Source organism: Manis pentadactyla, chromosome 6 (assembly GCF_030020395.1).
Source record: "Manis pentadactyla isolate mManPen7 chromosome 6, mManPen7.hap1, whole genome shotgun sequence".
Taxonomy (NCBI): domain Eukaryota; kingdom Metazoa; phylum Chordata; class Mammalia; order Pholidota; family Manidae; genus Manis; species Manis pentadactyla.
The window spans coordinates 98,712,315-98,767,850 of record NC_080024.1 but is presented as its reverse complement, the minus strand read 5'-3'; the positions used below and the strand labels follow the sequence as shown (position 1 = coordinate 98,767,850).

Genomic DNA, 55,536 nt, shown 5'->3' with positions numbered 1-55,536 from the left:
CAAGCCAAGCGGAGAAAGAGAAATACCAAATGATTTCACTTATCTGTGGAATATAAGAACAAAGGAAAAACTGAAGGAACAAAACAGCAGCAGAATCACAGAACTCAAGAATGGACTAACAGGTACCAAAGGGAAAGGGACTGGGGAGGATGGGTGGGTAGGGAGGGATAAGGGGGGGAGAAGTAGGGGGGTATTAAGATTAACATGCATGGGGGGGTAGGAGAAAAGGGAGGGCTGTACAACACAGAGAAGGCAAGTAGTGATTCTACAACATTTTGCTATGCTGATGGACAGTGACTGTAAAGGGGTTTATAGGGGAGACCTGGTATAGGGGAGAGCCTAGTAAACATAATATTCGTCATGTAAGTGTAGATTAGTGATAGCAAAAAAAAAAAAAAAAAAAAGGGCAGTTCCTGTGTGGTAACCTCCAACGAGTTCTACACAAGGGTATAAAGGGCATATAAAAGTGTAGGCAAAGGGTCTGTTTGTGTTTATACAGAGGATCAAAGCCTAATTGGGCTACCCCGAAAATGAACTAAGATACGATATGAAAAAGAACTTCCAACATCTGCACCCTCTGGAAGACTCATGCCAGAAGATGATCATCAAAAAACCCCAACAAAGATCCACGCACTGCTACAGCTGTAGATGCACTCATCCCACCAGTTCCTGGACCTGCCATGGGAATGAGGAAGGAGATATCTAAGCTGGCCTGTGCATACAGTAAAACAACAAAATTGGACTGGATCTATACTGTTGGAACTCAACCAAGAATTTGGAGAAGTGCAAACTGTAGCGCTCCAAAGTCTTACAACTACAAACTATTTATTGTTAAAAGAACATATGGCATGTGAACAGTCCCCAGGAATGGGTTGTTTTAATTTGTCTGATTTCTCTCAGACTGTTCAAGTTCATTTGGACAATATCCACCATATCATAGATAAGTTTTCACAAATGCCTAAGGTGCCTAACTGGTTTTCTTGGTTTCACTGGAGATGGCTGGTAATTACAGATATGCTTTGGTTATGTAACTATACTCCTATTATGTTAATGTGTGTGTGCAATTTAAGTAGTAGCTTAAAACCTATACATGCTGAAGTTACTCTACAAGAAGATATATCAAAGAAATAATCAATCTTCCCATGTTTTCTTCCGCCTGCTACTTCTATAGCTTTTCTTCTTCCTTCCTAATTACAACCCTTAAATAGAATTCGTGCCTCATATCAAATTTACCGAGTATCATAATTCTTCCAAGTGGTAAAGATACCTCAAGACAAATGCTGGGCATAGAAGCCACAGGGCATAAATATGCAAAGAAGTAAAAAGCTAACTTTTTCAAACAATAAGGCTTCTCTCTCACTTACCAACTTCACATTTCCCTGTATGGCCCCGGAAGATGACTGGTTAGCCAGAGACGGGTAAGATTCCTCAAGGGAGGAACAACCTAAGACAGGCACAGTCGCAGGGGGGCCATCAGGTGAGAAATTGGGGATCAACAGAGGTGAGGCTTAGAACCTCACCCCCCCGTTCTGAGAGAAATCTTCTGCATACGTGGATGTTTTATTGCCCTGGTCTAGCTTGGATTAACACATAGTCTACAGGCACACACCTGATCATCTACATGTGCTCTCTTACAACACTAAACTATGTTTTCTACCTTTATCTTGTATCTACCTACCACTTCAGCATTTTATTAAAAATAATAATAATAAAGAGAGAAATGTGGTATCCACATATAAATCAAGTATAAAAACCAAATGAGTATTCATATTTGAACTGACTGTTTATAGTTCATAATGCATGAGCAAAACCGAAAGTTTCTGTGATGACTGCCCTTGTACTGTTCACTATGTAACTTATTCATTATGTAAGAATTTGTTCTACATGTAAAAACTTGTTTGTTATGCCTCAGAAGATTGGAGACTGACAAAAATTAGGCTTGGGGTGGAATAATGATTGTGCATTGAGCATTGACTCCCCTATACAGAATTTTATTGTCGTTAACAACCATTTGATCAATAAATATGAGAGATGCCCTCACAAAAAAAAAAAAAAGGACAGACTTCCAATGGTAAAATAAATTAGTAACCGGGATGTAAGGTATAGCATAAGGAATATAGTCAAGATATTGTAACAGCCTGGTAGGGTGATAGCTGGAACCTAGAATTATGTATATAAATGTTCTACCACTGTGTGGTACACTTGAAACTCATGTAATGTAATACTGTGTGTCAACTACCCTTCAATAAAAAATAATTATTTAAAAAAAAAAAAAAAAAAAAGCTTCCTCTATGAAATAAATAAGGGAAATATGATGCTCACTATCAAAGTCTCAATCTGTCATTATTGTCAAATTAAATAATGGTGTAGCTAAAAATCCAAAAGAATCTTCAGATGTATTTTTCATATTAAAATAAGGGTGTAGCAAAATTGCTGAATACACAAAAGGCCAAAATCAATTGCATCTCTACATGCAAGTAAACAATGTTAGAATGTTAGAAATCAGAGAAAATACATTTGTACTAGTAACAAGAAATAAGTCTCAAAAATGTCTCTGTAAGACCTTAACAATGAAAACATAACAGAACTTTATTAAATAAAACCTAAAAATATGAAGAGGCAGTCCTAGTTTGTGTATTCCAATACATGACTCAAAATTGAAATTTTGACATTTCTAATTAATTGTACAATATGATGCAGTCCTAATGATAATCCGAGTGTGTTTGTGCAGCCCAGCAGTAATCAGGGAGGCTCATACAAGATACAAGCACCCATCCTGCACGCGGGCTGAAATTTAAAAGTTGACAAAACTTTCCCTGCATGTGTTGCTGAGCAAAGCAGACCCTCTTCAACTGCTGGTGGGAGCTCAGACCGGTGCAGCCACTTGGGAAAACAAGTTAAAGAAGGTTAATGGATGCCCCAGCAGTTCTGCTGCCTGCATACACCCAGAGAGACGGCACACGTGCTGATATAAAGAGGTGTGAGGCCGAAGAAGGAGGGAACGGCCGGAACAGAATTGAAGGCCCCCCAGAGCAGCAAAGTCCAGGGCACGATTCTTCCCTGGAGCCTCCAGAATTCAAGCCCTGCCTGCACCTTTGCTGGCCCTTAAGGCTCCTTCTGGACTTCTGACTTTCAAAACCGCAAGATGATGAACTTGTGTTGTTTTCAGCTACCAAGTTGGTGATAATTTATAACTGCAGCAACATAAGAGAAAGCAGGATTGTTTCTAACAGCCTATTCTAAGTAAAAACAGAATCATTCTTAATTGCAATGTGTATATATATACAAAACAAGCTCTAAAGAGAAAAAACTAAGGAAAAAACAGTCCCAACACATAAAGCAGAAGTTAATTTCTCCTGTATATGGAGAGTGTTTATAAACCAATTAAAGGCATCAATAACACAGGGAAAAAAAGGAAAAAGGAAGTGAATTTTTCACATAAAAAGAAACTCAAATAGCCAGTACCCAAGAAGAAATGCTAACACTGTGTTAGAGAAACTACAGGGCACATGCTGCTGTTCCTCCACAGGCTGATCCTCCTGGCCTGGTTCTTGAACTTGAGCCCACAGCTGCCGAGTTGCCTGGACAGCATGTTAAGAATGAACGATTCTAGTCCCACCTGCAGACATTCTGATTCAGTAAATCTGGGGCCAATAAATCTGCATTTTCTACTTATTTTCTTACCATATGATTTTGGTGTAAGTAACCCAAGAAGTATATTGCCTTGCTTTTGACCGTTTATTCTGGGATTTCTTCCCAGAACCCATCCAGAGCCTGCTAGATGCATAACTAAGTAGCATCAGAGGTGGGCAGACACACACCACAGGTTTGCGGAACCGGAGCATTGCTACGCCACCCAAGCAGCCAGCAGGATGTAAGGAACTATCACACTATGGGGCAGCTGCCACATCACGATCAGGAGGCAGAGGTGTGGTGAAGATGACACTTCTCGGGATAAGCAGGGAACAAGTACGTGATCAGGATTAAGTATACACTTTAATCCATTCAGAGCTGGAAGACACGCTATTCTGTCTGCACTTTCTTGGAAGACATCTCGCACCCAGGACGTGAAGTCATACAGACAGTCAACAGGGCAACTCTCTCAGGGTGTAAATATGATTTTAGGGTGTGATCTAACATCATCCTTATGGTATTAACATAACTCTAGGAACCTGATGTTTAATCTCCAGTATTTCTAACCCATTAAATAACTGGGTTTGCTGGCATCCTAGTTGCCAAACGTAATTTGGCCTTAATGAGGAGACGGGGTACTTATCTTCAGTGCCATTACCCCAAGGGGAGCCAGCAGTCAGACATGTATGCACAAGCCCTAGGTCTTAACCATGACAAGCTTTGTTTATTTACCTTTTGTCCATCCCCCAAGCCGGTGGTAAAGAAACCCTTTTGCATGAGTCAGCTCCAGAACCTACTGGCCTATTGCATTTGACAAACATCATTTAGGACCACAAATACTATTTTAATTTCCTTTCCTCTAACACCTGCTTTCAAGAACTAGAGCTGCCCTGGGATACTTAAATGTACCTACCATTAACTCTGAACTATGATGATTTGATGGAAAACTTTGTCCTGATATCATTTTCCTGATAACAATATGTGGCCTATATAGGTTATATGTCCTCTTTTCAAAAATAATTTGTACTAGAACATACTGAGTTATCTGTCTTCTATGGCGTTACTTTTAAAAATATCAGTGTTAAAGCACTCACTATGTTTTAGATGGATATAATTGCAGAATGAAAATGTCGTACTACCTAAAAGCAGGAAGAGGCAATATTACAGAAGCACAAGAACAATAATTAAATATCAAGAACATCCCTGAAATTCAATGCCCACTTTCATGTGAGCAAATGAAACGCCACTAGTTTGGCATCAAACATAAATAACAGGACAAACTTTACTCTAAAAATTCTACTTGCACAGGCAGCTATTAAACTCAAGAGCCTGGTAAACTCTAAAATATGTAAAGAGTCTTCTTTAAATGATAATAACATTCAGCCACTGGCTCTTTTCTATGTTGCCGTCATATATCTAAGCCAATGCTGAAAAGTGGCTCGGTATTTGCATAAACGACCATACATCAGGAGTTAGAATTCTTGCCCTTTTTTGGTGTTTCTCGTGAGTTTCCATAATTGAAATCTTAAGCAGTCCTGCACGTTTCATTTCCACAAAGCACCAGTACTTCCAGAGTGGTTTGTGGCCTTTCTAGGGACAGAAATACACACAGCTGGCCAAGGAACAGCCCTCACTGATGCAGTGAGGATCCTGAGCGTCCCTCACCACCTCAAGTAAGTCAAATGCTGTGCACAAAAATAAAAAAACACGGCCATGACAGAACTGCAGCCAATGAGAAGGTCCTTGCCAGGCTGTCCCCCAGAAACCCCCTCAGGCAGCAGCACCCTTTGCCCTTCCCACACAGAAACAAGTAAGGGGGGCTAGCTGGCATTATTCCTGGGGACACATCTCAAGGGGAAAAATGATCCAATGCTCTTCTGGCCCAACCATTCAAGAAAACTTTTCTATGGCAGATACAAAGGTCACTTTTCAAACCTCTGGGCAAAAATTCATGAAAACGAAGGATGAAAGTTCAGTGGGATATAAAATGGTTACAGAAGAATTTTTTTAAACTCTTGTTACTCAATCTATAACTTTTCTTTTAAAGACCTATCCAGCAGAAATGAAAGAGCAGGTTCATCAACCACGCAGGGAATATCTATGTGTGTTGGCTTTCTAGACAATCCGGAGGGCCACCAGGAGGTGTATTTTAAAACACAATCCCATGCGCATAGTTTATTAGGTCTGCTTATACAAGGTTGGATTAGGCAGATATCACCAAATATAAGGCTTGGTTCGGGCACTGCCTCTTGTAACAGTTCATTTTCTTTCCATTTCTTAAAGACAATTTCCTGCTCTCTTTCTCATAAATATCTTCAACATGTAATTCACTTCCGTTTAGGACACTATGTCAGCCCACTCGATGCCTCGGCTCTTCCCTAAGCTCCCAGAAGCGCTAGAGATGGAGCCTGCCGGGCTCCTGAGCCGCAGGTGGGTGGTGAAGACATGGGGCAGAGTCCCTCAAGGTCCTCCAGCCCCACACTGGCAATCAGAGAACCCGCAGCTGCATTTCCCCTTGACGTTTATTGATGCTAAGGCCAGTCTGCAGTTTTTTCATGAGGAAGCTACCTATTCCAAAACCCACACTAATAAAGGGGAAGAGAAATGAAAAAGAGGAAACGTTTTCCGGAAAGATCTAGAGGCTGCTCTGGCCTTTTCCCTCAGATTCTCAGGTCTCCAACCTCAGCTGCTCCTTCGTAAGGACTTGTGACGGTGGAATAGGTGTTCCTTGCCCATGTCACAGACTTCATCCGTGGACGCACTGTGAGTAGGGAGCTGACTATACTGTGGTTACTTATTATCATTATTATTATTGGTTATTTCCACCCAAGTTCAACTGTGTGTGGGGAAAAGACGAGGCTAAAATGTGGAAACAAACAAACTACTGGAATCACCTTGTCTTGACCTTATTTTTTCACAACATCTTTAAAATTGAGGAATGCAGTTCCACTACAGGACTGCCCAAGGAGGGAAGCAGGAGTCCCCTGAGGAGAGGCGAGAGGCTCGCTGCCCCCCCTGCCTCCACCACACTTAGCTCTGCGGCCTTTCCACAGGTCCTCTGCTCAAAGCGTCAGGCCTTGAAGTGGGTTCTGTAGTGGACATGTGTGTTCGTCTGTGTAATTTTGCTTTTACAATGTTGACAGTAAGAAGAAGCCTACTAATTTTATTCAGCATGATGATAGGCCCTAACATTTTAATTATTTTTCATGTCGTGAGTAATTTATTATTCATTGGGTCTCTTCCCTGTAAATCTTGTCCTCACTCTGTAAGATTTTTCTTTGGTGTCCAACAAAGGGTTTCATTGCAATAAGAATCGAGGCGTGTCTACGTTCTTACCCAGAACCCGAACAAGGCCAGCCTTCCAGACCGGCCCTGAGTCCGGGTGGGGACACAGAGTCATTATTGAGCATCTCGTTCCTCTGCCCAGAAGGCACCGGAGTCGTCGCCCAGGCCCTCCTCGAAGGGCATCTCGAAGTCCATCTCGCTACAGAGCCAAATTCAGGACCCAGAGAGGATTGGGACTTAAACAGAATCTCGCAGGGGTTCGTGTCTAGAGAAACCGAAGGAATGGACTGGCTCCTTTTCTGGAACATTGGCCTGTTGATCATTTTAACAGTAAGTAGAATTCAAGACCTGGGAAAGAAATGTAGCCTTGAGGCCTTTTCTCCTCTGTCAGGTGCCGGACTTTCTACTTGGAATTTATTCCATTTTTAAATCCCTTCCTGCAAAGAGAGGTCCATGTAAGTAACCTCTGGTGGCCTCAAAGGGCTCTCCATGCCTGAGAGGCCTGGTCTGCAGGGAAGCAGTGTGGGAATGTGACCGAATTAGACCTAGATGGCATCAGAGGCATGATCTAATTCAGAACAAATGCTAGAAGAGTTCTAAAACTTATAATCAGAAATAAAATTATTTTTCTATTTTCTTGTACTTAAGTCAGACAGATTGCTGTCAGAATTCCCAGAGCAAATGTGTCTTATATCTGTAGGAAAGTCAGTTGGTCAAGCCCTTTCCTTTTAAACAGTTATTTCCCTGTGAGTTTGCTTCAAGGTGAATGAATGTTAGCTATGTCAAAATTACATTGCGACTCATTGTGAAATATTTGTCATAAGAGAAATTTTTTTTCTAGTCAGAAATGGCTAAAGAAAAATGAAGAAAGTGAGCCAAGCCCTTTCTGGCATTATCAAAACACCACCACTGCCCAGGAAGGAAACGTTTAGAGGGTCTATTTCTTTAAAGTAAACATGGCATTTTGAATCTTCCATTACTTTCCTCCGAGCCTTGGTGCCTGAGATGTGTCGTGCCTTCCAGATGGGCATCGGGGAGCCAGTGTCCCATCCTCAGCGGGGCCAGGCGGCCCCAGCACCCAGTGCTCAGAGGGGCAAGGGGCAAGCTTAGCAATGCACCCAACTATCGCCAATTCAGCCAGAAAGGTCTTTTAAAGAATCAATTAAGCTAGATTAGACTAGATGAGACTTAAGCCTCTTGATGGTCAAATGACATAATTCAGTCAAAACTGTTAAGAGTGTATAATTGGAAAGATAAGAGGAGGGGATTTTTAGGAAATTGTACATAATTTTTTCAAAGCAGATAAAGGCAAATACCCTAAACTTGGCTGCCCTAGTCTCCCAGAAATGTCATCACTGCTGCAAGATAAGCTTGGAAAGTGATTTCCACCTGTTCTCAAGCAGGTGGCCTTGCACGGAGCCTCCGAAACATGGGTTTGACAAGGCAGAAGGCGGCGGAGGCCGGGGAGGGGAGGCGGCGCACCACTGCCCTGCTGGCCAGCCAGGTGCCATTCTCCTGGAGCGCACATTTCTGAGAACTCCAGAAGCCAGGTGCTAGAACATTCCATTCTCTGAGCTTGAGACACAGACCAGGAAACAAGACCATTTAAAAACAAATTTGTAAACTGAAAAACTTCACACAGAAGTGCAATACCCTGTTACAGTGGTCATTATTTACTTAAAGATGAAAGGAAAATCTGACATGATCTTTAATAGAAGTAAAAAAACGTCAGTATAGACCTCTTGTTAAAGTTCTGTGCTTATTTCCATGCATCGACTCGGATAAGCCTCCCATTTTCTGTAATGAAAACTGATTGCTTGCATCAATATTGTAGAGGCAACTTCAGAGGCACTAAATTTCACCTGCTGAGTTCAACTGAAGAGTTAATTTTTCTTCTCCTTGATCCTGAAAGAGTATTACATTACAGATTCTTGGGATTCCTTTTTGGCGGTATTCTTTTTATTTTCCTTAGTACTTTTAGTGTTCTTGATACTTAATTTCTTCCTACTCATCACTGATACTGAAGTATTTGTGTTTTACACTTTCTTGGTAATTGTGATAGATTTAAGTTCTTTTTGTATTTCTAATATATCCCTTAAGATATCAGTTAGTAAGTTTTAGAATTAGGAAGCAGAAAATTCCAGCATGTTTCAAGACTCGAGCAAAGGCAAGAAATGTTTGCAGAGAATCTATGTCATATTATGGATGTTGTATAAAATAGGCATATGCCTGCTTGTCTTTCATCTGCTGAACTTGAACTCTGCCCCTTCTCTCTAAACTAAACCAAAAGCTCTCTGGGTCATCATTGGCCCTGAGGAGGGAGTGGCAGCCTCTGCAAGCACTTGGTGTCATCTGGATCTCACCCACAAGGAGTACTTGAAACAAGAATTTGACTGACTTAACCTATAAAAGATACCCCCAAATGCCCAGCTACTAAGGTGTTTCCTTTTATCATGAGTCCTTTTGTCTTCTTTCTGAGGGTGTTGGCCATGTTCTGCTATAAAACGGATGGGGTGGTTCGAGCAGTCAGCAGAGCAGGTGCAGAGGCCCCGGGACTGGGTACCTGTGCTGAGGCACTCAGCCTCTCCCTGCTTCGCCGTGCCCCACGTAGGGACACGTGGTTGGGCATGACAGCACTAAATTTCTCCCAATACAGAAACTCTGAGATTCTGTAATTATCTCTACCAGATAGTTACATAGCAGAAGCTCATATCTAGCTCCCGACTATTATTTTCATAACTTGGTTTGGAAAATCGAACTTAGGTCATGCTATGGATTTTGTAGTTTTACTACAAAAGAATCACTTAAGGCAGAACAGGTATTAGCTGTGAGAGGCCTGTATTTTACAGAGTTGATAAGATCCTGAAAAACAGCCATGTAGCTTTATCAGATAAGAATTTTTGTGCACCTATAGTGATCACTCATGCCACATATATAGTGTAAACATTTCAACTAAATATTGTGATTCTCGGGAAGTTAAAGAAGTTAGTTGACTAAGTGAGGTATTACCTTACTGTAAGTTGAAAACAGGCATTAAAACTTGAAAACATATTTGGAACTAAGCTAGCCACTTAGCAATTTAGCTTCCGCATAAAACAATGTGATTCTGACATGTGGAACAGAAATTTATTTTATTGTCAGGCAAATTTCTAGATGTATAGACTGATGAGGGGAAAAAAACACCTTATCTGATTGGGGTTTTAGGTCCTAAACAGAAATCTGGATAGCTTAGATAATTGGTTTCCATAGTGCTTGTTACAGAAAACTGATGCTCTCATCACACCGTTTACATGGAAGGAAATCTCACCTCTTACTTTATTATTGATGTAAGTGGCTAAGGAACTAGAAAACATATTTTAAACCAAGTGTACACTTTTCTATTTTTGCCTTCAAATTCCTGCAGAGTTCATGATGGACTAAAAACTTTTATATCTCAAGAGATACCTAGTATTATCACCATAGCCTGACCTATAACTTTAACACCATCTTCTCAATAGTATCTACCTGTGGAGTTGAAGGATAAAAATCCTGCTCCAAAAATACTTCAGGTTCTTAAGACTCTGCAATGCCTCCTCTTTTCCAAAGATGTTTCTCTCTCAGAGAACTTCCTGATTCTGAGTACACAGTCCTCTGCATCCTCTCTAGGCCCTAAGTGTGCAGGGAGGGGCTCCTTACTGAGCGATCACACTGCTGGTCCAGCTGCAGGGAAGTTTCCTCCCCTTTCTCAAGTGGGTCCCAGCTCGGATTGCTCACCCACAGCAGCCCTGATGACGAAGCGGCTGGAGTGGAACCTTCAAATAGTAACCTGTGTGAGAAATGCAGGCCCTTCTTTCCTACACAGAAAATTACACGGCTTACAGACTGCAACGCCACTTCTGGATATACCTTCAATTACAAACAAAAGTGGTATAATTAGGCTTGAACTTGGCATCTGTACCATATCCCTGTGCGGCCAGCAAACGCTTTACTCAATGATTTTTATAAGTATTATGCAGGAGAGAACTGCTTATTAATAAGTTAGTCCTCATGTGCAAATGACATCAAAAACTAACTTCAAAAAGGTAAGTCACGGAGAGGAAAAATAGCCTGTTCAGTTGCTGCTACTTTTAAATACACTCAGTATGTAAAATATTAATATGTACTCTTATTGTAATAAGGACACATAATGATTTAGATTCCACATAGCTTATGGAATTCTCTTTAGGAGAAATTCTCTTTAGGAGAGAGTATTGAAAAAAGAAACTAGGCCCAGAAAAACTTGAGCAATTTTCCAGAAGTCAGATGCTACAGAATATTGTGAATCCTATAACTGGCCCTGCAATGTCTATGTCATGATGGTTGGGATTTGTCTTGCATACAAAGGACAATGCCTGTCACCTAATATTTTACTGATGAAAACTTTTGAGTGAATGATTGGTGTTGGTTTCTAATTTATCTTTTTCACCAAGTCACTTCACCATTATTTCCCACCTAAATGTAAACAGGCAACTTTATGTGGTTAGTGAGCTTTAAAGTGACTGAGGGTTTAAAATCGAGATGACCCAGGAGCTGGTTCCCTGGATTCAGTCAGTCTTGTGTTCCCATTTCACTGCCCTATGGTAGGAAAACATTTTACAGCTAACAAAGTTATTTCACACATGTAACAAAAATCCTGAACGCTAAGTGGAAGTATCCTTATTTTACAAATAAAGAAACTCCCAGGGCATGAATGTTCATGCATGTACTGTAAGTTGCACAGTCAGAATGTGAACCCAATACTATGTACAAAACCTTACCCACTCTCCGGGACCCAGCTCCTTTGCCTGATCAGGCCAATGCTGTATCCTGTACATGGTCTTTTTTGTATCTGCAATGTGGCCACATCTTTTCTTCTTTGTCTGTTTTCCCCCCTCTTTAACCTGTGAACCCTTTCTGGGCAGGTACTCTGCCTCAGTCTCCACCATGTTCTCAGAGGTTAGCAGAGACACATACATTTTAGCTTCTTAGCTATTTTCATCTTAGCAGAAAAAGTCCTCCTCAGGCTGTTTCAGTTAATGCCCTTCACTGTTAGGATGTCCAAAGGAAGAAGTCGGCCGGTCATCTAATATTTTACTGATAACAATTCTGAATGAATGACTGGGTTGAATTTCTAACTCATCTTTTTCGCTAAGTCCCTTCACCATCTTTCCCACCTACAGGCTAACAGGCAAACTTATGTGGTTAGTGAGCATCAAATGAGCCTGAGGGTCCACCTCATCAGCAGACACTGTAACCCACTCAGGACACCAAACATCTCCCCAGGTCATTTCTGCCCCTTCTACTGCCTCTAACTCCCTTTTCTGGCACTCCACCATAATGGCAGCTGGTTCAGCCACCTCCCTTCTGTGCAACATCTTTTAGCCAGGCCCTCAGGCCAAACCACATCCTAGGATGACGTGTGACCCACAGACTCTAGAAGGTGACTTTTACAGGCAAGGGATTTTTAAAATTATCCAGGAGCCCAAAACTATTCTTCACAGAATGAGATTCATGCAGCTGTGCTATAACACGCAGGGATGGGAGAAAGCGAGTTAAGAGGGAAACACTATGACCTGCTGACAGATTTCCAGTGTGTATTTTCCCCCTTCTGGATTCAGCTGTCATTCCAAATTCCCACCCGTGCCCTCCCCCGCACAGCCCCTTCCCCTACAAACTCTGGGAGTGTCTCTCCTTCTAGTGCTTTCCCTTGTAACTGTCCCTTCTTGTCAATGACATGTTTTACAAACAATGTGTTTGTCACTGCCCGTCTCTTCACCAGCAAAACCAAACTCCATAGGCTGGTAGCCTATAAAGCACTTCATGATCTGCACCCAAACCAACATTCCAGTCGTTCCCCCACGTCTCCTCACTGTTTCTGCTACCTCCCAGCCAACGATGTCATCTACCATTTCTGGAACACGGTCGGAAACGTCGTGCCTGCACACCTGTGCTCCTATTTTACCCTGGCTGAAATTTTCTTCCCCATCATTCTCCTCTTATCAAAGCAGCTTCATCCAACAGAGCCTTTTCCAGTGCCTGCTCTCCCGTGAGGCCTCCCCAGAATTCATTTTGATGACTTGAGTTGTCCGCTTTATCCTCCCACCGAGACACCGCTGTCTCTGCTGAAGCGCGATCCTGCCCCAGCTCCGCTCAGTTATGTGTTTGTCTTCCCTGAAAGTTTAAAAGCCTTTGGAGGGCAAAAGTGTATATTACTCATCTTGCATTATTACCCATGTTTATTCCATATTATTAACAAAATATATATTTAAGAAATGAATTTAAGAGAACACCGTCAATGGTTTTGTGAATTCTTAAATTACGTGAGTTTATGCTAATAGAATTGTGCCTTCTTCAACAGGTGGTGCTGGAGGTAAACAGTGAGTTTATTGTCGAGGTAATGTATACTAAAACTATTTTCTTAACTTAATATTGAAAGAAAACCTGAATTGTGTGATGCATCACATATCAAACTATTCGAAATATCTGTAACCATAACCACAACCATCCTGATGACAGTTAAGAGTAAGAACCTCTGCTGGACTGAAATAACAGCAGTGAAACCGTGCGCTCAGGTGTCCATGCCGTAGGCGTGGTTTGTGGTGGCTCGGGGTCACAGTAACTCCTACTTATCAAACTATACTAGTAGGTTCTTAGCACATTCCCCAAATTAAAGCAAAGCAAAATTAACATGTTCAAAGGGGAAGAGTGTTTTCACACAGTTGCATCAGCAAGGAAGACATCTGTGGTCATTCAATGAGGGAAAGAGACAAAAATTTAAAATGTGGGATTACAACAGAGAATCTGATGTCAAGCAGAGTGGAACTCAGGAAATAAAACCGTCCCCTGTCTCTGGCAGGGCTTTTATTACAGTTGTTACACTTTCATAATGATGATCTCAAATCACAGAAGAAAATAAAATTATTTTTCTAATCTGTTTTGACAAAATAAGGCATGTCTGGTACATTTCAGGAAGTATCAAAATGGGGAAAATGGTAAATGCTTTTCATTGTCTAACTCTTCAGAAGGATAAGCTCCATTCACAGGGAATATCTCCTGCCCCAGAGTAGTAATTAAATGAAGTACTAGCTTAAACAGACAGCCATCTATGTCTCAATAAACATAGTAGGAGTTCGTTTGAAAAGATATACATATATATGTGCATATGTTTATGCATGTAGCAATATGTCTAAACTCTCTAATGCTATAAAATTCTTAAACATCCTTTAATAGCAACAGAAGACTACAAAGAGAAAAGCACATAGCAGGCAGAGAAACAAAGGGCAACACAAGATGCCTTATAGGTGTTCATAGGCCTACTACAGACAGCATCAGTTCAGTTAAAATATTCGTCTACTCCTGTAATAATATATTTGGATGCTTAGCCAGAGTGGTGTCCTTACAACTAAGAGGAACATCCCTCCCGTTTTAGGTCAGCACTTGCTCACCAGCACAGCCTTCCTGTGCATGGGATACACTCACTGGCAGTCCCTTAACTGGGGACCAGCAGGCCTGGTCAGAGCTCAGTGAAGGGTAAGGTGGGCCTCCACCTGGTGAGGAGACATTGAAGAAAGAAAAACTGAAATCTCTTACCCAATGTAACACATAACTAGTGACATCCATTTCACTGGAATCATATAGTTAAAAATGTAGTGATTCCAAAAAAATTAGTCAGGGGACCAAGCTGTATCTACACAGAGTTGTGAATTAGTAAAAAGTTTGTTCCTCAAATTCAATACCGTTGCTTCTTCTGGGTGCATCTTACATTGTGGAATAAATTACTAAGTAAAATCATGCTCACTCTATATGAAACATGAACTGTTTTTGCTTAAGGTGAAGGAGTTAGACATTGAAAATGGCACCACAAAATGGCAGACTGTCAGAAGACAAAAGCGGGAGTGGATCAAGTTTGCCGCAGCCTGTCGGGAAGGAGAGGACAATGCCAGGAGGAATCCAATTGCCAGAGTAAGTGATCGAATAAACAGGAGTGCGTGCTGATGATGAGTGCTGGAGCACAACAGCAAAGCCCTCCGACACCCCAAGGACCTGCAACCTTCACCACTACACAGTCATTTAGGGAGACGGGGACATGGAGCCAGTGCTCATGTTGCTGAGACAGTTTTGAGTATCACCTCTGGGAGCTGGCACAGAACCAGTGTCCCTGAGCAGTCCTGGAGAGATGTGGCACGGCCGGGCTTGTTCCGTTCCTTTCTTCTCTGCTCCTTGTCATGTATTGCCTTATAGGACATGTACTCATGTAAGGAGAGTCTTTGACCATCCCTCCCCCAAATCAAAGGTTTATGGTACTGACTAATTCTCTCCAAGAAAGTAAAGATAGGGTCAAAACTTTCCACTAGATTCTTAGGGCAATCGATAAGGAAGGAGAGTTAAAGGAAGAATGTGTTACAAATTAATCCGCGAAAGATAGGATCCACATTAACAGGTTCCCTAGCTCTTCCTGGGCACCCTGGGCCCCACCAGTGAAATCAACAGAAAGGGGACCTACCAGAATTCTCTCCTTAAAGCCTTACATTTCCACATAGCTTAAATGTGCATATACAGTGATGTTACACATATAACCTCAACTCAAGAAAAGAGGTTATTTATTCACTCTCAGAACTTTTCACATTTTTGGCAACTTTTGGAAAGCTTTAAATTATTGTTGTTTCTATTCAACTCCCAGTTAGAGCATATGTCATCCCATTGATATGGCATATTCCTTTCTTTTTATTCGCATTTGAGGGATTTCCTGGATTTTCTTCTACATAAATAAAGTCTTTGGATTAGCATGGAGCTAATCCAAACTGTATTTCCAGCTGTCTTTATTTAATTGTGGATGCTTGAGGAAGAAATCTTAGTATTTTACCAAGTGTTCTCATCTTTAGTATGTGGGTGAGGTCTCAAAATTTAAACTATCTTTGTTTAAATTTATGAGCAATAGATTAAGACTATTTTTTAAAACCTATATGACATAATATTTGACATAAAATCTATTTGGCAGATGAACAAAATGGGCTTCAATTCATAAAATTAATGCCAATATCTCTAAACATTTCCAGTTTTCTAAATTTATCATAATCTTGATAAAATCTCTAAAGTTTAGGTAAAATACATGTTAATATAACACAATCTTTTTTAAAAAAATAGTAAAGGTGAGGTTTTCTTCTGTCAAAATGTTTATATGCAAAGAAAATCAGAGAACTGAACAATGTACTGGTAATTGTATAAAATCTAACATCAAGTAACAAAAGTGCCATATGCCAGGCATTGGGGTGGGGTGTACAAATATGTGACTTTAGACAGTCCCTACAACGAACCTAGGATAGGTTTATCCCTTAGAAACTGGTGTTTGACAAAGTTCAGTGAATTTTCCAAGATCCCAGAGGCCTAAATCATGATGCCTGGTTTCAATCTAAAGTCTGCCTGGCTACAAATCCCATTCCCTTCTCCCTGCACTATGCTCTGCAGTTCATGACCTGCTCTAAATTAGGTCACAATCCCAGCCATCTTCCTTGTAGATTCGATCAGACTGTGAGATGAACCAAAGGATTACATACCGCATTTCTGGGGCAGGAATTGATCGACCACCTTATGGAGTGTTCACTATTAATCCTCAGACTGGAGAAATTAACATCACTTCAGTGGTGGACAGAGAGATAACTCCACTTTTTTTGGTAAGCCACAAGCAATGTGCTTTGATTTATGCATATTTGTTTTTCCACTTTATAAAAAAAAATCATCTCAGAACTAATGCTTATTTTTGATAAAACACAGTAAGCTGAAACCAAATAAAGGAAGAGTTGGAAAGAATATGAAAATACAGGTTTATAGTTCAGAAGCCTCTGGTGTGTAGCACCTGTATGTAGTCATATGTCTTGATGATATTTAAATTACTAGACTGTCATATAGCCCAAATTCATAAGGCAAATTGTTTCTTTACACATTTCCTAAAATATTTTTAAGCATGTTACTTAATTTTCTTTGGTAGAAAAAGAGTTTTTGCCCAACTTCCCACAGATCTATTGCCGGGCTCTGAATTCACGGGGTGAAGATTTAGAAAAGCCTCTTGAGCTTAGAGTCAAAGTTATGGACATAAATGATAACCCTCCAGTCTTTACACAAAATGTGTACTCAGCCAGCATTGAAGAAAACAGTGATGCAAGTAAGTAGATAACATGCCTCCTCTGCTACCCTGTATCTGCTCCTCTGGCTCACCCCTCCTCCGTGTTACACTGTATCTATTCCTCTGAGTCACTCCTCTGCATTACATTGTATCAACTCCTCTGCATCACCCCATCTTCTGTGTTACACTGTATCTATTTCCCTGGGTCACCCCTCTTCTTCATTATAGTATCTATGCCTCTCAATCAAAAGCTTTAGGAGATTGAAATACAATGGCAATTTAAAGATCATATAATGTCAAACTTTTATTTTGAATAAACCACACAAATTCTAACTTAAAATTGATGTAGAAAGCAAATCATCTAAAATGCTAAATATCTTCTTGTTTGCGGAGGATTTTTATCCACGTAATTTAGCAGGAACTTAGCACCTTCCTCAGGGATTGTATTGGGCTAATGATTAACTTAACCCAAATGATTAAACTGAGGGAGAAACCACGGATGTGAAAAGGGGCTCTGTTCTGATCTATTCCTCCGATTCTGGGCAGAGCTGCCCCAGGTAGAACGCAACAGAGGGCGTGTCTGCAACGGAAGCCATCGGGCCGTCACAGGGTGTGCGCAGGCCTCAGTCCACGCAACAAGCTCCATCACGTTCTCTCGCTCCCTCTGTTTTCCCATCCTGCCTGCTTCCTTCTCCCACTCTAAGGCTCTTCTCTCTTTTCCTCTTTCTGCCACTCCTCCTGAGTACCTCCCCTTTCTGCCCTTCTGCTTCCCCTGCAGTGCTTCATTCCTCTCCTCCCTCGCTTCTTGCCTTCTGCCTCTTCCCTCCTCCAGTCCTCTAACATCCCTTACCACTCACATCCATGTCTGTGTGCATACCTCTAAATAAAATTTGGAGAAAAAGAAGAAAACAGAACTTTCAGAAGAAAGGCAGATAAAACAAGATAGAGGTACTAATGGAGAGTGAAGGATGGAGGAAAAGAAAAGGGACAAGAAATGAGGTAACAACCGGCAAGGGTGGAGAGGGGTGTCAGAACTCTTCACATCCTCTAAAACAGCGATGTTGAAAATAAGAAACACAAATTGTTTTATAACACAGGATAAGAGGACACAATTAGGTTTTGCCTAATTAGCAGCCTTGTTAATGCTCCCTCGTGTGAGGACATTAGCCAGAGCACCAGGCCTATTTTCATAACCATGACTTCCATGAGACCCGTCTCTGTCCCAAGGGGTCCCTGGTTCTCTGAAGTGTGGCTGGGAAGCAGAAACAGGCCCGGGACTAGCTCCCTCTGTCCTGTGAGCTCAAATACTTGGCATTCATGAAAGTGCATGTTCTTTGTCCCTGTGAATAATCAAGAACTCCTATTCCCATGGAAAAATCTTTCCAATAGCTATACAGTTGACCCTTGAACAACACAGGGGTTAGGGAAGCTGGCCCTCTGCACAGTGGAAAACCCACATATAACTTTTGACTCGCCCAAAACTTAACTACTAATAGCAGATTACTATTGACCAGAAGGCTTACCAAAAACATAAACAGTTGATTCATACATATTTTGTATGTTATATGTATTATATACTATATTGTTACAATAAAGTAAGTTGGAAAAGAAAATGTTTTTTCAAATTGTCACAAATACCAAAACAATTTCCAATATATGTATGGAAAAAAAATCTCCATATAAGTGGACCCATATAGTTCTAACCCACATTGTTCAAAGTTCAACTGTACATTTTTGACTATTTGGTAAAGTACTATTATCTTCCAAGGAAAGCAATAGTAATTCTCTGCTTTTTGGGTAAGTGAAATAAAGAATATAGGTGCTCAATAAATAATCTCAGTGTTGAATTTAATTAAGCTATAAACTTTCCTAATTAAACATTTTACAATAATTTCACAAGGTGGTGGCAAGAAACAAATTGATAAAATTAGTTTTTCAGCTCTATGATAAAGGCTATTGAGTTTTTACATTAAAGATGGGTGTATTTTGCTACTAATTTATCATTTGATCACTTAAGTAGTACAAATATTTATAAACTGCAAAAAAAATTTATAAAATTTTATAGAAACGAACCAGTTATCTCTGTAATCCTTGATGTAGTTGAAAGTTGTGGTAATATATCCACATGGAAAACTAGAACAGAGATAATTCAGAAGGCCAACCCCTCTTTCTTCCTATGCATGAAGTATGCTGAGTTGATTCTAAGAGTCCCAAACATTCTCCACTTCCACCTTCATTTCTAGACACACTGGTTATAAAGTTAAGTGCCACCGATGCAGACGAAGACAATCATCTGAATTCTAAGATTGCCTATAAGATCATGTCTCAGGAGCCGGCAGGGGCACCAGTGTTCATCCTGAACAGGTACACTGGAGAAGTCCGCACGATGTCCAGTTTCCTTGACAGAGAGGTAAAACCTTCTATGAACTAATGATAAGAAATAAATTTCATTTGAAAAGACAAAGATGAAATAATTAATGGATGCCCTTCATCCAGTGGAAAGGAGGGAAAGAAAAATAATCCAACCATTATTTGCAAATGAAAAATTGTGAAAAGAAAAAATATATTACAAGATTATATGAAATTACTTTCAAATGGAATTAACAACATCAGAACATATTGGATTTCACTCAAAACAAGATCTAAGTTTAACGATTCTTTTCCATCTCAATAAAGCAACACAGTACATATAACCTCCTTGTGAGAGGCTCAGATCGAGATGGAGCTACAGACGGACTGTCCTCTGAGTGCAACTGCAGAATCAAGGTTTTAGATGTCAATGATAATTTCCCCACTCTGGAGAAAACTTCTGTAAGTTGTTTTTCTTACACTTTTTTCCATAAGTGTCAATAATTGATTTGCTTTCCCACTAGTTTGTGAGCCTGGTTCCTTTACAAATATGGAGGAAAATGCTTTATAAACCTTGGAGCTTCTTATGGATAATAATATAACATATATAGTCAATGATATTTTATTAACTTTGTACGGTGGCAGATGGTAACCAGACCTATTAGGGTGATCATTTCACAATGTACATAAATATCAAATCACAATGTTGTATACCTGAAATGATACTGCATTTCAATTAAACTTCAGTAATAATAACAAACCTTAATAGTGCCATGTTTGCCTTTGAGTCACTATTCTGCACAAACAACAGACCACCTCCTCCACACTCTTACAGAAATGTGGAAATGTATTAACGTAACTCTGAGAATCATGTAATAACGTTGATGTGTCTTTGCATGTCTGTTGATTTGCTGAATTAATTCTACAAGCCTCAAACATTCTCAACTTCCATTTCCATCTTTAGGCATAAAGAAGCATAAAATCAAAACTAGCAGGGCCAAATGTGGTTCACCTGTTCTGGTGAACAAATGCTTCACAGCACCTCAGCTACACTCATTCCTTTACAGCATGCTGTCTGTGGCTGTTTTGATCCTACAGAAGAAGAGTTGAGTAGTTTCAACACGAATTCTACAAAGCCTAACGCATTTGCTATCTGCCCCTTTACCATACAAGGAAGGAATAACTTAAGGAAAATTAAAAATAACCAAGAAAAACGAAACCAAGTGCTAGTTTGACCTTGATTTCATACACAGCACAAGAAAATAAGTTTTATTACCTTATTCAGTTTTGTTACCTTATTAATATATTCAACTTATTCTTAAATTTCTGATGACCGTATGGCATTTAATGGTGCAAAAATTACTAGCATAGTCTGTTGCCAGCATTTTAAGTGATAATTTATGTATTAGTAAGTATTTTCCTCTTTTGAAAATGCATGGCTTATAAAATTGTAAAATCTGTCATTTCAGTACTCGGCAAGAATTGAAGAGAACTGTTTAAGTTCAGAACTGATACGGTTACAAGCAATTGATCTTGATGAAGAAGGCACTGATAATTGGTTAGCAAAATATTTAATTCTCTCTGGAAATGATGGGAATTGGTTTGATATTCAAACAGACCCAAGAACCAATGAAGGCATTTTGAAAGTCATTAAGGTACAGTATGGGATCAGCAATATTTTCTTCCGCAGTAGTTTAAAATACTCTCAGAGGCAGAATCTGCCTACAAAAAAATACCCCATTACTGAAAATTAAATTTCATGGTAATGAAATTGGTCAAGGTAGTGTTAGACGCTGTGTAGACAAAGCATGTATCTTTTTTTCCTGAATAGCTTCCCAAGTCTCTTAAAGAGAACAGGAAAGCATATGCTTAAAAATATCAAAGTGATATGGGAAGGCTAATTCAATTAAAAGTTAAAACCTTTTTATGTGTGTTAGCTCATAGCCAGAAGAATTATATATTTAGAAAATGTGTGATTTCCCCAAGATTTAGCATTTGGAATAGGGTCAGTAATGCCACCTTGTACCCTCTTCATTTTTACTCCAGCCACACTGAACCTTGGACATTGACATTTTCTCAGAATTTCAATAGTGTTGAAGAGTAGTTGTGTCCAGGAGACTGGCCTCAGTCATGGGCTTCTGACTAAGCTTTCTATAACCTGTTTCTTACTCTGAGGACTTCAGAAATGATTAAGTTCACCTCAAATTTACTGAGAATTGCTATGGGCTAGGGAAGGGGAATGAGACATGGTCCCCGCTGTCAGGGAACTTACACTGTAACCAGAGGAAACCTTTAAGAAAGTAAAAAATGTCTCTGTCAATAATAACTTCTTTTTGGTACTTATTGATCAATGTGTATGGAAATACTAACAAACAATATTAATATACATGTGTGCATCTACATTAACTTGAACATCGAGAAGAAAAGCAAAATGCTAATTGGAATTCTAATAAAGAATTATGGGTTCTCTGTTTTTAAAAGTATTTCTAAGTAATGTTGATTAAGCAATCACCAAACCCCAGCTAATGGGTTTTATTGTGTATAAAAAGCTTTCTGCATATCATCTCATGTAATCATCATCACTCAGAAAGAAATTTTCTTTTCTATAGAAAGTGAAAATGAAAGAGGAAAACAACTTGCTTACGTCCCTCCAGGTAGCAGGTGACAGACAAGATCTAACCAGATCTTTCTGATTTCAAACACTTACTTAACTGTTTACCTCCGAGTCTCAGAGCCTCACAAGAAATCGGGGGCCAGTAAAACAAGGTCTAGGAAAGAACCAGCACCTTAAGACATTCCCCCTGCTCACCTTCCCTGCTGAGTGTGCCCTGCTGGTCTCTTTCAGACACATATGTGCCAAAAAATGTCAATTCCTGAAAAGCCCAGCATACAATCCGCACTCCCACAGACACTTAACCAATTCCTCCATCTCCTGCCACAGGAAGCTGCCCTTTTTGAATGGAGATTGCTAACCTCCTCCCTCTTTCATACTTTATTCTAAACTGAACCAACATCTCCTGAGAACTAGCAGTGCCACAGTAAATTAGACAAAAACAAAAAGCCCTGGATGTGAGAATCTAACAGCTTAGCTTCTACACTAAAATTTGCTGAAGCAAAAACCCACCAGAAGTCCAGCTATTTCTGGAGGAGTGGTCTTCACCTTGAGCACTTCCTGAGCCCCATCCCAGACCCCTAAGGAGAGCCTCAGCTCTTCCTACCACATCCACACATCCTTTGGACTATTCTTCCATCCTGCCTTCAGCTGCAGAAACGGAGTCTCTCCAGCCTTTCCATTCTAACTCCAAGCAGACTCGGGTAAACAGTTGTTTTTATTGCTTTTTGCACAACTCTGACCTCTGGGCACAATCAGAAAACCCCTGATTAAGGGCCTCATTAGCAAAGAATGGGGGAGAGACTGCCTTGACTGCTATCTGCCTTTCATTATCTCTGATAGAGGGAAGATCAGCCCTCAGCCAGTTTCCTGCCCCTGCCTCCTGTGAGTGTCTGTGATCCATCCAACTTCAGATACATGTTAGTGCATTTTCACCACGCTCTGTTCAATAGGGAGAGAGACAGTCTGACAGTGGAAAAGCACATGTGTGTATATGCACAGGAAAACCCCAGATGCCCCCATCAGAAGGAAGGATCTCACATGTTTCATTTATTTAAAGACAGAAATTCTAGAAAATAAAAATTGGGTTGTGGAAGAGAAGATCTATTCCAATTACAAATTCATTTTTGAGTACATAATTCATATTCAGCTCTGTGCTGAATTGGTTGTGGTGGCTTTTCATGTTACTACATCAATTATTCTGGATCAAAAGATTCCATTCATCTTTTATCCAAAGAACCCATTTCAAAGGTGACTTTTCTCTGGGTGTGGTATTTACTTATTTGAATGTGTCCTGTGAAGGAGACTTCTTGTCCACCAGACTCAGCAAATTAAATTACAGCTAAGAGCTGACTGTAATAATCATGACCTCTCCTTTAGAAGTTGTTTGCATCATTTTCTCTTAATTACATGTTCAACTGAATTACATATATTGACACCTTTATTATGCCGATTGTACTTTCAAGAGATTCTCAGATGTGAATTCTACAAAGGAAACCTGGTTCCTACTTATTCGTTCAATAACTGAACGTTTTTTATTTCACTGTAAGTTTATTTTTTATAAAGTTTATTTTTATTTTTTACTTCATTGTAAGTTTTCATAAACACCTCACTTGAAAAGAAAGATCATTTTCATTTTAGGGTTCTTATAAAAGAAGTCCAAAACTCCAAAATTTGAATCCAATTTAACATCACGGACCTAAATGACCTATATACCAGATGCCAACAGGTAAGGGGAGTGGCATGTTTGGAATACCTAATGAAGCAATAAATAAACTTATGTCAGTTCAAAGTCGGAATTTCAGAGCTCCTTGACTTAATACATTGCTTTCTTATTAGGGTTTCTAATTCTAGCAAAAGAGACTCCTGTGGCTGATTCAGAGTTGTGTACTTTCTATCACCTCAGATGCTGGATTATGAACAAATGCCTAATATTCATCTGAGCATTGGAGTTAAAAACCAAGCTGAATTTCACCACTCAGTTGCTTCCCAATTCCAAATGCACTCAACTCCTGTGAGAATTCAGGTTGTTAATGTGAAAGAAGGACCCGCATTTCATCCAAATTCTATGACCTTCAGTGTGCGAGAAGGAATCAGGGGAGATTCCTTATTGCATCACATGCTCGGCACATACACAGCTGTGGATCTGGACACGGGAACCCCAGCGACAAACGTCAGGTACTGTGAGCGTTTCACGCTCCTCGGGGCAAGCACGGCTCCGTCCCGTGTGGACACCCATAGCAGTTGCTAGTTATGTGAGCTGCAACACTTTCTCGGCGTTTTGCCTTGCTTTTCATGTTCATTTGTTTTAGAAGACTACTGTGGCATTGACATTTTCTCAGAATTTCAATAGTGTTGAAGAGTAGATGTGTCCAGGAAGCAACTGGAAGATCAAAGAGACGCCTTCAGTCACCCTGGGAGCCTCTTTGATCTCCAGTGGTCAGTCAGCCACCCTGGAGCAGGGCTGATTAAGCCACATCATAAACAGCAGGACGTCATAAAAGATGAGTCACTGCTTGTTTCTCTAAAACCTGTGTTAACTAATAACTTTGGGGCTAATTCCAACCCCTTGATTAATTTAAGAAGATAAAAAAGATAATAGAAGAAGCTAAAATACAGACGTTCCAGAAATTCAACAAATTCAAAAGCCGAGGGGCATAGACTATGAGCTAGGCCTAAGTAAGATATTCTGGAAAATAACTATCATGAAATATATAGGTATTTTCTATATCCTTTCCTTGTCTCTCCTCTTTCTCCCAATATTCTTCAAGTGAACAAAGTCACTGGCTTGTTAATTGCTTTGATATTAACAGTTGTGACTACTTAATCAGCTAACCAATGGACAGACAATGAAAATTATGAAGTCTCTCTGTGTGGGACAGGGGGAAAGGGATATGTCATATGAATGCCTTGGACACTAGGAGCTGTACCTGGTACAGAGACCAGACCTTCCTCCAGTAAAACCATTACATGTAACAAAACCTGAACTCAATAGATGAATCACAGCCCTTTCAAGGCCTACACGGAGATAGCCTGAAACCAAAATGCCTTAAAACCTAGGAAAAACAAAGCATACCACATGTGAAAATGAATAAAGGGTACTCCCTCAGTAGGTGCTGTTACAATTTAATAAGCAGATCTGGAATGCACAGACTCACACATTTGATTACAAGTATAGTAAGAGCTAGAACAGTAAGAATTATGAAATTATAAAGCTCTATTGTGAACCTGTACATTAATATGTTCAATACTGGAATTTCATTTAGATATATATACATTTTATAAACCAAAGCAATTATAACTGTAAAGCATGAAAATGCCAAATGTAAGTTTAATACACCATATGTGACTTAAAATTATTAACTTTCATAGAAGCAAATGATGAATTTATTTGTTTAAAAACAGGTATATCATAGGACATGATGCAGGCAGCTGGTTAAAAGTAGATTCAAGGACTGCTGAGATACAGTTTTCTAGGGAATTTGATAAGAAGTCAAAATATATTACCAATGGGCTGTACACAGCAGAGATCCTGGCTATAGACGGTAAGAAAATTTATTTTTGATATTTCAATAAAATTATTATCATGATTGCATTAAGTATAAATATTATTCTACAGGTGATATTATATTGACACAAATCACAAATAAAATATATAGTGGTGTCTGCAAGACTTATAGAGTTCTAAATACCTTCAATCAAGAAATGAATTCAGTACGCTTATAACCATAATTTACATTTAAGTCACTGTTTATTTCACCTATTCCAAAAAAGAACTGTATGTTTGTTATAGCAGAAAGCATAAAAGTTAAAATATATAAAGTAAAATTCAGTTTCTGATTATGGCCTTATCTCTTGAGATGGTTAATCCAACCTATAGAGTATGTTAGGAATGTTTGCATTAAGTAAATAATGAGGGTATTTATAAAGTTCACTTGGGGGTGACCTGAGGGGAAGGCAATGTCACAAAGTGTATAATTATTTTAGAGTCACTAAAACTGAGTTACAGTGAAAGGCCCGTGTGAGTGTTGCTGGGTTAGACAGGTTGGCCACAGGAAGACCTTAAGGACCAAGAACTCACAAGTTTATTCCAAATATAAGATCCGAATTAAAAGTCATAAGCACAGAGGCACTGAATTAACTTGTAATTGAGCTGCATCTCACATGGAAAAACTATTAAGCATTCCTCTTGGCACAGACCAACAGGAATCAGTTTATTTACAATAGTTAATGAGAGCTGGAGGACATTATGCTCAGTGAAATAAGCGAGGCAGAGAAAGACAAATGCCAAATGATTTCCCTCAATTTTGGAGTATAACAATGAGGCAAAACTGAAGGAATAAAATGGCAGCAAACTCACAGACTCCAAGAATAAACTAGTGGTTACCAAAGGGGAGGGATTTGGGAGGGTGGGTGGGGAGGGAGGGAGAAGGGGACTGAGGGGTATTATGTTTAGTACACATGGTGTGGGGATCACGAGGAGAACAGTGTAGCACAGAGAAGGGACATAGTGGATCTGTGACAACTTGCTGCATTGATGGACAGTGACTGCATTGGGGTATGGGTGGGGACTTGATAATATGGGTAAATGCAGTAACCACATTGTTTTTTCATGTGAAACCTTCATAAGAGTGTATATCAATCATACCTTAATAAAAAAAATTTTTTTTAATAGTTAATGATTCTCTGGAATCACTCTCAGTGCCTAGAAAATCAACTAGTACAGAATGAAACAATAGAGAGAGGTCAGTAACCAGGAAAAAGGGGGAAGTAATGTCCCAGATATACACCCAGTAGAAGACAGATACTGCAGGTTTGCATTAAGTTTACATCTGAGCTTTACAATACCAAACACGGAGAAAGAGATAAGTAGACAGTATAACACTTAAAAAGAAACCATAATAACATAGTAACATCCGAGCAATCACAGTCCATGCATGCTGGCCCTCATGCTCTGAGTGCCACTTTAAACATGTGGGTCAGTTAAATAAATATTCCTGCCATGTTTATTGTAGGTATTCTAGAAGGCCTGTTACTAAAATAGATTCTAATCATGTCGATCGCAGCCCATGTTTATACATGGGTCATATGAGAAAATCTTCAAAAACTGGAATAAAAATAGTCATTTCAAGTGAACAAAGAGAGAGCAAAAACTATCAGTCTGTATGGACAGAAAACTAAGAACAAGGGCCAGTGCTTATTGGTCTAGGCAGAGTATCTGCGTGGTGAGAGCCATCCAGACGGTCCAGATAAGCCTGTCCAGGACATTCAGCCACCAGCTGAGGAGGCACAGCTCTTCGGACAGCTAGGGCAGCAGGAAGCGGGCCCTGCAGCAGCAGCTCAAGCCGTGGGCTGTCACACCGCTAGGCCGTAAGAAAGCTCTGGAGGATCAGAGAATGACATGGACACCATCCAGGGGATGACCTGGTGTCTCTCTAACAAGTGCCTAAATCTGGAAAGTCCGGGTGGATGAGGTATAGGAACATACTGCACAAAGCCATGTAGGACACAAACAGGCTCCTGGTTTATTATCACTCAATTAACTAAATGCCTCTACCACTTACGCATGCAAAAATCATCTTTAAAAGATGTCAGTTAACTTCTCAAAAAACGACCTAGTAAAATGCCCTAAAGATGATAATGTTCTATTTTACAAATGAAAAACTAAGATGCTCTGCAAATTAAAAACAAAAATAATTCTTTATTCAACATAAAATATAAAAGTGAATTAAAAGCCCAGACTCCTATTTTTTGATCCTTTGCCCTTTCTAATAAACTATACTAACCCAAAATTTGTTTCAAATGGGTTAGGGAAAAAATCGAACAGATTTATGTTTTCACAAGGGCCACTTCAGAGAAAAATAGCATCTAATGGGTGGAATGAAAATAAGCAGTGAAACAGGAAAAAAAACCACAATTATTTAATTTCAATTTTGGTTATTTCCACAAACACAAGGCTCAATAATCACCCTGAATGAAAGGTTCTTACTTACGAAGACAGAGAGTAGAAAGCACACCTCTGAGGAAGGACATTAAATTTTGCATCTTCTGATGTGTAGGAGTTAGCAGAATGAGGCGGGTATGGACACCATTCTAGGAAGAGGGAATAGGACCAAGAGAACCAGAAACCAGGGATGCTGGGAGGCAGCCAGCAGAGGCTTCAGGTCACAGGAGTGGGCAGGAACCTATCGCACGCCATCTCAGGAGGCATCCCTGCTACCCCTCTGTGCTGTGGTATCATCACGGGACATAAGAAAGGATTTTCTCCCCGACACCCTTTACCCCAAAACCCGTGATGCTTTGCTGTTTCAGATGGTTCTGGGAAAACAGCAACCGGAACTATATGTGTCGAAGTTCCCGATGCCCACGATTACTGTCCAGTCATTCTTGCTGAAAGTGAAACCGTCTGCATCGCCTCCCCATCCACCCTCATCTCTGTGAGAAATGTCAACGATCACTCTTACGGGGCTCCCTTCACCTTCTGCGTCGTAGACCAGCCGCCGGGGACAGCTGACTTATGGGATGTCAGATCCGTGAATGGTGAGTGGAATGCACACCAGCTCATACTTTAAGACCAAAGGCAAAAACAGCTGCCAAATAATTAGTCAAGTCACAGAATAATGCTTTCTCTCTCTGTTTCCGTGATTCTTGCCATATTCATATTTAATGAAAACAAATGTCCTGTACACACTTAGGATATTTGGAAAAATTTTGAACTGAAATACAAGTAAAAATGTTTTATCAATATTGAAATTACAAATATGTACATACAGTAATAAAATTAGAATGTTATGAAGCATTTGGACGCTACAAAGAATGCGCAGGCCAAAGCCCGGGAGGTGTAAAGAGCCCCGGGCAGCGCGCGTTTGTGCTGACCGCTGCTGTAACAATGAACAGCTGATGCTGATGAAAACTGGCAGCAAATTTCAGGCAAGATAACATTTTATAAACCTTGGGTTCTTTTTTCGGAGATGTTAAATGTAAAATAGAAAATGAAATGCCAGAAGACCTCCTGTGGGCTGCCACAGCTCCCTTATCTTCATTCGGGGCAATAGCGAAGACTGCGGGGGTGACGAGATGCTGGTCAGGCTGCAGAGCCCCAGCGGAGAGCAAATCCTCCCGCCTCCCTGAGGACCATAGAAGGCAGCAACCCTAAAGGGATGTCAGAAAAGAGTGCCCCCACTTAGTCAAAGGAGGAGATTAGGCAACTCATTTTCACCATAAAACCTCTTAGCATTTTCCACAAAACGACTTGATAGTTTTTAAAACTGAGCACATTAAAGCAATTCTATTAAAATCACAACTCTGAATTCACCTTTCCCTACAAAGCCCCAATTCCCATTCTTAAATAACAATTGCTAGCCACTCTTCCCTCATTCAGATCCTAGATATTATCAGTAAAAATATAAGAAAAAACAGTCAACATGGAGGTTTATAAAAATATTCAAATGATGTTATAGGCTGGCCAGTAAAGAATGCAATCACATTGCAGAGAACCCTCCTGCAGTCCTGCTTCAATGCCTGTGTTGAAGCACAGATTAAACTTTCATCTAATACGTGGCACCATTGCCTTATTTGGCTCTTACCTTTGCACAGTTACATTCTGGTAGGGATACTGGCCTACCATACAGCTAACTGAAAGTAATAACCCATGATAATCATATATTTAATAATTATTTTCTTATTAATTATAATTTATAATAATAATTGTGAACTAAAAATTAATCAACCACTGTTCATGGTTTAGGTGTAAACTTAATCATCTCCTGGGGTTGATAACTTCTGACCTATGTTTTAATCAATAGTCTTTATAAAAACAATAGGCAATGTTAGCACAAAGAATTAGGAAAATAAAAGTTATTAGAATAATCTTAAATGACAGGATAGCAGTTTTGAATAGGAGATAACAGTCTTAAGAAGGATATTTGTAAGCTGTCATCTTAAGTAGAAAATGTACAATATTTCTTTCAGCCCAACACTCTTCAATCATGGGACAAATATTTATTGGGTTATAATGCATGCCAAGTACTGCATTGTTGCTCTGGAAATAAGCAGCTGGGTCTCACTCAGCCTGTGAACAATGGATTATAAATGTCAAAAAAAATTAAGTATCAGGCACTCTGTGACTGGAGGGAGCATGAAAAAAATCAGGCCCTGAGTTAGTATCGGGTATGGGAAGCGTTGCTCCAGGAATCCTATTTTCTCTTTCCTCCCTTCCTTTTCAGCTACCTCTGCCATCCTGATGGCTCAGCAGCCTCTGTACCCCACGCTGTACCACATCCCCATCCTAGTGAAGGACAGCTACAACAGGGCATGCGAGCTGCCCCAGACCGTGCAGCTGCAGGCCTGCGACTGTGATTATGACCACACGTGCTTTTACGCTAGTACCATGGGCCTCGACACGGGCGTCACCAGTGACACTGAGGTGCTTGCCACTGACGACCGGGTTGGGGGTTCAAACGTCAGTCTGGGCCCGATGGGCATCGGCATGGCTGCTCTGGGCCTCTTACTGCTGCTTCGTAAGTACTAGATGAAACCCCTCTTTTTAGTAGTTCTTCATTATCAGAATGTCACGGGCTCGCTGGGGTGGCTGGGTTAATTTGGTCATGTCATTTTGGTACTGATAGGAATTTTTTGTGGAAATTTGGAAATAAACGATGGGACTGATAAGGGTATGCACTTGTTCAATAATGATAAGAAGGTGTAGGCTTGGTGAAGGTCAGAAAGGCAGGAACACACGCAAATCTCTACATATAATATCGCAAAGCATATAGCAAATCCTGTCATGAACATTTCAACGAGTACTTTAAGAGTAGAGGTGCAGAAGCAGTCAGGTCCAAGTGAGGAGGCTGGGGACGTCTTTATGGGGCAAGTGGCTTTGAGCCAGGCCCTAAAGCTGAGAATTTTCTTAGAAGGAGGATGGTGTGTGTGGAAATATGAAAGCAAGTCAGGGACAAAGGACCAACACAATATAAGCAGGGGAAGGAAGGCAACGAGTCTTGCACACTCAGGAAGTGGACAGGTGAAGGCAGGCTGGGGGCCATCGTGAGGCAGGTTCCTGAAAGGCTGGGCATTCTGGGCTCCCATCCACAGGCAGCGAGGACTCAGTGAGGACGCATGAGCTCAGGTGAGCTGCCTGCCCAGGGCACAGGGAGCAGGCGGGAGAACAGCCTAGAAGAGGGAATTTGCTTCTGGACCTCTGATGAGTGTCTGAACTGGGTCCGTGGCCATAAGAATACGAGGTCCCTAAGCAAACATTTCAACGAGGGCCCTACTCTCCAGATCCTCAAAAGAGAAACGCACTTAGGGCTGCCCCAGCAATACTTAGGTTTTGAGGAAATAAAAAACTGTTTCTAAAATTAAAGATGACTAAATTATTTACAATGTAAAATTAGTATGTTTCACTGGATAAGTACAAACCAAAACGTTGTCATTTTGAGGTGTGAAAAAATAAAAACCTACTTCTGGTCAGTTTTTCTTTCTTAAAATGATAAGAGCTTTCAAGGCCACCCAAGGAACATGAGTGCTTCTCATGGTGATAAGAGAACTTTCCCCAGAACACAATCCAGTAACTTGGCAGAAATGTCAGCTCACCCTTCAGCCATGGTTCTCAACCTTACTGCCCATTAGAATCCCTTGCAGGTGTTTAAAAGTTACTCAGACCCCCAGGAGTACTCGAGGTGAGACCCAGCTTTCAGTGTGCTTTGAGCCCTCTGGGGAACTTAATGTGCAGTTCAGGGATAAAACTCCAGAATCAGAGGCATTTCCCCCAAGCTAGCACTCAAAATTTCACAACTCTTACTGAATCAGGAAGCATAAGAGTTGTTAAATTAATTGTAGAATAGCAGGGTGTGGGGGTTGGAAGGGCACCATTCAGTTTTGGACAAAGTCACTTGTTTGGACAAACTCCACTTGTTCAGTGGAGAAGCCAGGTCTGTTCTGGAGGGGGAGGAGCAGTGGAATGGTGGAGGGGAGGGGTCTTAGTACAAACCCTGTAGTACCAATGGGCTTCCTATTGACTTTTGATGTTTACATCAAGTGAAATTAACTGTTGCAATGAAAACAACAAAAGCTCTGACTTAGCAGCTTTGCTATTTTCTTCTGTGCCTCTGCTGAACTCACTCAGTGGAGTGCATGCTTTGCCGGGGAATTAGAAAAACATAAAAGCAACTAGAGTGAACCCTAAGAACTAAGCAAATTCTAGAATCTCAGAGAACTTAAGAAGGGTCTCTATTTGTGGACTAAGCTATAGAAATTGAGGGGAATTTTCCATTATACTTTGTAGACAAAGTCTTAAAATAACACATGTAAATAGCTCAATTAAATTTAGTGGGTGATATTTTATTGATTTCAGGTGTAACTATAGCAGGAGTTGAAAAAAAAGATCCTATTTCTAGGCCCAAGCTGAAACCTGTATACAATTCTTTTGCTAACTTATGTTGATTACGTGTTTAACATCTGTGTGTATATTGTGTCAGGTGACATAGGTTTGTATATATCGATCTCCATACAGGCATGCAAATATACATACAAATGCACAGAGATGTTCTACATGTACACATATCTACATCCAGATTCTGGCAGATTACACATGCTTATAGAGATAAGTGCACATTTATTCATATATATATATATACACACACACACACACACACACACACATATACACAGGCTTACAAATACACACATATATACACAGATGATTATATACATATATGCACACATATATAAATACACACGCATGTACATGGGGAACTGGGCATCAGAAAGTTGGACTTAAGTCCTGGATCTACCATCATCCTGTCTGTAGTCTTGAACTGGAGGGAAGAAGACCTTAACTTTCCTAATCTGTCTGTAAAGAATCCAAATTACATGATCTCAAACTCCCTCTGCTGCAGCTCTAACAGTCTCTGGGATTTGGTAGTTCTGTGTCTACAAACATGGATATGTATATGCAATCCTTCAGGGAAAAACTGATGTTTTCTTACATTTGTATTTATCCGTTTGATTCTAAACATAACACCACATTTTCCAAAAAACGATGCTAAATCAAGTGACACGTGTGGCCTCTTCTCTTCACTGGCAGTGCTGCCGCTCATGCTGCTCATGTGCTGCTGTAAGGGAAGACAGCCGGAAGGCCCGGGGACCAGGTTCGCGCCCGTGCCAGATGGGGGAGAAGGCGCCATGCAGCCCTGGGGGACAGAAGGGGCCTGCCCCGAGGACCCGGTGAGTGGGCTGCCACGCCGTGGGAAAGTGCTGGTGCCGAGGGAACACGCAGACACCACACAAAAGGGAAAACAACACCGATGGTTACATGTTTACCACAATGCATTTGTTTTTAAAGTCTTTTTCTTCCTTCTCAGGATGTGTCAAATATATGTGCATCTACGATGGCCTCTAACACCCAGGATCGTATGGATTCCTCTGGTCAGTGGGCACCAAAGTCTGTCTTTTTCAATTTGCAAAATTATTCAACCAGACAAATCTCATATTAAAAACGGCATATCTGTCATTCTCCTTAGATGACTGTGTAATCAGGGGGAAAGCGTCAGGTCTGAAGGGACCACTTGATTTTCTCTCCTAAGCTACGGGCAGTGAACAACAGTGTAGTAATTAAAAGGACAGTCTCGAACCAGAAAGCTTGTTTGATAAAGCCCTGCCACTGCTGGTTACTAAGTCCTTGGGCAAGACTCTTAACCTCTCCGGGCCTCAATTTCCTTTTCTTTGAAATTGAGTTCATGATAGTTCCTACTTTAAAGTGCTGTGAGGAGTAAATACATATACTCATTTACTATATATATATATATATGTACATATATAGTATATGTATATAGACACGCACACATCCATATCTTACAAATGTGTCTGGGGCGAAGCTGTGCAAACGTGAGGGCAGGTCCAGCAGCCAGCTCCCTCCCTCTGTGCCATTCACTTTCACTTCCTCAGCAAGCTGAGGTCATGAGAGAGTTCCCTCACTCCTTGCCCAGCTCTGCAGAGCCCACTCGTCGTGTGGTGGTGTCACACAGCCGGCAGCAGGCAGGGCTTTCCATGCAGAGGTAACAGACAACTCACACATATGAACACCCTCTCCTCCCAGAGATCTACACTAACACCTATGTGGGCGGAGGAACGGCTGAAGGTGGTGTATCGGGTCTGGGGACAGCCACTGCCCTGGTGGCCAGAGGAGCAGGGGCAGCAGCGTGGAGAGGGGCCGCCACGGCAGGAGACCACTGGGAATGCGTGGACACCGGCCTGAACATGGCTTTCCTGGACAGCTACTTCTCAGAGGTAATTCCCCTGCGCAGTTACACAACACAGCCTTGACACTTGAATGATAATCATAACAACGGCAGTAGATGCTTCTGAAATACTTCCAGTTACTCCTAACTCTACCCCGATCCTGAATAAGAAATAATTCATGTCTCTCTAGGCTACAGAAAGGCAACTTACCAAAAATTTCATATTCGGTCGACATGACCCAACTTAATACCCCTCCCATCGCTCTCCACTTCCTTTTTCTATTTTCCTGCCCTATGTCTCCTTCTGGTTTCCCCACTTTGTTGCCCATAGCAACAGCAAAGCAGGAAGATCCTGATCAAGGGAAAAAATATGTATCCATGTCCTCTCTTTATGGCATCTTTCCTGCCCTGCAGTTGCCTCAAATAGGAGGGAGGAAAAAATACAAGAGAAGCCAAAGTCGGGAGAGGAAGAGAGTGGCAGCTCAGGAAGAGAGCGGCGGGACGATGTGGTGACAGATCAGGGCCCACGGCGGGCGTCCCATTCGCTGTCCAGGGCCCCATCCACTACGGGTCCCTCAGGAAGAGACGGGATCCTGGCTGTATGAGCTTCCAAAGAGCACTGGCCTAACCAGGCAGCACCAAGGGTGTGCGATCCTCCTGCGAATTACTCGTCAGTACATTTATGTCACTGAATCAGCAGCCCAATGCATCTCCTACTTCAGTTAGCCTGTTTCACAGCCTTTAGGGTAATACCTGAGTGTCACCACTGCTCTTAACAAAGCATGCTGAGGATACTGTTGTAATTGTGACTGTAAAAATCAATGTGTAAATGTGACTTAAAAATCAATGGCCACAAACCCCGTTGCAGTGCATGAATAGTACAGATTATTTAAATGACTAATTTATACATACCACAAAATGCATTCAACAAATGAGCACAAATTATATTTGTGTCATAGAAATGCCACAGAAATTACAGTTAATGAATCTTAAAAAATCACACTAATATTAAAGGAGCTTTACCATTAATGTCAAAATCACACTGGACACTTTTTCCTTCAGCTACAGTGGGTGCCTCATAGGACAAACAGAATCAAAGTGCATTCTCCTTTCCCTGTGGGCACTGAGGTGGTCCTTCCCCAGACATCTCAGCTCCCACTTAAAAACATGGCCCTACATTTCAGAAGTGAGACGCAGCTGCCAGGTGAAACTCTGCCAAACTAGGCCAGGGCCTCTTCCCTAGTGATTTTGACTCCAGCCCTGACCCCAGCAGCTAACTTGTGCCCAGGCAAGAGGGGATTACCCTCTCACAGAGGCACATTTGAAATGTGAACAGCACAGTGTTCCGTAATACCAATTTCATGAACAATTGATTTCAAGACCTAAGATCATTCATTTCTAATGGTAGAATTTAGACTCTGGTACGACCAGAGGGAGAACAGGATGACATAGAACGAAAAGGATAGGATTTGAAGTAGCATTCTATACTTATCTGGGTCTCAGGCATGCCGTTCCCTCTCTCTGGGCGTTTGATTACCTTTTTTGTAAAAAAGAGGGGGTCAGATTATATCAGGCCCTATGAGATTTCATGGGACCCATCAAGGAAGGTCGCAGGGAGGCAGGGAAAGACCTGGCAGCTACTCCACCCCCCTCATACAGAGAAGTCCCACCGTTACTAGTTCTATGTATGGGGTTGCTACTTAGGATTTCATGTAGAGTCTGTCATTAAAAATAATTTTAAAATCACAGACAATCCCCTCTTAGTGTCTTCCTGCTGTTAACCCTAACTCCAAAAGCACCCCAGCTCTCTCACTTAGGCCACAGAACACTTCACTGAACATTCTGACATGCAGTCTGGAGCTTAGAGACAGTACATCTTTATACATGCCTTACTCCAAATTGATCAAATATCTCTCCTTAAATAACATTCTGAACATTCCTAAATATGCTTTCTTATTTCTAGACTACCTCAGACACAAAAGACTATAAATCCAAAAACTGAAAACATTGTCTTTGATTTAAAAATCTGAATAAAATGTAGAAATTATCATTTATTAGCTTGCAAGTAAAAGAAACTCACATTTATTCAAATTCTATGCACCGCTAATACACACTGATCTTTAAAAATTCTAGTTGTCTAGAAATACAGCAAAGAATCTGTGTGTTTCTCAGTTCTTTTCATAAAAGCTGCTTAGATCAGATGTCTCTCAAGCATTACTGTCATTCTTCTTCAATTTCTTTAAGGGAAAAGAAGCCTCTAGCTTCCTATTTTGCTTCTCATTTCAGAAAGCCTATGCTTATGCAGACGAAGACGAAGGCCGGCCAGCCAACGACTGTTTGCTCATCTACGACAGCGAGGGGGCCGGGTCTCCCGTTGGCTCCATCGGCTGCTGCAGTTGGATCCTGGACAACCTAGATGACAGTTACATGGAAACTTTAGATCAGAAATTTAGGACTCTTGCTGAAATCTGCTTAGACAGAGAGATTGAACCATTTCCTTCACAGCTGGCCTGTATCCCCATCAGTACCGACCTCCCTTTGTTTGGGCCCAATTACTTTGTCAACGAATCTTCAGGAGTGACTCTCTCAGAGGCCGAATTCCAGGCAGAAATGGCAGCACCAGAACCTGTGGTTCCTGAGGACATTGTCGTGACCGAGACGTACACCACCACTGACCAGTGTGTGCACCCCACTACGATTGTTTTCGATCCCCAGCTTGCACCCGGTGTTGTAGTGACGGAAACGCTAATGGCACCTGTCTATGAAGTCCACGGGAACATTTGTGTACCTGCTGAGCTCGCCCACACACACAATGTAATCTACACGGAGAGAGTGCTGTCTGGTCCTGCTATGCCCGACATGGGCAGCAGCAGCTTAGCTGATGGTTGTATAGGACCTCTGATGAGTGGCAGTATTTTGGTAGGGCCAGAAATTCAAGTGACACAAATGGTGAGTCCAGACATTCACATAAGCCAAACCATTGGTTCCACATCACCAATGACATCTCAACAGAGAGTGACACAGTATAGCAACGTGCATTACTCCCAACAGTAAGCAGTTGGTGGTCAGTACTCTACATGGAGACCTTGCACCTTGTAATCACCAAAAGATCCATCAAAAATGTATAATGTCCTAGAGTTAACATTTTAACAGTCAACAAATATTCAAGTATTCTAAGGTTAATATCACTTTGATGGCAACTTTTTGAGGGTAACTATGGCTAAGCACTTTCGATCAGCCTTTTTAAATTCTTTCCGATTTTAAATAGTGTGCCAAAAAACTTGAAGAAAATGTGTTACATCTTTAGATACTGTCTAATCAATAGCACATAACTCACAGGGAAATCTTACAGGTTATGGGCTGGTAGAACGGGTCATGGAAACCAAATACTCTTGCTCTTGAGGTGGCAAAACAAGTCTTGTCTGCATTCACCAGTCAAATTTAGCTGCAGAGATATAGTTCTATTAAAAATTTTCATTAAATAGGTAAATGAAATGTATGTTTCTGAAAGGAAATTGAAAAGGAAGTTGGAGCATCCATCATTAGAGACCATTTGTCCCTTTAAATGGTTCCTCAAGATATACAATATTTAGGATATGCACCACTGCAAATTGTCCCTCAAAAGGAATTATATATATGTGTAGCTATACATATACACAAATCAATAGGATGAATTTTTATTGCACTTCACTGATTTATATCACTAACTGTAAATCAATCTAGAATAGCAACAGAATTATGACACTACAGTAGAAGCAGTTCTTAGGGGAAATATTAGAACTTTCCCCCTTACAAAGATTTTTTTCTCTACTCTTATTAATTATGTCAGAAAGCCATATGAAATATGGTTTAGTCAGTTTCATTGACCTGAGTCATAGAGATTTCATCTGGCAACCAGATAGTCCCCAAAAGCACCTCTGTAATTATGCAGATATTCAACAATGTATTTACTTCAACAATATTTACTTAGAAGATACTATGTGTTGAGTGCTGGTCTGGGCTCTGTGGATATTCAGGTGAAGAAGACAGATATTATTCCTGTCTTCATAGAACTTCCAGTTGATTCTAGACTTAAAACTCTGGAGATATGGCTTTGAGCTTCTATCGAGAATAATTAACAAAGTATTTAAGTCCATTACCAAGCTGTGCTTCTTTTTTTAACTCTGCTGCTTGTGTTGAATGAATGATATGGAAACATGCAGCAACTGCCTACTTTTAGTAAGCAAAAAGCGACTTGAGAAAAAGAATTTCTAGCAAGATGGTTTTATTTAACTCTGTAAAATATGTAAACTACATAGTTGTAATTATAATGTGACTGGGAAGATAATGTAAAGGGAATAAATTTATTTTAAGTCGTATTCTCTTCAGAAGGAAATAAGTACAAGGCTTCTTGCTTAACCTGTCCCTTTAAATAAAACCATTGTAGAGTTTGGGGCATCTCGCACAACCTCTTGTACAATTCCCTCATTCTACCGAAGATGAACTAGAACTCGGGAGATAAAAATGACCACAACCAGCTAGCTGTGGCACAAACCTTGAAACCTTGCCCAGGTCCTCTGGCCAGCACATTTCTCAGTACTGTGACTTCATCAGAAGTGGTGAGGATCCAGTTTAGCCTGTTACATTGTCTTTCCTATTTTCTAACTGGAAAAAAAAGCTATCTCTTAAAAAAAAATTAAAATAGGTTTCATGGAGTTGAACCATAGAATGACTAAAACAATGTAATGCCAGAAGGTTATTTATATTTTTTTCTATCTTTTCCACTTACATCTCTTCTTTTCTTTTCTTTTCTTACATGTATTGCCAGTTGCTATAGTCATTCATTTGTATATGGAATGCACCAAAAAGATAATGAAACATTTTTTTCCTCATCACATTTTTATTGAAGAGATATATAAAACATTATTGCATTCAGTAATACATTGCAATCAGAAATATCTAATTCCAAAAAGGTAATATTTTAAAAATACTTTTTCCTGAAACAAGTTTATAAATATTCTCTTCTTTTTTTTTCCTTTCCTTTCACCTGATCAGAGGTGAAACATTGTATTACTCTGTTACATTGTATTACCTTGTAATTTGATGAAATGCCGGGGTAGCCCAGGAGTACTGGTACCATGGTCATTTTAACACTCAATTAACAACAACCAGCCATGAACATTCTGCCTGCAGTCAGTCTTGAGACATATCCTGACATGGATATCCCTCTCTCGCAGTTTGCATTCTATTAGGCCAATAATTCTAAGAATTATAAAAAAAGAATGGAATAATTAAATGTAAGGTGCTCATGGGATTAAAATTGAACATACTATGAGATTGAAGAAATGAAAAATAAAATCCTTAGCGTTCTAAGCATTTAAATGATAAATTAAAATTTCTAAAGGAGGTAAAACCATCATGAAAAGGGTAAGAACATTTTTCTGTGAACTTTTCTCCCATTTCTCTATCAATATGCAAAGATTCAAGGGTATTTCCAAAAGAGGAAATGTACCTCTGGTGGACAACCTCCTCCATACTGGCCACAGAAACAAGACCAGAACAATTTCACATTTTCTGTCAGCATTATCCATGAAGAGCAGTTCCTTCCATTATTCCAAGGTGGCCAGTGTCACTCGCATATGACTCAAGCCTCTGAAACTGGTTTATTTTAAAGACACGGTCTCAGAGAAAACAGAAAGCACAGGGCAAGGCTTCCCCTTCACAACTTAGGGGTGGGCACCGACTCATGGCAGGAAGCAAGACAATACCGCATTTGTGTTAAGGCTTGAAAATGGACCCAGAAGCCCCAGAAATGAGATTTAATTAATAAATGTAATAGTATATAATTGGAGTCCTACATCCTACCCCATAGAATCACCTGGAGGGACAGCCTTATTAAATACACAAAGGGTTTCACCTCTGATCAGGTGAAAGGAAAGGAAAAAAAAAAAGAAGAGAGTATTTATAAACTTGTTTCAGGAAAAAGTATTTTTTAAATATCACCTTTTTGGAATTAGATATTTCTGATTGCAATGTATTACTGAATGCAATAATGTTTTATATATCTCTTCAATAAAAATGTGATGAGGAAAAAAATGTTTCATTATCTTTTTGGTGCATTCCATATACAAACATACACTCAGAATCTTTTCCCATTGTGTTACTAGGTGACCATCAACTTTATCATCTTTATCATTATGTGTATAATACAGGATCATTTGTCAATTGAAATTCAAAATAATTCATTTGTTTATCAATTGTAGTATTTCTCAATAGAATCACTATTTGAATAATAAATGCTCACTATAAACTAAAAATTCAATTGAATGAACTCCGGAAATTGTTCTAGACATTGTGTGAATTATAGAATTAAATACATCACAGAGCAGGGCACAAAACAGAGATCGCAGTATGAAGATAAAAGTTACTGACTTTCCTTCATTATATAAAATCTCAAAACAACCATGAAAGCCATATAAATGAACCCCAAAAGTTACATTTAATTACATGTTATATGGGAAAAAAATTCCCAGAAAGCCAAAACTTATTATCACTAAATATGGCATAATATTTTACTTTCTTTTTGAATGTTACAATATGTAAGTGGTTGTTACAGTACTTTAAACATAAACCAACCAAATATAGATAATGAAAATTAATTTGCTAAGAAAACTTCTTTAAATTCTATTTCAGCTTATTTGAAATACAATAAATAAGACTGAAGAAATTCAGGTCATAGTGGGAAGGAATTAATGGGGGGGATTTCTTAGTGTTGTTATGAACTGTTAAGAAATGAATAAATGAAAGATAAGGAGGGAACTGTTGCTGGGGCTGTAAATCGGTGCAGCCACTCCGGAAAGTACTACAGAGGTTCCTCAGAAGACTCAACAGAAACACCAGGCCACTCAGCAACACCACTTCTGTGAACTGACCCAAAGAAAACAAAATCTATAGTCCAAAAAGATATGTGCATTCCTGCTTACTACAGCATATTTACAATAGCCAAAATATGGGAACAACCTAAATGTCCACTGATAGATGAATAGAAGATGTGGTATATGTGTACACACACACACTGGAATATTACTCAGCCAGAAAAATGAAATCTTGCCATTTGAAACATCAATGGACCTAGAGGGTAATTATGCTAAGTGAAATAAGTCAGAGAAGACAAATATCATATGAGTTCACTAATCTGAAAAACAAAACAAAAGAACAAACAAAACAGAAACAGACCCATAGACAGAGTGGTCATTGCCACAGGGGAGATGGGGTAAGGGGACGGCCAAAACAGGTGAAATGGGGGAAAAAATTAGTATGTTTGATATCTTGATCTGGGTAATGGTTACATGAGTGTATACACATGTCAAGTTTCATTGAGCTGTACATTAAGATTTATGCATTTTACTCTATGTACCTCAGTAATTTTTAAAAAGCCAAAACAATCTCAAAAAAAGAAATAAGTAAATTAAATAAAAAAATTAAAAGATTGGGAGATGTCTTATCATTTCTTTAAATAATAAGGAAAAAGGTAATAAAACGATTCCAATAATAACACAAATTCTGTTTTACAGGTAAAGATGGCAATTATCTGGTACTGAAGTGCTGGCTGGCAGGCATATGGGTCAAGACAACTTCCATGTTCATTAGCTCATGGGCAGGCTGAATTGCTCATAAGAAAGGCAGCATAAGGGTGCCAAAATATAGTAGGGATAAATTGTGTTGAGTGAAAGTGGAACACATGAAAACTGAGGAATACCTGTGCTTATTGTTGTTGGCATAAAAGATCAACCCTAAGCACTGAAGAAAACATTTCTTAAAAAGGGAACCACATTTGGGTTAGAAATCCACAGAGCTGAGTTTCCCTGGGATTAGTATGAAGACTGAGCTAAAGGTATGAGAGATGCTGTGTGTGCCTAACAGGGAGGCAGTAAGCATGTGTGGTGAGTGATGGCAAAATGTTGGTACAAAAGTCGAGTGCTCGCATGTGACCAGCATAAACACGGGCTGACTGGGTAGTCTTCAGTACTTATTTAAGAGCATGAGAGGCACTGACTAGGTGGGAACTTTGATATCAGTGAGGCATGTCCCTCCAAGTGAGGCAGGCATGAAACTGGGCAGGGCTTGTACAGACAGAAGATTAAAAAACCAAATATTTATTATTATGTGTCAAGCATTATGAAAACTGTTTTTCAAACTTTCTCTTGTTTATCTACCTTATAATCTTCCTTTTAAAGATGAAGAAAATTGAGGAAAAGAAACATGTTATGGGAGCTACCCTGACCTAGTCCCAAAGCTCATTCACACGTTCATTCAGTGTGCTTTGAGCATCTCACTGTCCACCTGCGAGCCAGCTTCCAGGGGCAGAGAGGTGACCTAGGGTCCTCGCCATCCAGACAGACCCACGAGAGAAGCCACGGGTATGACGTGAGCTGCCTGAGGAGCGCGGATGACAGGGGCGCGAGAGAGGAGCGGGGGCCTCCAGCCAGGGGGGTGGGGACTTCTCAGAAGAAACGGCCTGTGAGCTGAGTCCGGAGGGACCCCCAGGAAACAGCCAGATGAAGAAATGGGAAGGGTCCTCTAAGCTAGGACAGAATGGAGAGAAGGCGAGAAACGGGGGACACGGAGGGAAGAGATTAGCTCCTTCTGAGAAGTGGAAGCAGGTATGGCTGGGGATGAAAAAACACGGCTGGATAGACCAGTCAGAGACCTAGATATGCACGACATGTTACGGAACTTTTATCTTGATCAGAAAGTTAAAGAGAACCACTGGAATCTTTAAGGGAGAACAGTAAATTTGAAATCCCTTGTGGAGTTTGCTTGGTACAGATAGGAGGGGGGTGAGGCTGTTGGTAAGGAAATCAGCGGGGAGGTTGTTTCAATGAACCAAGGCAGTGAGAGTATGATCTGAGTCTCATCTACACGTCATGATCTTTGGGATAATTGCTTAACGGCCGGTATCACCCAATCATATTACAATTTACATTCCACATCAGCAAACGGTGGCAACCAGCTATTCCAGCTGTGTCCCAAAATACAGCACACTGATCTATAAACACAGAGCCCAGTAAATACCCTTGAGGGGACCAGACTCCCTGATAAACCTGCCGAAGGGGCGGACTGTGGAGACTAAGACAGCCTTTTATTCAAGAAAAATATACTTTCTACATTATAAGGAATAGAGAAGAAATTTTAAACAAGTCAGTGTTAAGATTTTAAGGTGTTTTTGTTTTTTTTAGAAAAGTCAGGAAATATAAAAATATGACAAGAAAATGGAAACCAGGTATGGTTACCCAGAACCAGCTACTTGCCAACACTGACAGTTCTCCTTCCCATTAACACCTGCCACAGCTCTTCCCATCCAGTGGTGGGCAGCGCCGGAGAGACCCAGACTCCTGGCTGTTAGTCCCGACACCCTTATTCACTGCTTATCATTTCAAAGTGGAGGTTCATATCTGTAAAAGTTCATGCTTATTTTTTACATTTAAAATTCCTTTTAAAAGTATTTTAAGGGCTGTTTCATTTCATAATGAGCATTGAAGTTTCTGCCATTTCATTTGTATCATAAATGATGGAGCTCTGCATGCACTTTACACTATTTCCACAGGAATTGGAACTTCTGGGTAAAGACTATGCATGTTTTTTACAATGTGTATATTACAACACATTATTAATAAGATGGTCCCGGATATTAGTAAAAATACCTTATACACCAAAGTGCAATAATCATAGCCATACTATGTATTTTTTTTTAATTTCTGGAGTTCCAGTTTCCCCTAGTTCTGAGACTGAATCCATAACCCATTAGATTTACCACATCATTACGAAGCTTATATTTGTTGATGAGCATGCCAGCATTAAAGAGGAGCACCTAGACACACCCTACTATCAAGGCTTAAATTGTCCCAGATTAGTTTTGATGGCCAGCATTCATTTTTCCAACTGAAGACAATACACACTCTATAATGTGTTCAGCCCTGTTCTATATATAGTATAGTCCTAGAACCAAAGTTATGGGCTGTAATTTTCTAACAAAGTATTAATTATCATTTAACAACTTGAACCCTGAAAAAAAATCTCTCCCCCAAAAATGTCATAAGAAAACCTAAAACACAAAGCCACACTGGCATCTCCCAAGTACCACCTGCAGACTGGTTGATAGAGTGAGGTTAACTGTTCACCATGCAGGAGCCTGAGATTTAAACATGTGCTTTAGAGGAAAAGAGAAATATTCCCAGAGCAGATAGGACGTGACCCATCTGATGCAGCAAGGTGGCTCCCATCCTGAGTTGGCGTGTATCACTCACCTCTGTTCTTAATTTTGTTTAAATCCGAGATGTTGACACTGTGCAGAATACATCAAACTATAAGGAATCTCTCACGGTTTGTGGATTTCAAATACTAGTCTGATCCCTGTGCATTTCCGTTTCCATCATTTCAAACCAATGCTTCCCCGCTCCTCACCTTATCTTCCTTAACTTAAGAGAATTTACATTCTCAGTTTTAACTGCATTGGCATATGGGCAGGAGAGAAGTCACATGACAAATGACATTGAAAAACTAGAAAAAGTGTTTTGTTTTAGCTGTTGAACTGAGAGGATGGAAGGCCTGGATACCTGGGAGGGCGTGTGGCTCACACAGCAATCGCTTCCACAGTTCAAGCCGCCCAAGCACACATCACACGCCGATGAGATCAGCTCTTTCTGAGGGGCCATGTCCGCTCAGCGAGCAGCATGATTCTCACCGCAATGTGTCAGGACGCGCCTGCCCGCTACTAAACCCGACCAGTACTTGAGGACCAAGCCATGTAGCAAGCGCTATTAAACGTTAGCTGGAACCTTAGCACTTTTCGGCCCACCCCAATTTCATGAAATGGATCAGTGAAAAATAACTGATTAACTAAAGAAATGGAAAGTAAAGAAAACCCTTTCTCATATTCTGGTAATCGAAAAGTTTAAGTAGTCAGTGCCTTCCTCCCTAAATCTTCAGCATTCCTGATGCTGGGGAGGAAGCAGCTCCCTAGATGAGCAAGGGGGCGCAGGACACCTCCCTACACTAACGTGTCAACAGTCCTTCCTGTATTACAGGCAAGCTCCGACTGGAGGACCTAGCCAGGCTGGGGCGGCAGACTCCTCCCAGGGCCTCGCTCTGTACCCCTCCCCCCACTAAAGAGCAAAAGGAGGGAGGGGAGAAAAAACACAGAAAGGCTCACTGGCTTAGCAACTATGGTTTCCATGGAACCCAAAGGGGTGTCCTTTCTCTGAAGATAAGGGTGTGTTCAGTTCTTTGCATGTTTTGGCAAAGTATTCATCATGTGCCCTCAGCTAAGACAGAAAAGCATGTAGCTTAACAGGAAAAAGGCTGAGAAAAAAAATCTCACATTGGAACCACTAAGTCCAGTGACAGTCAGACTGATGAGCAGCGAATACTTGAAAGGGAGGCCACCCATCATTTTGTCAGTGGAAAAATCTGGCCAGAATAAAACATGCTTTGTAGTGCGTTGTGAAATTGGGAGCAAATGGTGATCCTCAGGTTGGGTGCATAATAGCAACTATACTTCCTCAATTTCCAGGACAGGCTCATAATTACCATCCCTTTCAGTCCTAACTTAAAACCATCCGCCCGTTGTCCCCTTGCATAGCCACTGTTGTTAGACAAAGTGAGTTTTTAAAAATACAGTCACCAGTGTAGGCATTCATTAAATATTTGTCCATGTGACAGGACCACTTACTCACGTAAAATCCTCCACAGTACGAGCTGAATTAGTTCCTGATGCTCCACATCTCCGGCACACTCACTGAGGTTCCCCAATCCCCACTATCTCATTCCTCTTTGTATCTCTAGGCCCAAGCAGTGTCTTGTGCAATAAATACTTCAATCAATTCTTCACATTGTTATCAAAATTATCTCTTCTACTAGCTGGAGATTATGGGAGAATCTCTCTCTCTCAAGGAGAAATCATAAAGAGATAGGAATAATCTATTGACAAGAAAAAATGTTTAGATGCTCCACCTTCTACCTACCGAGGATTGCAGCTCTGCATAACTGGACTGAGAATTCTATGCATATTTGGGTCCAGTTTTTGGCTAAGACATTTAAATCTGTTCATCTTACTGTGTTTGTTTGTTAAATTAGAGAACTGGGTTGAATTAGTGTTTTTCGCATTAGGGTCCACACCCCCCAATAATAGGTTGTGAAGTCAATGGCTTATGCCTATCTAGACAAACATTGTTAAGACAGTTAAATAGAATTTAAAAGAAAAGGAAAGAGCAGAGGGATTACTGTATCACCCATAGTAAGAGTATGTGTTTGTATATTTTGTGTATAAAGGTTGGTGACATACACTACATTTTTTACCATGGTTAAAAGAAGTTTGAACACCACTAGACTAGATCGTCTTAAGTTTCCTCAGGCTCCCGAATGCTTGAATTTTAACCAAGTTAAAAGAGAACTAGGATGAGTCATACAATGGTAAGCAATTCCCTTACCTCTCTGGACCTCACAGTCATCAACCTTCCAAATGTGAGTTGCTTGGACAACCTATGTCCCTGAGTATGAAATTGCTTCTTACCTGCTTCTATGTAGCAAGGTAATCCCTATTAGACACTAAATCTTCCCTAAAATGAGTGACCTCAGGCATCCCAGGCTTTTTGTTCAAGAAGAAACCAGTTTCAGAGGATCCTCTTTGTGAGTAAAACTGCTGGTATGCAGCCCTCAGAGTGTCTGTCAGCTGAGACAGCTGAGGATGAACCTCCTGGAGAGCGATGGACTGCTGTTCCCTGAGGGGCCGCTGTCCCGAAAGGACTCCAGAACCCCGGATATTCTGTGTTCTCCTCCCCCTTTCTCTGTGCTGTCCTCCTTGGAGGGCTGGGAGGGGGTCGGGCTCTGCACCCACTCCCCCCAACCTTCATCCCACATGCATTAGCTTGCTTCTCTTCAAGCACCACCAGGGTGGGTCTGAATTAAATCTAAATGAACATCAAGCACTTTTATTAGTTGGATCTTCCCTTCAACGTAAACAAAAGTGTGGGGGGGTGAACACTGACATTCTCTAGTGAAAATACAAAATCTAACATTTCCTCAGATACACAGGTTAATACAAACTTCAGATCTACATTCTGCCCAGAGGGAATGTGGAAGAACAAAAAGAAAAAAGGGAGAAATAATAGACAAAAAGAAAGAATGGATAGGCAGAGAGGGGGACAGACCTGGAGCGGCAGGAAGGGGAGGGATCAGTGGCAGAGAGAGGGAACAGATGCAGAGTGAGGGGGCTGACCCAGAGAAAGACTGGGGAGGGACGTGCCCTGCAGGAAACCAGGAGCCCCTGCCGGCTCACCTGCCCCAGCATGTCCACCAGTCTCTGGACCCAGCCCTGCAGCCCCGCCCAGTGTGTGGCCTCAGCAGGGAGCCTGCGTGAGACAGAGCAGAGGGGCCCTTTTGGCTCTGGGACATGGTCACTTCCTGCTTTGGAGCCGGTGACCCGACCAGTTGCACCAGTTGCCCACTAATCCTAATTTGTACTCAATCCCCATTTTGTTGTTACTGCGGTTTTTCTCATGCTAGGCCTAAATGCCAAGCTCTTGACTTATGGCGTTTCTCCTGTGTACCTGAGTTGGATTTCTAACTGCTAATATAACAAGAGTTTTCTCAGACACCAAAGCCTGCCTGCATCCTGAAGTGTGACCCAGTACCTCTGACCCTCACCTTAGCCCCCAGGACTCCCAGACCTTTCCTTCATTCAACGTAATGCCCAGAGGCACAATTCCTAGCCCATATTTTGCTCATACTTTCAATCTGCTGATTTTATTTCATCTCAGCAAAATATTGAAGAGTTTCTGCCATGAACAGGCCAAGCACTAGAGCTACAGAGAAGAATAAGACACAGTCCTACCTCTGGAGAAACTCACAGAGTAGTAAGAGGGGCCAACCCTTAAGCAGACGTTTCAGTATGATCCTCACGAAAACTCTCCCCAGTGCTGCGGGCATGCAGACAGAGCCTAGGCCAGTCTGGGAGGTCAGTTGGTACCTGGAGAAGATGAATCCTCAGTTGAGTGTCAGGGGAGCAACTGGCACTGCTGAGGAGTGGGTGGGAGAGGGGCCACGGGGCAACAGCCAGCCATCTGCAGGCTGGAATAACACAGCACAAAGAGTGGAAAGCATTGCCAGGGAATGGCAGACCATGAGACTTAAATGCATGTTAGACTAGCAGGGAAAACCATGGCTCCACGCCGAAGAGCTGGAAGCTCATGGTACACGTGGTGAGGAGACTTTGAAGCAATTTAAGCAAAGAAAACACATGCTCAGATTTACGTTTCATACACATCTTTTCAGCACCTCTGTGCTGAATTTATGGAGTTAGACTTGAACTTGGACTGACTTTGCTTTCATTTCAAATCACTAGTAAAAATAATGCTTTTCCTTATTTTCGCCCGACTCTCTCATTTCAAGTACATACCACTACTATCTCACCAGAAATAAATGCACACAATTGCCCACTGTGCTCCAGCAGCATGCACACAGCTAACTCATGTGTTTCCAGAACATGTTGTTCTTATTTAGGGCAAAACACACAACTCGAAGGAATTCAATAGCTCAGTATTTTCATGCTGATTTTGTTACTAGAAAAAGCCCTAAAATAATAATCACACCTTTATTGGATCTTTTTGCCAAGTCCACTTCTTCCTAGTTTTAAAACATCAGATTGTAAAATCCCCATTTGCTTAATGCTTTGAAAGGAAAAGTATTAAACATATAATTAGTCAAAATATTACTAATTAGAATATTTATAGATATACATGTAATATGACATAAATAAATGTTATGATTCATACTACAGAGAATTTTCAGTGAAATTTTTTTACACACCTTTTTCAGCTTAATTACCCACCTTGCTCCTGAATTAACAGTAGTATTCTCTTGCATGAAATCCTTTCTAACTGCGTAGTGTTTGTCCTCATCTTTTTCTCTATATTCAAGTAATCATTTGCAGTCTACATATACACACATACACAAAGACACCTATACACACACACATGTGACAATATTATATTCTTATTCTTTATCTTCATATCTTTAAGTCAACTGGCATATGTTTATTTGTTTTTTTTGGTCTGCAAAATATTATTCTTCCTGTATTGTACTTATATATTCCTAAAACAATACCAGATTTGTCAGAGTGTTAGAGAGCCACTTTGTTTCACCTCCAATATTGGAAGCAATTGAGAAAAGGTAGAGGAGACACACACAAAAAGTAACTATTATTTGTAACTATTATTATTTGTAACTATTATTATTTGTAACTAAATAGATGGGGATGATGTGGTTGAGATGGCAGTCGTGATGAGCACCCTAATACTCATTCCAGAATGAAACTCACTCACACAGTCACAGAAACCCCCAGCACCAGGCCAAGGCGGAGCCTGCTCCGTCAGCCTGTAGCTGGAAGAAGCAGGGGTGTCTTGTCGACAGGCTGGCTCCAAAAGGAAAACCCTGAATGAGGAATCGTGAGGTGGGAGGGGGCAGTGGGCTGAACCCAGTGTATATAATTCCTTCTCCCAGGCTCCCTGATCAGAAGATTTGTCCTCCATCCATAACAGGAGCAGAAGGAATGGGGCATAAAGTCGGCTGTACTGTAGCTGAATTCTCTTCATTGAAGAAATTTGAGTCCAGAGACAACAGAGATATCTAACAGTTGCTTTTTAAATAGCAGCAGTGTCATAATGCATTTTGATATCTGGTAAAGCAAGACCCTACAATATTCTTCTTACTCATTCTTCTACTAGCCGTTGGGGATTGTTTTTTCCTCCACATAGACTTCAAGATATTTTTTATCCTCTTCCACCTCTATCCCTCACGTAGATTAATGGACAAAGTCTGTGAACTGCAATAAGATCTTTTTCTTTGAGGGACTGACATCTTATAACAGGAATTCTTTTCATCCAAGAATATCATACTATATACTTATTAGATCTTGTTTTATTTGTCCTTTATTAATATTCTTTTGTGCATTCTTAAGAAACTTAGTTCCAAATATTTTGCAGTTTTTAACTGAGATTGTGAATGGATTATTTTTCTCATTTCACTTTCTGGATCCTTATTACTAGGGTAAAGAAAACTTAGTGATTTATTCTATAAAACTCCACCTTAAAATTTCTTTTTAAAAAAATCCCATGTGGGAATGGAAAACCACTGAAAGATATGAATAATTTCCTCACAAAATATAAATCAAAATGTAGCTCCCCAAATGGAAAACCTCAACAGACCAGTTGACTATTGAGGAGCTTCAGTGCAGGAAAACTTACAGTAACCAGAGATAAATTTCATAAGCTCAAAGCACTTCTTTCCAAAGTAGGCTGATCATCCCACATTGATATAAACTGCATCACTTCAGTCTGAATGAAGTGAATAAGAAATAAAGAAATAAAAGTGTGTTTTGAGAATCCTGAGTTTACATGGAAAACTGAGGATGAACATTACATCACCATTGCACAAGTTAATCACCGTGTTCACACATCCATAAAACCGGCCGTATGGTTGACACACGAAAAACGAACCCCACACTGACTCAACAGCTGTGCTAACGCGAGCACAGAGGCAGAGTTTTCTCCACCTTTAATCTCTCTTTAGGTGTCTCCTGCCAGAAATGGGCCAAATATGTGGCTGCTATGCCAGCATTGGATCAAATCATATAAACGCACATTGCAAAGATTGTGTTTTGAGAAACATTCAGCCTAAATGAGACTGGAAGTTCCAACAAAGGAAAGCAAATTAAAATGATGACTCAAAGAAGTCAGTATGATACAACATAGAAACATTCCTACAGGCTAAATAACATCTTACTGTAAGACACAGAAGGATCACCAGCTCAGGTAGGTTATGGATTCCTATCCTCTTCTCAATGTCTCTGAATTGAATAATGGGGTTGATTCAAGGGAAAGCCAATTTAGACATGTCTGAAAGTGCAGAAAAGGTGTTTCACGTCTCTGAACCAACAGTTCAGTGCTTTCCTAAGAGCATATGAATACAGAACAGATCCATATGATGAGAACGTTATTCTGCCCCTAAAAATATGGCAGGAACAAAAGACGCTTGAAATTTCTGTTCTCCCTAGTTAATCTTTTCAGGTGTGTGGCTCCTGGTCAGGACACCAACAGTAACTTGTACATAGAATAAGTGTGCAAGTGTTACAGTTTTGCCAGACTTAGTTGGAATTCACTGATCCTGCAAGTCTGAGTGTGGGACGCCCCACTAGGTAAAAAGCCAGTAACACAAGCCTCACAGAGAACAGCCCTGACCGGAAGACAGAAGGAAAAGCTGTTCATTTTCAGCATCCTCTTCCTTAACCTACTAAAGCCAGTAGTTCTCAACCACATTCATTCCTGAGATTCTTGGAGATCATTTCCTTTATAGCCAAAAAGCAGAAATAATCTAAATGTCCAACAGCTGATGAATGAATAAGCAAGATATGGTGTATCCGCCTACGGCATATTATTAGGCAATAGCCCTGATGGCTACAACAGGATGAACCTCAAGAACAATATGCTAAACAAAGGCCAGTCACTGCAGATCACAGGTTACATGATTCCATTCATATGAAATGCCTGTGATAAATGAACCTATAGAGACAGCTGGAGATAGAAAGTAAGACTGCTGGTCACCTAAGGATGGGCTAAAATGGGGATATTAGGTCGTGATTGGCTAAAGGATATAGGGTTCTTGGTGTGAAGAAAATGTCCTAAAATTTGATTGTGGTGATGGCATACGATTCTGTGATTATTTGGAGACCATTTCTTGACATTCCACACTGCTTTCAGGTTCCTTGCTGCACAGACTGGCACACGCCACATGGCTGGGGGCAAAGATGCAGTGCATCCCTCTCCATTGGCAGGCACACCTGGCGGCGTGTGGTTTCAGAAGCTGGTGGAGCATCTGAGTGGCATTTCTTCCCAGGGGTGAGTGGTGGATTGAAATTTATATTAAAACAATTATCAAAAAAAAATTTCCTCCACAGGAATTACCAATAATACTGAACCAATTTGATTACTAGAAAAACAGAAGTTATGACTCCCATGATACTTAAAAATACTTGAGGCTTTATGTAAAATGTGCTCTTTATCATCAAAAGGAAGATTAATAATGTGTAAATAAGGGATCATACCTAGAGAGAACAGGAAATTCGTATTCGGCTTTGCATATCTGGCTGTCGTGTCTTTTCACATTATATCATCACAGCACCTGAGACGAGGGTAAGGCCAGGCTGCTGTTCGGATCCCCAAGCTATGCTGGACCCTATGGGTCTAAACACACTCCCAAGATGACTCAGTGCTGGGTCTAGGCTCTTAGATTGCGATACTCAGAATCTTCACTTTATTTTAACTTATTATAATAGTCTAATAAATCATTAGCATTCAAATAAACAAACTCTTAAAAAGCTAAAATATTCATTTTCATTAGAGTACTGTTTTCTCAGAGAAGCAGAAAAGAATCACCTATGACAAATCTGATGCGTGACGAGGAGGAGGGGCAGGCATTTTCTTACAGTATCCGTGGGAATGTAAATTGGTATAAATTTACCAATTTAAAAAAAATTCCTGGAATATGCTACTAAAGGAGACAGACATGCGTCCTCCCTGCTGAGCTCACCGTCCAGCAGCCAAGCAAGGCAATATAAACATAAGAATTTACACAGAGTCCTAATCCCTAAACAGGGAACACAGGGATGACTGAATAAAACAGTGATAACAATCATGGACGACTGTGCCCAAGTGCGGGGATAGGAAGTAAAGACCTCTCTGAGAAGCTGCCTCCTGGTCGGCGAGAAGCCAGGACGGGGAGAACTGAACGAGGCAGAAAAAGAGTCAGGATTCTTGGAGAACCGAGGAAGGCAAGGAGAGAGGGAGCGTGAGATGCGGCTGGGCAGGACGATGGGGCGGATCAGGCAGCTCCGCGGAAGCTATGACGGCAGTTGTGGTTCTGTTTCGGGTACATCGGACGCCACGACTCTTTAAAAGCAGCAGTCAGGTTGCTGAGCTAGGGTTGGGCTGGCTGAGAGGTGAGAAAGGACAAGAGCCCCATCAGAGGCCCACAGCCGGGTCTCCATGAGAGACGCCAGGGACTGGGCTGTGCCGAAGCCCAGAGAAGGAGGAGCGAGCTGCACTCATGCTACATTTTGAAAATAGATGCCACCCTGTTGATTTTGCCTCCAGCAAACCACAAGAGCCAAAGAACAGCTCTTCCTAAAGAAATTCTCCGTTGAAGTGAGCATGAGGTACATTTAGAAAATTCCTGCTTCATCCTTTTCATTGCCTTGCAAAAATAGTCTCACACGTAAGTGATTGCCTAATCAGCTTAAATCAAAGCAAAATGATATTGACCCTGGCCCATGGCATAAGTGAAACTTTTAAAAATGTGCGTTCGCCCTGTTTTACCCTTCTGAATTGGGCTTGAATCATTATACAAGAAAATTTACACAAATCTTTTTAAGGAAATAATTCCAGGAATCATAGAAGCATGTTGAACCATATTACATACCATCTCATAAGAAATTGGATTAAGAGCTCTGTTTTGACTAATTATTCAAATACAGACTGTTCTCTGCAGGTGCATGATCACCTTGTCACATTTCTGGAGGCCTGCCAGTGAGGATAGTAATGGAAGAGGTTTATGACTTCCGTATGTTGAATAACAAAGAATGGCTGATCCCAACATGATGTCTGCATAATTTGTTAATGCATGATCTGTGGAAGTAAAAACTTAATTCATGAATGTGTGGGCATTTGAGAACAATTAAATGTTAAAAAGCAGTAATGCCTGACATATAAGTGGTAATGACTGGCACTACATACAGGTTTCAGTCAAAACAAACAAAGCCAGTGAAGTAAAGTCTCATTACCATTCTCTGCTTGAGGAAAATAGACCTGTGTCCATAAGGAGCCTCAGAAACATCACAGAGACCTCTGCACCCACTGGGATGAGTATTCACACCCTAGTGCCTCACTCCTGCCACAGTTCAGTCTCCAGCAAATTGAGGAACAGTTTCTTCAGCTTTTTGAACCTGTGTTATAACATTGTATTTACTGTCCCACTGTTACAGTTTCAATACAGTGGAACAACTGTATCATAATATACAAATAAAATGAAAGTCCCTTTTAATGACTATGATTATTGTTGTTATGATCCTCAATTTTATTTTAGCCTTTTGAGTAAGAGCCAGTTTCAAGTTGGGCTTAGTGTTTGAAAGCCGACCTCCAAAAAATGATAACATAACCACTCCATGGAAACCACTGGGAAATCCTCCCTTCTTTCCTTTGCACAAACACAGATGGAGTAACAGGTGAAGACACTGCATCATCTAGAAGGGACTGTGCAGGTGCACCCCCCAGGAGGGTGACCTCAACTACCTCCCCATCACCACTCAGTGTGGCCCCAACACTGGGGGGATTAATCACTGACTGAGGCCCCCGCCCTCCAAAGAAAGGAAAACCTTGGCTTAAGCATGTCAAGAGCACACAGAGGGAAGATCGGAGCTCCCCGTCCACCTGCGGAGTGCTCCATGAGATTTGTCACCACTCTCTCCAAACCTCCTTGACTGGGACAAGCGGACAGAGCTGGCCTGCGTCAGGCCAAGTCTGCTGCAACCACCCTACAGGGTGCCCACACCCTCTGCATACCACCCAACTAGAGTCCTTCCGTGGTATTTCAAAATACAAATGTGAAAAACCAGGACATCCTTAGCCTGTCTTCTTTTAAGGAAAAAGTAAATTAATAATTAATGTTTTCAAGCCCTAATTAATAAAAATTGTCAAAGAATTGGAGTTTCAGGAACTGTCAGTCAGAACAAAGTAAGCCATATCTAGAATTTAGTCCACAATGCAACTGATGGGTTATGCCTAGAATATCATAATTCACTGTTAGCATTTTTTAAATGTCTTTTATCTTTAACACAATAACACTTTGAAGAAATGTAAGATAGTGAATTATGGAAAAGGAAAGAATTGAAAATTTATTACAGTTTTCTCTTCTTCCAAAGCCCCAATGTTTAGAATATTGTTCATAAAGGCTTGCTGTACTCACATAATTTTTTAAAAACTTTCTTTTGTAAGACTAATAGATTCTCATTACCTGAAAAATCAGAAGATACATACAGGTATAATGAAGAAATTAAAATAAAATAAAATACATCCACAATCACTTCATTCAAAAAATAAGAACAAGTATATTACGTTTGTCTGTTCTAATCTGCCCGTACATATGTATTTCCTCTATATTTTAAGAAAAACATCCCGATATACATACTTATAAACCCCAAATTCTCATCACACCAC

The 55,536-nt window shown here is 40.6% G+C and overlaps 1 protein-coding gene across 1 annotated transcript; it reads left to right on the top strand.

Annotated features, from left to right (window-relative positions):
• The first annotated feature begins 6,934 nt into the window (after positions 1–6,934).
• On the top strand, positions 6,935–38,592 carry DSG4 (desmoglein 4). Its single transcript, XM_036885031.2, has 16 exons — positions 6,935–7,248; positions 13,274–13,309; positions 14,746–14,877; positions 16,431–16,586; positions 16,930–17,074; positions 19,279–19,445; positions 19,712–19,846; positions 20,854–21,039; positions 23,902–24,173; positions 25,401–25,540; positions 28,308–28,535; positions 30,221–30,514; positions 33,082–33,221; positions 33,359–33,422; positions 34,093–34,283; positions 36,521–38,592. Exons 1-16 carry the CDS (start codon positions 7,201–7,203, stop codon positions 37,286–37,288), a joined length of 3,102 nt encoding a protein of 1,033 aa, XP_036740926.2. The 5' UTR covers positions 6,935–7,200; the 3' UTR covers positions 37,289–38,592.
• Positions 38,593–55,536: the final 16,944 nt, after the last annotated feature.

Coding starts and splice junctions, on each gene's coding strand:
- DSG4 (XM_036885031.2), top strand. CDS start 7,201: ATGGACTGGCTCCTTTTCTGGAACATTGGCCTGTTGATCATTTTAACA. Junction 14,878..16,430: donor GGAGGAATCCAATTGCCAGA/GTAAGTGATCGA, acceptor TCTTCCTTGTAG/ATTCGATCAGACTGTGAGAT. Junction 21,040..23,901: donor GCATTTTGAAAGTCATTAAG/GTACAGTATGGG, acceptor CTATCACCTCAG/ATGCTGGATTATGAACAAAT.